Raw genomic sequence first — 72,089 nt, forward strand, 5'->3', positions numbered from 1 at the left:
AGATTATTAAGCAATTTCGGTTAACTCAATATATTCATATTCAACATTTGCCCATTAAGAAAATGGTAAGCTGTTTTCAAAATTTGTCTTCAATTCTTGATCAGTAGCTACAGCCCACAATTTATCAAATAAACTGCTGGTTAATTTATATTATCTTTATATGGGAAAATGGGTCTAGGAGAACCAGACAGGAGTTCTATTTCCAGCATGATGATATGAGGAGCTTCAAGAAACTGTGCTCCATGTACACTGGTGAAAATTATTTTAAAAATAATAATAAATGGTCCTAAGGGGATTCAGCAGATAAATATTTACTTACTAATACTCGATAAGATCAGCAAGACTCTGTGGCACTTGAATCACTACCTACTCCCTTCCTAAGCCTTCCCTTCCCCCTCCAGCTCAGCATGGTATAAACTCCAGTCAAGGTAGCTTCATCCAGGTGCACAAGGCTCCCTCAACACTCTCCCCACTCCAACTCTAGGAGAGGTAGAATGTCAGTTCTCATCCTGCCCAGCTACATGTTGCTAAGCCTGAGTTTCTAGTGGGTACAGCCAAGAGGTGAAGCTCTCTTCTTCTGTTCAGTCCCCCTTCATGGGATGGAGGTTTTACTTTAGGCATCACTCACTGAGAATACTAAGACCCTAAGCACCCTTGCCCCAAGTCATTGATAAAGCAGAGATTCCTTCCTCAGAAAGGCATGTTGAGAAGGCCAGGGGATAAAGCTGTCTCCACTCTGCTGAGTGTTCAGATTCTTAAGCAAGGATTTCACTCAGAGAGAACCATACTACTATTCCTGCCCACAGTTTCTAAGATGTGGCTCAGAGGTTTTGTGCAGGAAAGAGGCAGTTTTTAAAATAGAAATTAAAACTTCTTCCAAAAGGAACTGACTTTATTTGCAACAGTGCTGGAAAATTCAAACCTCAAGGCTCTCTCAAAATCAAAGGTGGGAACACTTCCCAACTCATTCTATGAAGCCATTAATGCCCTGGTACCAAAGTCAGAGAAAGACATTATTAGAAAATAAAACTGCAAACCAATATAGCTTATGAATATAGAGGAACATTTCCTATAAAAAGTACTAGCAAGCTGAATCCAATAACATATTAAAAGAATTATACATAAGTCTCTCTCACAGGAAAGAAAGACTAGAGCATAGTCCATGTACTCTACTTCTAATCCATCAGAGAGATATATGAAGACTTAATAGAGTCTTGAAGGTAAATCCAGAATAACATTTGGTGCTTTTCTGTTTGTTTGGTTGTTGTTTTCATGGTTCTACCCTCATCGCCTCAATCAGTATCTGGCCTTTAAGTGTTCAATAATTGTTGGCAAACACAAAATATAAAATGGATTGTGAAGTTTACACGTTTGGGTTACATTCAGCAAATTAACCTTAAAATATCACGTTTCAATGTGGTCCTACTATGCATGATTAGCATACATCTTGAGCTATACGTGATTCACAACATTAATTTGACAATATCCACATTGCATATCCTATTCAATGAGACAAACCACTACCCTTGACTTTAAAGATAAAGAGCTTAATATACTAATAAAATCTGTAAATGATTGCTTTCAGTTTCTCTATCCAACCACTAAATGCCTGCTTATTTTTGTTAGCAAACAGATAGCCCATGATAAAAAAAAAAAAAAATGGGTCCATGGACTATCTCTCCAGGTCCTGATACATAGCATAGCTGCTGCAATTGCTATGCATACTTGGGGATCCACAGCTACTAGAATGATGCATATTCCTCTTTTCCACCATTATTAGTCACTGGTTTATTCATTCGATCACCCAACAGATCTCTGTAGGCTGTTAGGCACTCAGCACTGTTCTCAGTGCTCAGAAAACACTGAACATAATGGAAATGTCTGCCCTCATGGAACTTTTACATATTTATGTATATATGTATATATATGAAGATGAGTATAGAAAGGCATATTCTTTCTAGATTTATGAGACATAGAACATTTGCCATCAGGTCTAGGTTGGACAAAATCAACAATGAACTTGCAGTTTATTTATCCTTTGTCAGTCTGCATTCACTGCATTAAGGAACACTGATTTACTGCAAAACAAAATTGCTCATTTTGTCTTTTTTCTAATTAATGAAAACAAATTTTTTTCAATTTGGAATACAGAATATTAAATAGTCTCCTTTTCAAAGCAGGGACTTCTCATTACATGCCTTATGTCTTTATTTAACCCATTCTCTACCTTCCAGACTATACATATTCACTTATTTTCTTTATGGATCAAAAAAGATATACATTGATAACGGTGACTTAAACCATGGAGATTTATTATCTTTAACCAACATGATAAAATAACACACTGAGTCTTGTAGAAGAGGAACAAATAAATCCTGCTGGGACCAGGTGGTTTCCCAGGCTCTCCTTGAGCAGTTGCAGTTTCAGAATCCTGTTGCTCAGACTGCAGAGTTCATCTAGCCAAGGGAAATCAGAGGCTGATACACTGCTGGGAAGAACCCAGAAAGATATCAATCATGAGAATGAAATTCAATTTATTGTTTTATGTTGGATTTTATAGTTTCTGTTGAACTAAAGGTTTTCACTTACACCCTAGGTTGTCTGAGTTGGTTATCCATTTAATCCCCAATTACAAACAAAGTAGGATAGATATTGACTGGACTATAGTTAGCAGGGAAGGTCTATGACTGTTTCACATTCTTATGGTGGGACAAGGGGTCATATTAAGGACCAATGGGCCAGAGAATTGAAGCAATCAATACATTTCTATTCTTTCCCTTTCCCTAAATCATATCCCCCAATATCTCCCTGTCTGTTGTCTTTATTAAAATGTGCACTTACTGAGATACATGATAGGTGGCTGTGCTTTCTCACATTCAAAATAGCATTCCAAGTTTCGTATGTTGTGCTGGTTTGAAAGGATGTATGGACCCTAGAAAAGCCATGTTTTAATCAAAATCCCATTTCATAAGGGCAGAATAATCCCTATTCAATGCTGTATGTTTGAAACTGTAATCAGATCAGCTCCCTGGAGATGTGATTTAATCAAGAGTGGTTGTTAAGCTGTATTAGGTGACAACATGTCTCCACCCATTTGGGTGGGTTTTGATAAGTCTCTGGAACCCTATAAAAGAGGAAACATTTTGGAGAATGAAAGAGATTCAGAGAGAGCCAGAGAAGAACAACATAACCATGAGAAGCAGAGAGCCCACTAGCCAGCGACCTTTGGAGATGAAGAAGGAAAATACCTCCTGGGGAGCTTCATGAAACAGGAAGCCAGGAGAGAAAGCTAGCAGATGATGCCTTGCTCGCCATGTGACCTTCCAGCCAAGAGAGAAACTGTGACTGCATTTTCTATGTGCCTTCTCACTAGAGAGAGAAATCCTGAACTTCATTGGCCTTCTTGAACCAAGGTATTTTTCCCTGGATGGATGCCTTTGATTGGACATTTCTATAGACTTCTTTTAATTTGGACATTTCCTCTGCCTTAGAACTGTAAACTGGCAACTTATTAAATTCCCTTTTTTAAAAGCCATTCTGTTTCTGGTATATTGCATTCCGGCAGCTAGCAAACTAGAACAAATGTCTAAACATTGCTTTACAGATTCTGGTAGACAGGGTAGGGCTATTAACAAATTAACCCCAAAATCTCAATGGCCTAACTTAACAAAGTTGATTTCTAATTCAGATTTACAAGTTGAATGGGAGAGTGGAAATATACTGTACACAGAGTCATTGAAGACGTCACCATCCCATACCTGCACCATCTGCAACATGTGACTTCCTAGAAGCTGAGAAAAAGAGAACATAGAAATAGTGTGCCATCTTTAGATGCTTTGACTCACAGCCTAGAAGCCAGAACTAATCACATATCCCCACCCCTACACTCCCAATCCCAACCCTACCTCCACTAACTGCAAGAGAGGCTGGGAATATAAATTGGTAGATGGAATATTTGTTGGGAAGTACTATCTGCCATAGACTTTCACGAGTAAATCAGGAATTAATGGGGTAGGAGAATGAACACAATCAAAAAGTTTGATCCAATCAGGGAATTCATTGTTCAAATTTTAAAGTTTAAAGGAGCATCACACACAAAAGAAATTGCTATCGGGGTATCTAGAGAGTGCCATATCTTTTTCACTTATGGCAGCATTTTGCTTTCAGAGAGGGTTGATCAAGTGGAACGTGAAACCAAGGCTCGGACTCCTTTGAGAGAATTCATCTCCTAGAAGTAAGGAGTGCCTGCAAGTTAGCCCCAGAGTTAGGTATCTGTACAGCTCAAGGACTGTCAGTATTTTGTTAATCTGTTCCCACTCTTTCATGGCATTTTTTGTTATCAATCCCACATCAAAGGCAAAAAAGGTCAAGTGATGAAGAAAGCATAATCTCTTAAGAGTCTTATGTGGTATTAAACCTAGAATTTGGCTTCATTACAATCATGTTCTCATCAACTAATTCAGATAAACAATTATCCATGTGAGCCTTTTTATTTAATGTTTTAGTGTCCACTGCAAACCAATACATCAGAAATAAATTTTAGGTCTTTGAAAATTCAGACACTCTGTATGTTCTTGGCAGATAGGTGAAAGAGAAATGTGGAAGAAAATACTCCAAAAGGAAGCAAAAAACAGACATTGTTTCTATGAGTGTAAATTAAAAAAAAATAGTAATAATAATTCAAAGATGGTTTTTCTATGTCCTTATTTATGCACATAAATGTATATGTGTGTACCTATACATTGCCCTGTTGGACCTGAAAATCCTACATCTTTCTGCTTTGTTTAAGTTTAATACAGCTGTGAATGGCCTAGCATGACAATGTTTGTAAAGTCATGCCCCTGAGGATATTTCATTTCATACATCATTTACAACTTGCTCAACTGATTCCATATATTCTGGACCTATATTCTCTCATCACAGAAAGTTAAAGTGAAACATATATTTATCCATAAAAATCTGGCTTGTTAATGCATTTCTCTTCTTTTGTAGCATTCCACTCAGCCCCACCCCATCAGATTGTTAGTTAACTGGAGGGGGTAAAAAAGCCTGAGGTTCCTCTGAGTTACAAACCAACTTTAAGATTTCAGTACTGTTACTTGTTTATGCAGAAAAAAAAAATCATCTCTCTTTTTGCATTATTATTTGCTGTCTTAAAACTAAGAAATAAAAATTTGGGTTAGAAACATCACCAAGCCATTGCTCAGACAGACATTCTTGTGTTCTATTATCCCAGGGTCTAGGATAATTTTTTTTCCCCCAGGTCAACATCCTAGAACCACTGTGGCTTAAAGAACCTCTTCTCCTTTGCTTGAATGTCTGAAGAAATTTTTAATCTGACAGTAAATTTGAGAAGTAGCATAGAGAGCTTGAAAATTAGCAATGAGCAGCTTGAAACACCTAGATTATCTAAGGCAAATCATTTACTCACCCTATTGGGGTTTGTTTTGGTTTGTTAAAGCTGCCAGAATGCAATATACCAGAAATGAAATGACTTTTATAAAGGGAGTTTATTATACAAGTTTACAATTCTAAGGCCAGAAAAATGTCCAAATTAAAGCACCCAGAAAAAGACACCTTGCCTCAAGAAAGCCTGATGTCTGTCATATGAGAAGGCACATGGTGGGCATCTGTTTGTCCTTGTTCCCAGTTCTGTTGCTTCCAACTTTGGAAGCTGGAAGCCTTTACTTAGCTCCTCCAGGACTCTGGGTTCTGGCTTGCTTAGATTCTCATGGGAAGCATATGGTGATGTGGTCTGCTGGGCTCTGTCCATTTGTAGGTGTCTGTTCTCTCGGTCTGCACTCCAAGCTTCTCCAAACATCCATGTCTCCATCAGCTCTGAAGCAACTGTTGTCTAAGCATCTGCATCCGAGGTTTCTCTAAAATGTTTCCCTTTTTAAAGGACTTTGGTAAATTAATCAAGACCCACCTTGAATGGATAGAGTCACATCTCCATCTAATCTAAAGGCCACATCCACAACTGGGTGTCACATCTCCATGAATGCAATCTAAACAAAAGATCACACCCACATCTGCATGGAAACCCAAAGTTTCCCACCCTAAAAATAGGTCTGGCTCATGCTCAGGATTAAAACATTGTTTTTCTGGGGTACATAATAGTTTCAAACCAGCACAGGGCTTAAATGTATAATTAAAAGAAAAAAAAAGCTCATGATGTGATATAGATGATTTGGCTAAGAACTGGCACTGTAGTTCTAGTGGCTGTTAGAAAGGCTGATGAACACGTTGAAAATGATAGAGTACATGGTCCTTAGTACAGTGTGTCTCTTACCATTTTATGATTAAGTTCCCAAATGAACACAAACATATACTCTGGACCTAAGATTTGACTATATCTCCTAGAGATCTCTAATGCCTAACATTGAGAAAAATGGTTTCTTCTTGGATTTTCCATGAGAAAACATTTTTTCAAAGCTTTATCAGGTTTATATTACAAAATGTATCTTTCTCTCTTCTACATACAAACAATAAGAGTAGTTAACCTTAATATAACACTTGCTTTTACCAGACACTTTTATATGCCAGTACAGCAATCCATGTAATCCTCCCCAAAATTCTGAGGTAGGTACTTTTCCTATACTCATTTTTTAAATGAGGAAACTGAGGTTCAGTAAGTTTTATGATTAGCCCAAATTCACATGATTCAGATGTAGAGGAGCCAGGATTTCAACCAGAAAGTCGGCTACTTGAATTTTGTGCATGTAAGTATTGCATAGTCAAATTATACATGCTTTGGTCATTTCCTTTGCAGACTATCCCCCACATCTCACAGCTCACATAGTAATACAGATACATTACTTTGATACCTCTCTTGTAACACTTTAGTTCTCTACGTTTCTCCTTTTCTGTGTTGTTTTTGCCTCTGAAATTTTTGCAAATGATCACATTGAAATGTAATTGTATTTTTCCTTGTCTTTCTTTCTGCATAATTGTGAGCTTCATTAAGTAAAAGGCAGTTTCTCATTATCAATAAATATCCAATAAATTCTCAATTACTGTCTGTGGAATAAATAAGGCCCATATTCCAGATTTGACCTAGATAAATTTCTTACATACATTTTCATGCTAAGAGCAGGGATTGCTATGAAACAAAATTTGACTGAGTGGATGTCAACAAAACAGGAGAGTAAGATTTCTACAAACTCTTTCCTCCATAAAAGCAATGAGAAAACTAACAGAAATGACAGAATCAACTTTTTCAGAACTGTGGAAATTTACTCAAAGGTTTCAGGGGGGCATCACTACAAAAAGCACTCCAGGGAGTGTTTATTTAAGAAAAATGGTTTAATATTGGTAAAAACGGTGAGCTTTGTGGCATTTTCTCTATTCCCATGCCCCTCCCTCCAGCCCTATACTAGACTTGAAAACCAAAGCCAGCACTTACCGTAAAAACCTTTAGTCTCGCTATATGGGTGTGATGGGTGAGGGTAGGGGACAAGTTTGAAGTTCCTTCAAAGTTTTGACCCCAGAGAATTGTTATTTGACTTGCCTGGTGGCCCTGGAAAACCCTGTTTGCAAAATTGACTCAGAGCTTGTTAAAATATTTAGAGACAATTGTTTAACTTTGAAGCTGCCCAAGGCATAGGAAAACAGTAAGGGAAACCAATAGGCTAACCACAAAGCTTAAAAGGAAGAGCTGGGGAATGAGATGTCCATAGGGGCTTTGAAAAGGTCTGAGGATCTGGAGGGTCACAAGCCTTTGGTAGGGATGTGTCCATGCTCAGCTCTGCTCTTAAATGCAAGACTGTGCACATGCATAGGAAAGACCTGAGTGGCCCTAAACTCTGCTCTGGCTATCTTTGAGGCATGGTACAAGCAGGAAGTTTAGGATAAGGCAGAGTTGTAAGCTTCCTGGTTGAGTGTTGAAGATATGCTTCATCAAACACACAGGACCCCTCAGCAAGGAAGGGGAGACTTACTGATTCCCGGGAATTTAAGAAAAACTTCTGTCTAATCGTGAGCTGGTTACTAAGCCAGCTGAGCAAAGATTTCAGTGGCCACACTAGACAAAGAATATAGACTTTACACAGCTAATTCAGAAAGATCTCTAAGCAAACAAATAGCAGCAAATAACATATTCTGGTGAGAAAGGAGAATCTAATTTCCAGAGTTGCTATATTATATTATTTAAATGTCCAATTTTCAACACATAAATTATGAGACAGTCAAAGAAAGTAAGAAAGTATGGTCCGTCCACAAGGGAAAAAAAAGGATCAATTGAATCATTACCTGGGGATGTTGCATGTGGTAGGAGTTGGTCTTAGTACAGCCTGCCATCTTTCCCTGTGACCCACAAATGAACCATGTGTTCAGGACTGTGTTAGACTTGCTCCTAGAATGAATGATGAATGTGTTCCTATTTCCTTCTTGGGAATGCCTAGAGATAAAACATTTCCCCTAGCAGATGGAGATGTGCCACGACATTCCTCCCCTATTGCTCCAAGCATACATAAATATTCACTAGAGACAATATGGTGCAAGTATGTCCATTTCTTGATGCCTTACTCACCCTCATTGGTATATCTGTTTCTGACAGGGAGGGTGCAGGATTCCTCTATAAAGGGACAAGCTGTGTGCAGAGCAACTCCTAGCATTGGTCAGTGGATTGAGACCCACTGCCCATGAGGAACAAGCCTCCACTCATGAAGATGGCTTTGCTCTATCTTTTCTCTCCAAGTAAATGTTTGTCCATCCATCTTTGCATGTTGTGCAAAGCATGGAGTGCAGTTCCTGGTGGCAGGCTTCATCATGCTCCTGAGCCCTCCATGAGCTGAGCCCCTCCTTTGGGTGAGCTGGGTACTGACCGTGCAGCGAGCTCAACAGTCCAATTTACTAGACTGAGACATTAATTCAGCTATTTTAAGTGTAAAAAGAACTAAGGAAACAGTACCTACAAAACTGAATGAAAGTATGAGAACTCTCACCAAAGAGAGAATATCAATCTAGATACAAATTATAAAAAAATAAAAAGATTAAAATAAGAATTCCAGGATTAAAAATTCGCTAGATGGTATCAAGAGCAGATTTGAATCAGTAGGAAAAATGAATCAGTAAACACGGAAAGTATCTCTACTCTCATCATTCTATTTAACTTTGTACTGGAAGTTCTAGCTAAGGAAATAAAGCAAGAAAATCAAATAAAAGGCATCCAGATTGGGAATGAATTAGTAAAACTATCTCTATTCCCAAAAGACATAATTTGTTTTATGTAGGAAATACTAAAGAATACACATGCATACACGCTCCAAATGATTAAACTAATACATAAGTTCAGCAATGTGGCAGAATATAAATTCAATGTAGAAAAATCAAGTGCATTTCTTATGCTAGCAATGAATAATTAATAAATCAAATTAAGAAGAAAATCCCATTTACATTAACCTATAAAATAGATGGAAAATCTAAGCCCCAGACACAAATATTGGTAGAAAATGTTAGATGTTTTAAAGCAACTCCACAAATATTAAGAACTGTAAAAAAACAATCATAGGGAGGGCAGTGGTGGCTCACTGGCAGAGTTCTCTTCTGCTGTGCTGGAGATCAGGGTTCGATTCCTGGTGTCTGCCTATGCAAGAAAAAAAACACCAAAAAACCAAAACCAATTAAAGTCATTTAACCAGTGAGCTCAGTTCTGAAATTCTGTCATACGGAAATACAAACACCCCTTCCCCCCCCAAAATGAACAACAACAAAACAAAATCAATACTAAATAATGAAGTGATATGCATCATGTCACTAAAAAGGGAGTTCGTAGGAGGCAGAAGAAATTTGCAGTGAACTTCAGGTCATGATGCAGAATGCTTAATAATTATTGAACTAGTTCTATCAAATATGTCAAGAACAAAATAAAAGAAGAAAGGATAAAAGAGGGTATTTATGAAAGGAAGTTCTTTTCTTTGGTTAAGGCTGTCCAGAGCTGGTAAGGGCTTCTTTTGAGAAGTAGCTAGAACTCTATCTTTGGAGCTGTTGACCACTTAAAGTTAATGGGGATAAGATACATGTGAGAATTGGTCCATATTCCTTCTATCTCAGATTCTATAATTCTGTTTTTAAACAAGAATTCTTACCCTCATCTATTAAAAAATATTAGAGAATGCCCACAATTTTTATTGTCAAAGTTTGCTAAGACACTGGGCTGATAGTAATATCTTAAAACAACAACAATGTTGTAGCTGGAATAAGGCAACCACAAACAAGGATGGATAGAAAAAGCATTGCTCAAACAACAAGACTTAAAGAATATATTAATAATCAGTATTGGAAGAAATAGCTTTGCTAAGAAAGGCATGGAAACAAAACAGCAGATAAAGAGAACTGGGGTGTGTTCAGCACAAAGGAAACGAGCCTCAATAGTGGACTTAGAGCTAAGTTTGTTTCACCAAGATTTCCTTACACTCTGTGAGTTATCCTGGGAAGTCTTTTAAATATTCTTGGCTACCATTCCTCATCTGTCAGTTGAAAAAAAATGCATCATAGGACTAATCAAAGCACTTCCTGGTATAAAATTCACTAACTCTGATTGTCTCAAGGGTCTACCAAATTCTCAATCAAAACTTTTATTAAGGAAAAAAAAAAAGTGTGGTGGTAAGGCTAGCAGCCTACATTAAATTATTAAAGGAAGAGTAAAGTCCAAAACTGAGGAGACTGAGATGTTATGTTCTTGTAAGCTAACAAATTAGGCTGCCACAGTTGTAACTATATATATAAATAGAAGCACCAGATTTCTGGATCCATGCATCTGAGCACAACTCATTCCCTAGATTCCGGTTTCTTATGGAACAGCATGCTGAGAGCTTGATGCTACCTGAGAATGCAGTAGGGTTTGCACCCCAAGAGAAGAACCACAAAATTATGACACCTGGAACTTATTTGGGATGATGGAATCTCTGCGCCTCCTCCCTTTGAGGAAAAGGAAGGAGGGAGGACAGGAAGAGGGAACCAGAGAAAGAGTTTTTACTCTGGGTTGTAAACAAATTCCCTCCAGGGAGAGGGCAAAATCTCTGAGTTTAATTACCCTCGAGATGTAAAAAAATGTCTCCAGGAAAGACAAGGGCTTAAATTCCTCTAACTTCCAAGGCACCTTTAAGAGTCAACCTTCCTTTAACCCAGGTTGCTAGTATTCTCTACTGAGAAATCCCTGGACTTTCAGAAAAGTGAACACATTCATAGAGAGTTGTTTTCTCAACAGAAAGTTCAGGATTTTCTAAGAATTAAAATAGCTAGATCACAAGAATTTGGACTTGTTTATTTGGAAGTAAAGGATTTGGGTTTGTTTATTTGGAAGTAAAGAAAGAGATAGGAGTTTGGCTTAATATAAACTCACCTAGTCAATTAGAACTGAACCAAAACTTGGAGTTGCATTAGGAAACACACAATAACCAACTACATTAATGGGAACACTCAGGAATTCCAGCATACAAGTGACAGGTATCATCTCAGACCCTGTTTTTACAATATGTTTTGCAACATTTTACATATATAATTATTTGACATTTCTCACATCTGGTGGTGGAGGACACCTCATGTTTTCTTTCCTTGGTGAATGATCCTGCAACATATATCACATCCTATCTCTGTTCCTATTTGGTAAATATCATCCTCTTTCCCTTGACCTCATGGCTCTGCATTACATTGCAAATAGAAGCATTCCACACACTTCAAAAATCCAGGGGATCGGACTCAGGCTGAGGGGCAGAGACACTATACAGGAGCCAGGCCCTGCCAAGGGCCACATCAGTGATGTAATAGATCAAGTTGCAGTACCAATTTTTGCCTTGAACCTTTACTCTGTACTTGGAGATATTCTTATATATTCATTCTACACCTCCCTTATTTTCTTTTAACACACTCATCACTGCTGGTTGATTTATTTGAACCTTCTTTTTGGTTGAATAGTGTTTGGTCTTTTTCAAAGGCTTAATGTATGCAGTATTGAAGCAAATACTAATGATGCAATTATCATGCCAAGAACACACTGGTATCTCTTCTTATTCATCCACTCAAAAATCAAACACCCCTCTCTTCCTGTTTGTGAGTTCTATGCTGTCTTTGAGAGGGCAACTGTTCAGTCTTGTTTTTGTGAATCATTCCTGTTGCCCTGACTCCTTTCTTCAAAAGCTATCATCATTTTGACCTTAGTGAAGAAGTTATTAAAACATAAGTTTTATAGGTATTGTCCTTGTTTCTAAATAAAATTAGCAAATTTTATCATCAGATTCCCCACTAACCCAAGGTCCTTGTCTATAGGAAATAGTGCATTGCCCTGTAAGGTTCAAACTAAGTTGTCAAGTTTATTTGCTCCACACCAAATTTCATAACCAACATAAATTGGCTTTCTCTGCATGAATTGTTTGAATGCTTGATGACATCGACTTCTTTAGGGTACAGAATTATTTTAAGGTTCTATAACTTGACATTTTTATTCACCCTGGTAATAAAATGTCTTATTTTTGCAAATTTATTCATTTCATCAAGGTGATAGTTATCAGGAAAATGGAGATGGGCAGAAATCATTTCAAACTTGTGTCTCCTAATGTCTTTTGTGACTAAGCTATGACATATATCTGGAGAATTCTCCCAAAAACATCCTCCCCTTGGGTGCATTATATAGCCACTCAAAATGAGAAAACCCAAACCTTCTTTTGAGAAGCATAATGATTGGTTTCATTTGCAGTGAAGCTAATTGCTTTGTCATCCAGGAATAATTCAAGAAGCCCTTTAAGACACAGATGCTGTCTGAAGTTTTTCAATTTGGGTTCTGGAATAGCCCACTTTAGAAAATCTTTTCTGAAGTCTCTTTTGGTCCATTTTTGCAGTCAAGTTCTTGACTACTTTGGCTTCTTTCTGTGAATTTCTTGGTCCCTGGGCCAGAGATGCCGTTCTCTGGACTGTATCCCTCTGGAACTACAATAGCCAGCAGCATGTTTCTTGGCAAATTGTTTACATTGCTTCCTTCTCCCCTCACTAGTCTTCCTTGGTGTCATTTCCCATGGCATGGTGGAGCAGGAGATCTAGATGGATCAATCCTGTGAGCTGGAGACATCTTCTTCCAGTGAACTCAACACCTATCAGCTTCACAGGTCTATCAGAAGAGGCAGTGGAGCTGTCAGCTGATAGGTCCATGAAACAAAGTTATAGGTCATCAGGGCAAGATCTGTGAGCCAGAACTGGGCCATGTAGACATTGCATGTCATGGGATGTAAGTTCAAGAAAGACAGTTGGTCTTCAGAAGGCCTAATAAATTGTTTTCAAGGCTTCCATTCAGAGCCAGCCCCTTGAATGCTGCTGAGTTGAAGTCAGTATGAGAGATACAAAATTATCAAGGTGGGATAGTTAATTTACTCAAAATCTTAATCATCAGGCCTTACATATACTGATGTACCAAACAATTTATAAGAGTTTAAGTAAAGGAAACCAAATGTCCTGAAAAGAACAGGACACAGCAAATGAATACACACCAATGGAGGTCATAGGTCAGTGAAAATTTAAGTATGGATGCAGCTTTGAGATCATGAGTGTGGTGGGTTGCAGCTGTATGTATCTCAAAAAGACATGTTCTTAAAGTTAACTCATTTCTGTGGTTGTGAACCCATGTAATTAGGGCCTTTTGATTGATGAGGCTACTTCAGTTAAGGTGTGACCCACCTCATTGAGGGTAGGTCTTAATCTTATTACTGGAGTCCTTTATAAACAGAATGGAGAGAGAGAGAGAGAGATTGGCTGTGGAAACAAAAAGCAGAAAGCAGTGAAACCCACAAGAGAAGGAAAAGAGCAGCAGAGACCACCATGTGACTTGAAGCATGGTTACGGAGTCAAGGACGGCTGGCAGCTGGTTTTTGGGAAGAAGCATTATCTTGATGATGCCTTAATTTGGAAATTTCTAAGCAAATAAATTTCCATTTTTACATCAAAACCCATTTCATAGTATTTGCTTTGAGTAGCCTAGGAAATCAAAACAGTAAGGTTGGGTGGAGCACTGGTTTAGAGTAGATGGTTTAATTCTTAAAAGCACTAAGATGTGTTGCTACAGGGAAAGAAGGCACATATATTATTTCTCAAGAATCCATATCCTTCTTCAAAACTTGGCCTAAAGCCAACCTAGCCTACAGAAACAAGTGTCTATCTATTAAAGACAGAAGAGTGAAATGCAAAATCAGTTCTCTAAGGGTAAAATCATGGCTGCTGGCCAGAAAAGTCTGCCTTGTGAAGAGGATTTTCAAATCTAAGGCAGTTTTTGTTAATATAAATTGTGTATATATAAAAATTTTCCTATGTATATGAAAATTTGAGTTATGATTTGTCACAAATGAACTGCCTGATTATGGACAACTCTCTCAGCTCTCAGGACTTCAATTTCTCCATCTATGAAAATGATGGACTTTGACTAACAGAGTTTTAAAGCTCCTTTCACTTCTAGAATTCTACAATTATATAAAATTGGGCATTGTTCCATTTTTCCAGTAACTAAAATTTGATCAGAGAAAGACTAATGAAATGAAATACCAAACTGATAATCTGACCATTCTCAATTATATTTCCACAAGTTCTCATATTGGACACTGAGCTTTTTACTATTTTAATTAAAAAAAATAAAGGAGACAGATGTTTAATTTTGTTGAAACAGTTTGCATATTTTTCATATTTTCCTATCCCGAAGGATAGACCCAAACAAAACTAAACATTTGGGAGAGAGAATTTCACAACCTCATTAAAAAAAAAAAAAGAAGAAAGAAAGAAAGAAACACTGTTTTATACAGATGTCTTACTCTTTCCTAAGGAAGCAGAAATTCAAGACAAATCTTCTGTTCTTCTTAAGAAGAAAACAAAAATCACTGATTATTTTCAAGCATCTACTAGTTAAACCATTGTAAAGGGAAATGTATGGAATACAAAGGATATTAAAAGATACTGTTGTCCTCATTGGACTGGATATCCATTCAGAGAGAGAAAACATACATGAAAAATAAGTAATACAAGATTTCAAGTGAGGCATTGTTACCGGGCAAAGGCCGTGGATTTTTTCACCTGATGCACTCCATAACCAATCTCTGTGACAACAGAGTTTGAAAGAGAGAAAGAGTTGATTACTAGTGCATAGTAGGAGAGCAGACAGTCTAGTAGCCCAAAATCTCCTCAGGTTTAGGGGGTTCATGTTTTTTAGGGATTTCAGCAATGGGAGATGAGGTCATTCTGAATAGCAAGTTCAAAGCAGAAAAGGAGACAGTGTAATCATTATCATTTCAATAGGAGAACATAAGCTAAAAGGAGGGGAGGCAGAGCTATCACTTCAGTACTAAAGGTGTAAACCAAGAGGAAGAGAGACAAATTATCTTTCACTAGCAGAGTCTTGCCCTTAGGATTTACAAATGTCTGGGGCTGAACCTAGTTAACGGCTGACTTTAAATTCTTCATTAGCATTAGGGCCTTTGCCCTACAAGGAAATGACCAGCTAAAGCGGGTAACAGCTCTTCCAGTCACAATGGCACAAGATAAGGGCTTTTAGGATCATTTCTGTTATCAGCGCAGCTGACTTGTAGTTTAGGGATTTCAGGTATTCCCCTCTGTCCACACCAATATATCAGAAAGCAAAAAAAAATCCATATAATGGTTCTGTAATCAAAATCAGACTTTAAATCCTAATTTAAGTACATAAAAACAAAAACCATGAAGGAGGAAGAATAGGTTGAGATACTGGTTCAATCTTTTCTGGTCAAAGGAAACCTTGAATTCTCTGGTAGGGCTTGATACCAAAAATGATACCAAAAATATGCTGCACTGGTTAGAAAAAGTCCCCAAGAAGTGACCTCTATATTCCCTTCTCCTTCATGAAAGTTCTCCAATAAGGACAGAAAATGACCCACAGGTCCCCACATGCCACACACATCATTGCCCAGAGTTATAAGAAGTGGTCAAGGGTGGACCACGGTGGCTCAGCAGGCAGAGTTGTCTCCTGCCATTCCGGAGACCTGGGTTCTATCCCCAGTGCCTGGCCATGCAGAGAAAAAAAAGAAGTGGCCAAAGGCTTCTCTTGAGGTAGATGTTGGCCCTGGTCTTACCTGGCCGGGAGTCCTGGTCCTTGACTCGTCGAGACAAAGAATCAAAACTCAAGTCGAAGATGGGAGAGCAAGGTGATTTGTTAAAAGCAGTGAGTAAAGAGAGGAAGAAATGCATCCTAAACAAGGAGGGGCTCAGCTGGTGAAGAACAGACTGGCACTGGTTACAGTTTTAGTTTAGAGCTTTATGGGGCTAGCTGATGGTATTGCACAAGCATTACTGGGGACTCTCGGGGTTTTTTTCCCTCGTGGCTTTATTTCTTGCTTTTACAGAATGCTTTGACAGCACGTTGCTCAATTTAACCATTTAACCATCTGTTAAAGGCAGTATGTTCTGACTGCAGTCTGCTCAAGTTAACCATTCATTAAAGGTGGTTCCAGCCTCCTGGGGGTGGCCTTGGGGTGGTCCCCTTTTTCCCATGAGGTGGGCTCATGACTACTTAACAACCTAACACAGATGCCAGGACTGCGATGTGGAAGTACTTACTCACTGAGGCAGCCTACTAGCCCCACAGCTGTGTTTTATACAGGAGGGAGCATGGCCTGAGCAGAGCACCTGATCTGCTCTTTACAGGCAAATGCCCATCTCCTGAGGACTGAAAAAGAAAAGGGCAAAAAAGGCCCAGTTTCCCCGTGCAAGATGTTCTCATTGCCTCTCACAGTTTGGGAAAAATGTGTACCTGCAGGTTGTAACGTTTTCTGTTTTTCTCTGTTCTCCCTCCCTTCCTCCTTTCTCCCCTCCCTCTCTTCCTCCTCTTTTCTTTCTTCCTTTCTAAAATTAATTTAGAAATCTTTTAACAATCCATAGGCAGTACTAAAAAAGGTGGTGTTTGTAGGCATGTCGTCACTGCAGGCAAACCAGCCTTGCTCAGGCTGGCAGCACCTCCCTCAGCCTCCAAGCCAAAGAAGCAACAAAGGTAAAGGCACTGAAAGCTTTTGGAGGTCAGCAAGGCCTACCGGCAAGGCACTAAAACATCAGTGTCTTTTTAAATGAATTCCTGAAAGCCAGGAGTTTCTTCCCTCATAGGAGGCCAAAAACCTCTTTGAATTCCATGGGAAAAGAAACCCTTATTTCAAAAATAAACTTTGAAGTTGTTTGAAGATGAAAGAAAGGACTTGCCTCTGAGCCAGTGCTGAAGCAGTGGGGAGGGACTACCTGTATTTTGAAACGCCCTTCAGAGAACCCTATTAGAATTTTAAAGGCCTGCACAAACAGATCGCCTATGGCTCTGGCCCACTGAAAGCATGTGACAGGGTTTTAAGAGCATAAATGAGACCAAGGCTGATGCCAACTACTATCAGATTCTTCCTATTTGATTATAAAAAATGATTTCTCACTCAACAGGGAGGATAAAAAGCAATTATTCTAGAAACTTACCTGTGAATGTTACTCCGTCTCCTATTCTAATTTAATATTACAGAAAAAAGAAAGGTGCCACATTATATTTAGCCCAACCATCTACACCTATCACATCACAATTAACTTTCTCTTTGGCAGCCTTTATCTTTCCCTATTGGTACCAAATGAAACCAGCATAACTTAAAAAATGACACGTAAAAATTTATATTTTTTGTACCCAATTTTATTATGGATCATAAAATGCTCCATATAATTCCCATTAATTGAGCAGCTAGTATACTCCAGGTATTATGTATTACTTATTTATTTCTGTGTGTGTGTGTGTGTGTGTGTGTGTGTGTGTGTGTGTGATGGTGTATATACACCATCATCATACCAATCTAGAAGTTGCATGTTATTAATCTAATTAGGAAATTGAAGCTAAGAGAGATCAAGCAGCTCCTTCTAATACATACAGCTATAAGCAATGGTGCTAGGATTTTAGTCTGGTTCTGTATAAATACAAAGCGCATATGATTTCTATTCAGTTTACCTTTAACTTTCATGATAATGCTAGCAGATAAAAGATTGGAAGATATCATGGCACACATCCTTATTTTTTATCAATACTCTGAACTTTTAAAAAGTTAACCTGGCCCAATTATGAAGGATTATCATGTGTAGAACAGGAATTTTAGTGTTTGTCACCAGTTTAGACTTTTCTCACAGTATGACCAGTGAGAACCATGAGGCAAAAAAATGAAGATTTGTGTGAATTAGGGCTGTCAAATGAGAGATGAGAATCGACTGAATGCTTAATATATTCTTAGTAATTGATTTGGGTGTTGATTTTTCTTTCTTTTTGCTTTGACAGCATATAGAAACAGCCTTACAATGAATGACTGTAGGAAGAGTTTAAAGATAATTGAGTATATTTGTATAATGTGACTAAATTTTAAAAAAGTTATTTACCAGCCTATATTTTCTTCTCTGTAATTTGATATTCAGCCCTGTAGCCTTTCCAATATTAGAAAAAAGTCATGGGGTTGGATTAGGGAAGCAAGAAGATGAGTCCTAAGTCCTAAGTCAAGTGGAATGAAGGAAGCATGAAAGGAACAGAGGAAGCTACAAGGCAAGTGGTTAGATATGAGTGGTGTAGTTCCTGAATGCTTAAGGTTATAAACCCCAGAGATGGGTTACAAACTACCCATGAGTTGTAAAGGAATCTTAGAGCAGGTCTTACTCCTGTTGCTCTGGGAATTCCTCAGGCAAGTCCCAAGCAACTCAACATGGTTTGGGAACTAACCACGTGTGGTTATCTAAAAACATAGTTTTGAAATGACTTGAAGGAGTGGAGAGGAGAATCATAACCCAGAAGCCAGCACAGAAATTAGAAAGCAGCAGAGTTCTTGGACCTCAAGTGGAAATCTTGGCTTAGAGCATCATTCTAGTAGGAGGCTTCTGGTTGGGACAACTAGGTTGCATGGACCTTGGGACTATAAGGTACAGCAGAGAATATGGGCTTCAGAGGTGCTTATCACATAATTTTTGGATGAAGCATGAGTCTTAAGCCACCCAACTCAGTAGCCACCAGCCCAGGTCACCCACTGACCAGTCATGTTGAGGGTTGTATTCTAGAAGGTCACCAAGGATCCAAAGAACGATGCAGACCTGAGCACCTCAGATCGCCCCCTCGCTGATGCCATGAGTGATTGTACTAATCTCCATCTTACTTCCCTAACCTCATACTTGATTCATAATGTGCTCATTTCAATTTTATCACATATATATGTACCATATATATGGGCAAGCGTGAGTGAAGAAATATTTACATTTATATAATAATATGCAGTTTGCAAAATGATGTTTCATGTGTAAATTTGGTGACTTTAATTTTTTTGTGGTGGGAATAAGGCCCTCACTCCAATAATTACCCAAACCTCCATACTGGAGCCCTCACTAGCTTAGATTAGTTAGAGGTTCACCCTACTCTCTTCAAATGCGTCACCCCTTATTCTAGTTTGCTAGTCGCTGGAATGTGTTATACCAGAAATGGAATGGCTTTTAAAAAAGGAATTTAATAAGTTGCTCATTTACAGTTCTAAGGCCATGGAAAACGTCCCAATTAAAGCAAGTCTATACAAATGTCCAAATTAAGGCGCCAAGAAGAGGTTACCTTCACTCAAGAAAAACCAGTGAAGTTCAGAGTTTTTCTCTCAACTGGAAAGTCACGTGGCAAACATGACGTCTGCTGGCTTTCTCTCCAGGCTTTCTTTTTCGTGAAGCTCTGTGGGGACATATTCCCTCTTCATCTCCAAAGGTCTCTGGTGGTGTGGGTTCTGTCATTTGTCATTTTTGGGGCTCTAAAAAGGGACTTCCTCCAAAATGTTTCCTCTTTTACAGTATTCTAGTCAAGGCCCATGTGCAATGGGTGGAGTCACATCTCCCTCTAATCAAAAGTTAATGCCCACAATCAGGTGAGTCACATCTCCATGGGAACAATCAAAAAGCTCCCAATCAGCAATATCGAATGAGGATTAAAGGACATAGCTTTTCTGGGGTTCACCACAGATTCATATAGGCACACCCCTCCTTGTATGCTTAAAGAGCTTCATGTGCTCATTGATTTTCAGGATGTCCAGAAGTCATAGTCACTCCCATTTCATCAACTTGGAAAAAAATCCAGGCCTGTCTTCAACCCCAGGAAGTCTCCCTCTGGTGAGAAATCTGGTTTCTGTGATTTTTCCTGCTGTATTAAGACAAAGTCCAAGGACCACCCTCACTGTCCCCTTGCTTGCTCAGTACAAAAGCCAGTGCTCTTGTGCCATGAATTTGGGCGGAACTACAGAGTGGTTAACAAGGCGGGCTGTGAAAGGCAATTTATTTGGGTTCAGGTGTTGGCTCTCAGGTGTTGTGTGTCCCAATATTTCTATCTATGAAATGGATTTAAACAGAATTATAGCATGGGGGTTTTATGAGGATTAAATAAAGTGAACACATTAAAATTAGTGCAACAGCTTTTTGAGCTGTGTATTAATGTTTTCATTTGACAGATGAGAAAATCGAGTTCAGGGATGTAAAAGTTATCATTACTAAATAAAGTAGTGTGCTGGATATTTTATACATATGATCACCCAAACTGGAGAAATTGAGTGCCTCCTGCTTAGCGATACCTTGATCCTTTGTAGTCGCCTATTTTGAGGCATTTGTTACACTCCTTGGAATTGTTTGCTTACTTGACCATCTCTCACACCAGATGGCTTACTTCTTCTACTAATATGGCTCTTAGCACGTAGTAGTTCCTCATTAAATGGTTATGGAATGAATGGATGTGCTAATTTCTGAGAAGACAAAGAGAAAAACAAGCATGAACCTTGTCAAAAAAGACCTCAAATCTAAGTTGTTTGATAATTATTTCTTCAATGTCTTGGCAGAGAGCAGATATCTCAGTTGAGTAAGACTCAGAACAGAAATTGCTATGGGGTATTAGGAGAGGTAAGCTGTGGATCACAAAATTTTTACATTGGAGGAGTGTTATAAAGCAAAATGGCACACATAGAAACTGCCATCCTCACAACTTTGCCCGCCTCTGTCTTTGGGCAAAAGAAAAATAGGCAGAGCTAGTGACAAGATAAAGAGACAGAGAGAACTTAGAGAATTCTGTATATGCTCAAATCTGAATAATAGACAGAGCTTGTGAGAAGTTTGCAGTGCATGAAATATCTATAGCGACTCAACAATTCTTTCATTTAGCATGAAAAAACACAATCTCTCTATGTCATACTGCCAATATGATGGCACTCGAGTGGGAATACACAGATTGTCAACACAGTTGGTTATTCATATCTGCAAACCAGCCAAAAATAAAACATGTGTGGAGCAGAAAAAGAATGGAGCTTCCGGACTCTAGGAAACTACCCTTGCTCACTTACTGAATAAAATTGGCCTGTAAAAGCATGTAAGTCAAGTTAGGGAAGTAACTCAGAAGAGATATACAGAAGTTAAACAAGAGAGCTTTGGAGGGAGACTATTTCAAAGCAATCTGTTGAGTGACAGTTATGGCCTGAGGGCTTTACATCTGCAGACCGCCAAATACCTGTAGGAAACTACCAGGGAGAACATACAAATTAAGAGCATACAATCCACATTTTCTGCATTTCTTGAGAGAGGTAAAAGCATGATCTAAAGGGAAACAAGGGAGAAGATAAATGAACATAACTCAGGCATTATTTATAGTATCATTCTTTGCATTTATTATTGAGGGATATAAATACTTCCTCTAGAGAAATGCAAATAGGTTTCCTTCCTTAAAAAAAAGGTAATAATTGTAAGATTTTTAATTGTAATAATTGTAAGAATAATTGTAAGAACCCTACTTGGGTTCTATCCCTGGTTCTACCCAATACAAAAATTGGGTGTCTTCTGGAGTTACTGATTTCTCATCTGCAGAATGAATAGCATGGCCTCTATCTCTCAGAGCTTCTGTAAAGATTACAGATAAAATTTGCAGTATTCCAACACAGTGTTGTAGTTTGAAGTTATGTTTCAGTTTGCTAAAGCTGCCAGAAATGCACTATACCAGAAATGGGTTGGCTTTTAACAATGGGGATTTATTAAGTTACAAGTTACAATTCTAAGGCTATACAAATATCCAAATTAAGGCAACAATAAGAGAATGCCTTCATGAAGAAAGGCTGGTGGCATCCAGGGTTCCTGTGTCACATGGGAAGTGTGCTAGTCCTTTGCTCCTGGATTCCATGCCTTTAAGTTTCATGTGTTTTGATTGTTTCTCTGGGACACCTCTCTGAGTTCTCTGAGTCCTGTGGGTCTTCTCCTATTATCTCCTAGTATCTCCAAAGCATTTCCCTCTGCATTTTAATCTTGGTTTCATTGTTCTTCTCTCTCCATCTGTCTATCTGTGTTTTTTTGTCCTTATTCTCTTCATAGAGGACTCCAGTAGAAGGATCAAGACCCACCTTGAATTGAGGGATCATATAGAAATAGCCTAATCAAAAGGTCACACACACAATGGGTCTGCACCCACATGAGTGGATTAACAGGACATAGGCTTTTCGGAGGTATATAACAGATTCAAACTAACACAAACCCCAGGACAACATGTTGTTTGACTTAATCCATTCCTGTTGGTGTGAACACACTATAAATAGGACCTTCTAATGAGTTCACTTCAGAAAAGGTTTGGCCCCAGATGGGTCTTAAATCTTATTACTGAAGGTCTTATATGGAAGGTCACAGAGAAAGGAAAAAGCCACAGAAGGAGCAGCTAGAAGCTGAAAATCCCTAAGACCCAAAAGAGCAGGGAGAGGCTGCCATGGTATTACCAGTAGCCAAGGATCACAGACCAAGGATTGCTGGAAACCAGCTCCAGAATGCTAGTCTTCAGGAAGAAAGCTTTGCCTTGATGACTCCTTGCTTTGGACTTTTCCTAGGCTTAAGGTGGTGGACCAGTAAATCTGCATTGTTTGAGCCAACCTAATGCAATGAAGAAACTAAAACACACAGTACTGTGTATGGAACTTGGTAAACACTCAATAAATAGTGGCTGTTAATATAATCATCTTTATTATTGTAAAAATGTATGATTGTTTTGTTACATATGGATCAAGAATTTTAAGTCCCTGTCCTAAAGCACTTATTGTTTTCTTGCTAAACTAGAAACTACAGATTTCTTTAAACTGCCTATTCACCTTGATAAATTCCATCCTGAAGAATGCTCTTCTCTGGACTTGCTTATCCTTATGGCAATTACTTCTGAAAATGTATTCTTATTCCTTCTACCCTTTTTGTCCCTCCTGCCCAGCGTATAAAGACTTTCTTGTTGTTGTACCATGTGGATGGTCTTTTTTCAAAATCTGTGCCAGTTTGAATTTGTTGTGCACCCCAGAGAAGCCATGTCCTTAAATCCTCATTCAATATTGCTGGGTGGGATCTTTTTTATTTCTTCCATGGAGATGTGACCCACCCAATTATGGATGGTAACTTTTGATTAGATGGTTTCCATGGAGATGTGACTCTACGTATTCAATGTGGGGTTGCAGGAAATTAAAGTGCATACAGAAAAAGATACTTCACCCTTTAAGAGGAACCCATTTTGGAAAAAGCTGACAGCCACAAGAACCCACAAAGCCAAAGACTTTTTGAGATGCGTAAAGAAAACTCCCCCAGGGAGGCCATTGAAGAAGCCTGGAGAGAAAGCTAACAGACATCACCATGTACTTTTCTAGTTGAGAAAGAAACTCTGAACATCATCGACCTTCTTGATCAAAGTATCTTTCCCTGAATGGCTTAGTTTGGACATTTTTGTAGCCTTATCTTAATTTGGACATTTTCACAGACTTAGAACTGTGAACTTTCAACTTAATTAATTCCCCTTTTTAAAAGCCATTCCATTTCTGGCATATTACATTTCAGCAGCTTACCAACTAATACAAAATCCTTAGGCATTGCATTACTTCTACCACTTTTAATAATAAACAGGTACTGGAAAGCAACAACTCAAAGCAAGTCACCACAAACAGGAGTGATTTTAATTATTATTTTGTTAATGATGCCTTCTAATTAGTTGAGGATACTAATGGTATCTGAGGCTGATGGTATTTCTCATCTCTTTTGACATGTAAAACATGGTCCAAGGTGACTAAACTTGCTCTCATGGCCTATCATTCATTTGCTTGGGCAATGTTCACATTAAAAATTTTGTATCATTAACCAGGATTCAGTGGCAAGGAGACATCATTTCTAGATTGCTGTTTTGCATGATTGGAAGAATTAAGCTGTCCCTTCCTCTGAGAGTGTTACCTATTTGGAAATCATGGTTTACCCTGAAATAATTTTTAGGAATTTTTCACCATGGAACTAACTGGCAAATATTTTCTTTTATTTTCTACAACTCTTATCTGCACATCTTGTATGATACTTGTTGTGCATGGTTGAAGTATCTTTTTCTGTATGCATTTTAATTTCCCCCATATGCACTACTTATTTCTCAAAGGCAAGGGTGACTTTCAGTTCCCAGTGACTAAACTGATGCCATTGCCACTTCCACTCAGTAAATAACTTTCTTATGATGATAATTGAATTGTTGGTTTATTCTACAAAATTTAATCCTTTTCTCAGGAGCCAGAGAAATCTCTTTTGTTATTCTTGCTTAAATATATGATTATGTGTTTTAGCCTGGGTATTTACTTTGTTTAGATTTATTTTAAAGCTAATTCATGTTATTTATAAAATATTTGATGAAAAGTATATAGAAAACAACAAAAATAACAAATAATACCTAGAGACAACCAGCCTCAACATAATATAGGAATATAAGAATATATGCATGTGTGTTACATGTATAATGTTTTATATATAAAACATTGCTTGAAGAGACATTTCAAAAATTGTGATGATGGATTGCTCCCAAGTAGTAGTGAAGGGCATTGAAAGAGATGCCTTAGGATCAATTCAAATTAAAGCATATGGGAAGGATAGTGGCTTGATAAACCTCCCTTGAATTCTAAATTTATGAATGGGAGATCCAGCTGACTAAGGTTGGGTTTCATATTAAAAGGAGGTACTAAGACTCAACTGTACTGAAAAGCAGCACAGGCATCATCCCATCATTCTCTTTCTTTTTCTCCCTTTCTCTTTTCTGGATTTTCTGCATGGGATGGATTGGTGAGATGAGGCTGAAGCATCACTATATACTTGATTGTCTCTTTTGAAGGGAGGTAAGAGATGAACATATTCTCCAATTCAGCTGTAACGACACCTGCTAGATTTGGGGAGTTCTAGAACACTCACCTGAACCTTTATGAAACTGATATTCTGATCACTTCTTATTAGGTATCCTTTTGTATATTATATTTTTTTAGCCAGAATCCTAGAGGGTAAATAGAGTAGTGGTAGGACATAGTCTTCACAATCCATCCTGGACATATAATATCACAGATAAAATTGATTTTTCCACTACTATAAATGCCACTGTGATGAACATCATGTCCATACGCTTTGATATGAATCATTAAACACTGTTTTAAAATAGAAATTTAGAAATAGGATTAATGGAAATGAAAGCATAATGCTTCTTAATCTTTAAAAATTATAGAATTTATATGATTATTAAATATATGACTTTCTTCATATACCATCCAAGCGAATATTGAAAAACAAGTTTGAAACCAAACTATTGTAATATATAAATTTATATAAAATATGTTATATAAATTTGTATAACATATATGGTATAATATATCATATATAAATTTATATAAAATATAAATTTGACTTACTGTATAATGATGTTATTTATATTCAAACACAGTGCACAGACTTAAGGGTGTAGTTCCATGTCTACACCTGAATATCTCCCACCACAATCACTCTGGAAAGTTTCTTCTTGACCCTTTCAAGTGAGCACCCTGCACTCTGAAACCACTGTTCTGATTTTTATAAGTTAGTTTTACTTTTGTCATACATATAAATGGGACCATACAAATGTACTATTTTTGTTTCTGTCTTCTTTACTCAATATATTACTGAAAGGCATTCATACAGCTGAAGGTATCAGTAATTTGTTCCTTTATTCAATTGAATAAATACCTGAAAAATTTAGCCATTTTCTATTGATATACATCTGAGTTACTTCCAGTTTGGGGATATTATTTATAACATGCAATTAAATCCCTGTACAGGTCTATTTATGGACACTTTTTTTCATTCCTCTTGGATAAATAATTGTTACTGCATGTTCTAGTATGCCAAAACTGCCAGAATGCAACACACAAGAGATGGATTGGCTTTTAATAAAAGGAGATTCATTTAGTTAAAAATGTATAGTTCTTCAGCAGAAAGGCAGCTAACTTTCATCTGAGGTTCTCTCTTACATGGGAAGGCACAGGGCAATCTCTGCTGGCCTTCTCTCCAGGCTTCTGGGTTCCAACAGCTTTCCCCAGGGTGATTCCTTTCTGCATCTCCAAAGGCCTGGGCTGAGCTCCAAGTACTGAGATGAGGTATGCTGAGCTGCTTGGGCTGTGTTGTGCTGAGCTCTCTCATTTAAGCATCCGGCCAATTAAATCAAACATCATTCATTGCAGCAGACACTCCCCCTAGCCAACTGCAAATGTAATCAGTGACAGATGAGCTTCACATGCCATTGGCTCATGTCCATGGCAACAGAACTAGGCACCTTCATCTGGCCAAGTTGACAGCTGAACTTAATTAACTACTGCACTGGAATTACTAAATCATAGACGCAGTAGCAGTTTTAACTTCATAAGAAACTGAAAAGTAGTTTTACATGACCATTTTATGTTGCTATGAGCAATGTATGAGAGTTCTAGTTGCCTAATGTCCTCACCAACATTTGATATTGTCAGTAGATTTTATTTTAGCCATTCTAGTATGTGTGGAGTGGTATTTAATTGCAATTAATTTGTGTTTCTATAATTATTAATAATTTATGGTGGCAACAATCAAAAGGAAATTATAAATAAAAGACACTGAGAGGATAGAATTTACAGAAGTTAAGGAATTTTATGTAAGAAGCAGGAGAAGTTAAAGCTATCAAATTAGTGTGAAATCTTTTTTAAGGCACTAGTGAATAGAGTAAAAGCAAATTATTCCCTTCTATGAAAAGACAAATTATAAAACCAGATATATGTTATTCTTTAAGAGCAAATCAACTTTATTTAAAGAGAATATAGAAAAAAAATCACTTGGAGCTAAGAGTATTTTTCCTTTTTGTTCCTTAGTTTAAATCCAGTCTGTGTCCTAAGAGTATTTTTCCTTTTTGTTCCTTAGTTTAAATCCAGTCTGCGTCCTATAAGAAAGCTGGCCTGAAGTCAAATTTATATTTTATACCTACTATTAAAAAGAAACTCAGTAGAATATTTGGTGTTTGAAATGGCTACAATTTGCTCTCTGATTCCTGGTGAGTTGTCTACAATAAGCCTATACCAAATACAAACATTTCTAATAATTTATAACACAAAAATTCAATGTGTAGCTGGCTTTCTTCCATGATACAATATCCATACTGCATTCAATTAGGATGTGATTATGTAACAACAATGTCCAGAGTAATGTACGAATTATACATGGAAAGGTAAAATGTATATATCCCAGATTATCCGCTGGGCAGTGTGTAGGTGTTCACGTGTATGAATAGAGGCTCAGGTAGAACATCCAGGAGACAAGGAATGAAAAGAAATCATCAGCCAAACAGATGGTTCAGCAAAATAAATCAACATGATGGTTGATTAACATGGTGTGAAATGTCAAGAACTAGTCTGGTTGTCTTTTATGAAGGGACAGCAATGAATAAGGAAATATCACATGGAATTTGTAGACTTATACAAGTGCCGTTTTAAATTTTGTGTGGTACAAAATGGTTGTTCTTTTCAAGATAAGGGAGATAAGCAGTATAAAATGGATTCTGTAGAAAGGTACATAAAAAGCGAGAAAGCATGGTTTAAAATGAAGGGGCTGTGTGGGAGACCCAGGTTCAATTCCTGGACCATGCATCCCACCCACCAAATAAATGAAGGGGATGGAGAAATAAAAAAGAATGGGTTTGAGGGCGCATTCAGAAGGAACTTGGAAAGCTGTTTTGGTGGCTAATCACTTTCTTGACTCTGCTCTCCAAATATATAAATGATTATAACATGACTGCATTTTTATTACCTTATTACCTTATGAGCCTTATTACCAATATGATTTCACAGTAAAGCAACCAGGAATGAGCTTATAAAATAATAACTGAATGTTTTATTTTATGATGTTTCATTCAATGATGTAATTGACCAAGAATTTTACATATAGAATTATTAGAAACTGATCAGTATATTTTACATTTGTCTGAATATTTTTATACTGGCACCAAAAGCTGATCTTTGACTCAGTCAGGGATCTGTTTATTTAGTTAAGGATAATTAGGAAAGATAATTAAGAATTAGTACACTTCTTCATCCTTAGCTATTGTCAGAGATGTTGACAAACATTAATTTTGTTAAAGAACAAATACATGCACATGTTGCTGATTCCTATTAAAGGAACAAATTCTCTTCAATTTGTGAAATATCTGGCTAATTTACTACTCGTGAGTCATGGGGCCTTGGACAGGAATGGTGTAGCAAGCTATAGAAGAGACATGTTCTTTAGGAAGCAATTCTCAGATGCTCTATTCCTAGGAAAACAGGCTAAACTTCAAATAATGCTTTGGCTAAGGAAAGAAAGATGTGCCTACTATAGAGTTAATTCTTGGAAAAAGTAGCCACTGCTTTTTTGGATAGCTTAGATCCCTGGACACATGGCTATTTGTAATATAGACTACATATTAATGGTGCCAGTTTGAAGTTATTGTGTACCCCAGAAAAGCCATATTTTAATCCTTATGCAGTCTTGTGGAGGCAGCTGTTTCTCTTAATCCTGATTCAGTACTGTAGGGTGGACACTTATGATTAGACTATCTCTGTGGAGATGTGACATACCCAGTTGTGGAAGTGCCCTTTTGATTAAGGTGTGACTCCACCCACACAAAGTGGGTCTTGATTAGTTTCTGAAGTCCTTTAAAAGAGGAAACATCTTGAAGAAACCTTAGAGCCAAAGTAGACGTTTGGAGGCCAAGACAGAAATAACCCAGCTGCTAAGAAAGAACCCACAGAAATAATCGGAACCCGAAGAGAAGAAATCTCTGGCTCTGGCAGATGGTAAGCTAAGAGATGAAACCCAAAGTTTTGTCCCAGAGCAGCTAAGTGAAGGCCCACAGATGCCATGTGGGGAACCCTTACAATATCAGAGGCTGAAAGCAATGGAGCCCAGGAGCAAGGGATCAGCAGAAGCCAGCCACATGCTTTCCCAACAGAGGTGTTCCAGGCGGCATCAGCCTTTCTTGAGTGAAAGTAACCTCTTGTTGGTGCCTTAATTTGGGCATTTTCAGGGCCTTAGAACTGTAAACTTGCAACTTAATACATTCCTCTTTTAAAAGCCATTCCATTTAATGTATATTGCATTCTGGCAGCTTAACAAACTAATACACCAGCTTATTTCAAAACTCTTTGGACAGAGTGCAGATATTTGCAGATGCATTACCTGGAAACCAGATTATTCCTACCTGTAAACTAGAACAAGGAACTTAGAAGAAGCCCATTGCCCCAGAGTCACAAAGTCAATGCTTAAAATTCCATTCATTTATGTATAAAAGTTACTTCATTTCCAATGCCTATGTTTCACATACAATTCTGATTGTTATCCAATATTCATTTCTCATTATCCTTGATAGGACCACATTAAAAATGCAAAATATAGCACTTTGCAGATATTAGAGAAATAAACCATAATATTGCATATCTGTTTAAATTGCATGAAATACTTCAATTTACTCAAAATAAAAATCTTAACTTAAAAATCTGTTTAATAAACGAAATTGTAAAGAAGTAACAAACAAAACCAATAAAAATAAGATGAAAATTACTATACAACTCACAATAAGGAAAATCAAAATAAAACCACCATAATATATCACTATACAAGTACTAGAATGGCTAAAATTAAAAAAAGATAACATGTAATAATACTCAATCAATCAGGTTACCTATCATTTTTTAAATGACTGCTGAATGACATATTTTATCTTGTTCTTTGAAATCGCAACAGAGAGCTGCTTTCAAATACATCAAATTAAATCAATATTGATAAATTGAAGTTATGTCTCTTGAATTTTGTCCCAGGGAAGAATTTATATAGTTTTAACTTTCTGTCACTGCTTTGTTACATAAAACTACTACATTAGTGACAACTTAGAAGCTCTTTACAATTGTTTGGAAAATTTACAAGATTTTTTTTTATTTAAACGTTTTTTATTGTGAAATGTATATATATACAAAAAGCAACAAATTTCAAAGTACATTGTAACAAGTAGCTGTGAATATATTTCAAAGTTTGGTATTGGTTACAGTTCCACAATTTCAGGTTTGTCCTTCTAGCTGCTCCAAGACACTGCAGACTAAAAGAAATATCAATATAATGATTCAACAGTCATACTAATTTCTTAAATTCTATCTTCTTTGTTATAGCTCCTCCTTCTCTTTCCACCCTTTTCCCAATCTTTACTGGTATTTGGACTCTGCCTTTTCTAACTTTTTTATTTTGGAAGGATGTGTCGATTATATGAAATAGGGGTATAGAACTAGTTGATGTTCTTGGAGAAGCTGGTCCCTCTGGATTTCAGGACTTACCTGGCCTAGGAACCTATCTAGAGATTGTAGGTTTCTGAAAAGTAATCTTAGTGCATGGAACTTTTGTAGACTCTTAGATGGACCCCTAGGTGTTTTTTAGGGGAATGGGAATCAGTGTGGCTATGGATTTGCGAGCTGTGGTAATTAACAATATCTGGCTGAAGCTTACGTAAGAGCAGCCTCCAAAATAGCCTCTTGGTTCTATTTGAACTCTCATAGCCACTGAAACCTTATTTTATTACATTTCTTTCCCCCTTTTGATCAGGAAGACATTGTTGATCCCACGCTGTCAGGGCCAGGCTCATCCCTGGGAGTCAAATCGCACAATGCCAGGGAGACTTTCACCCCCGGATGTTATGTCCCCTGTAGAGGGGGAGGGTAATAATTTTCCTTGAAGAGTTGGGCTTAGAGAGAGAGAGGTCACATTTGAGCAACAAAAGGAGGTTTTCTGGAAGTAATTCTTAAGCATACCAATAAGTAGACTTAGCTTCTCCACTTCAGAAATAAGCTTCACAAGAGCAAGCCTCAAAATCAAGGGCTTGACCTATTGACTTCACAGTCCCTAATGTTTAATAAATTTTAATAGTTTCATATTTTTTCTTTCATCCCTTCAGGGACTTTGTCAATACTTTTTGATCATCTGCCCAACATATTCTTGGATATATCTGGGTGTTACATTAACCTCTACAGAATGATATGCCCTAATTCCCAATCTGGGCTCCATGTGTTGGGTTGTTAAAATGAACTATCCAGACAGGTTGAGTTAGATATGTGCTACAATTTAGTTTAGTTTTGGACAAAATAAACCTCTCTTCCTTTGGTCTCATATAGAAGGTTACGTTCTAAAATACGGTGTTCTCCTTACCCCTGTATTCTGATTAATATTAGTCCCAATCCGATCGACTTCGTTCTTAACTCTAATTGAAGCATGATCTCTTTTTCAATTTCTTTAACAGTTATTGTATCTAGCATTGCTGACTTTCACAACTGCAGAACTCCAACTCTGAGTCTTAGGTGTCATACAAGTAGGCAAAGTTCCAGGGAGATACCAGGTTATACATATATACAACAGAATCTCAAAATCTAGGAATGATATTTACAGCTCCGGACTAAATGTGACTGCTACAAGAGCTTATAATTTAGGTCCCAGTTTTCTTATATTTTTCTTTAAACTTATTTTATTGTATAATATAACACACATATAAAGCAAAGAAATAAAAAGGTAATAGTTTTTAAAGTACTCTTCAACAAGTAGTTACAGGACAGATCCCAGAGTGTGCCATAGGCTGCCATATGATCCTCTCATATTTTTCCTTCTAGATGCTCCAAAATATAGGAAACTAAAGGGCTTAAATAGTTTTTTTTATTATTACAATCGCTTTTTTCCTTCTTTTTTTTTAATTGGTGAAAAATAACATATATGCAAAAATGCTATACATTTCAAAGCACAGCACCACAATGAGTTGTAAAACATATTTTAGACTTTGACATGGATTAAAATTTCACAATTTTAGGTTTTTGCTTCTAGCTGCTCTAAAATACTGGAGACTAAAAGAGATATCATTTTACTAATTCAGCATTAATATTCATTTGTTAAGTCTTATCTTCTCTGCATAAATCCACCATCACCTTTGATCTCTCTTTAGGGGTGTTTCGGCTATGGTAATTCTAAATTTTTCATATTGGAAGGGTCTGCCACTAATATGGGTTAAGAAGATGGAATTATCTGATGTTCTGGAGAGACTGGGCTAGGTTTCAGGACTTGTCTGGACCAAGGACTCATCTGGAGTTTGTAGGTTTCTGGAAAGTTACTCTAGTGCCTAGAATCCTTGTGGAATCTTATATATTGCCCTAATTGTTCTTTAGGATTGACTGGAACGGTCCTGGTTGGGGGATGGCAGGTTATGATAGGTGGCAAGGTCTACATGAGGCTTGCATAAGAACAACCTCCAGAGTAGCCCCTCGACTCTATTTGAACTCTCTCTGCCACTGATATTTTATTAATTACACTTCTTTTCCCCCATTTGGTCAGATGAAATTGTTGATCCCATGGTGCCAGGTCTGGATTCATCCCTGGGAGTCATCTCCCATGTTGCCAGGGAGACTTTCACCCCTGGATGCCATGTCCTACATGGGGGGGTGGTGCAATGATTACACTTTCAGAGTTGGGCTTATAGACACTGAGGCCACATCTGAGCAACAACAGAGGTCCTCCAGAGGTAACTCCTAGGCATGCCTATAGGTAGTCTAAGCTTCTCTGCTACCTACATAAGCTTCACAAGAGTAAGCCTCCTGATCAAGGGCATGGCCTATTGATTTGGTTGTCCCTAAAGTTTGACACAGTATCAGGGAATTCCTGATGGTAAGGTTTTATAGTTCCATATTTTTCTCCCATCTGTCAGGGGACTTTGCCAAGACTTTTTGATTATCTGCCTAATATACTCTAGGATGTATCCAGGCACTACAATAATCTAAAATGACCTCTTTCTTATTCTGGGCCCCCTTTGTTTCAGTTGTTCAAATAAGCTATACAGATAGGTTTAATTACACTATGCGATGCAGAACATTTCAGTTCCAGACCAAATAAACCTTTCTTCCATTGGTCTCAAAGAGTATGTGTAGTTCTAAAATATAGACACTGTCTTCCTTACCCCTATGTTCTAAATTACTTTAACCCCAACCTGTTTGACTTCATTCTTATCTCTTAATATCAGGTTATATATATAAAACAGCCTCTCAAAATCCAGAAATAATAATCACCACTCCAGACTTAATGTGTCTGCTCTAAAAGCTTACAATCTAGGCCCCTATTTTCTTACAAGCATTTTCTGAAGTTGACCATACCATTCTTATTCTTTTGTTTCTGGCTTATTTTGTCCCACCAAATGTCCCACATGTTTATTCACATCATTGCATGCCTCATGACTTTGTTCCTTTTTGTAGCAGCACAACCTTCATTCATAAGTATACACCATCATTTGCCAATCTACTTCTCCATCAATGAGTCCTTCAGCTGTTTGCATTCATCAGGCAGACCTATTACTTCTAGGTCTTGAAGATGTCTCCCTACATTTCCTTCTAGAAGCTTTATGGTGCTTGTTCTTATATTTAGGTGTTTGATCCACTTACAGTTAATTTTTGTGTAGGGTGTAAGATAGGGGTCCTCTTTCATTCTTTTGGCTATTGATATCCAATTCTTCTATGCCCAATTATTGAAAAGACTATTTTGTCCCAGGTCAGAGGATTGGAGGCCTTGTCTAAAATCAGTTGACCACAGATTTAGTGATCTGTTTTTCCACTCTTGATCTGATTCCATTGGTCAATGCTTCTATCTTTGGCCAGTACCATGCTTTTATGACCACTGTGGCTTTATAATAAGTTTTAAAGTCAGGGAGTATTAATCCTCCCACTTTGTTCTTCTTTTTTAGGGTGCTTTTAGCTATTTGGGGTCTGTTTCCCTTCCAGATGTATTTGGTAGTTGGCTTTCCCAAATCTTCAAAGTAGTTTTATTGGAATTTTGATTGGTTCTGTGTTGATCTGTAGATCAATTCAGGGAGAATTGACATCTTAACTATATTTAGCCTTCCTATCCATGAACAGGGAATGTCGTTCCACCTATTTAGATCTCCTTTGATTTCTTCTAGTAATGTTATGTAGTTTTCTGTGTACAAGTTCTTTGCATCCCTAGTTAAATTCATTCCTAAGTACTTGATACTTTTAGTTGCTATTTTGAATGGAATTTTTTCCTTAACTGACTCAGCTAGATCATTGCTTGTGTATAGAAATGTTACTGATTTTTGCACATTAATTTTATATCCTGCCACCTCTCTGAATTTGTTTATTAGCTTAGGTAACTTTGCTGTAGATTTCTCAGGATCTTTGAAGTATAGTATTTTATCATCTGCAAATAATGAGAGTTTTATTTCTTCCTTCCCAATTTGGATGCCTTTTATTTCTTTGCCCTGCCTGAGTGCTCTAGTTAGAACTTCTAGAACAGTGTTGAATAATAGTGGTGAAAATGGGCATCCTTGTCTTGTACCTGATCTTAGGGGAAAACTTTCAGTCTCTCTCCATTGAGTATGATGCTGCTGTCAGTTTTTCATATACTCCCTTTATCATATTGAGGTAGTTATCTTTGATTCCTATATTCTGGAGTGTTTTTATCAGAAAAGGATGCTGAATTTTGTCAAATGCTTTTTCTGCATCAATTGAGATGATCATGTGATTTTTCCCTTTCAATTTGTTAATGTGCAGTATTACATTAATTGATTTTCTTGTGTTAAACCATCCTTGCATTCCTTATATAAACCCCAGTTGGTCATGGTATATAATTCTTTTAATGTGTTGTTAGATTTGATTTGCTAATATTTTATTGAAAATTTTTGCATCTATGTTCATTAAGGAGATTTGTTTGTAGCTTTTCCTTTTTTACAGTATCTTTACCCAGTTTTGGTATTAAAACATTAGCTTCATAAAATGAGTTAGGTAGAGTTCTTTTTTCCTCAGTTTTTTTGAAAAAGTTTAAGCAGGATTGGTGTTAGTTCTTTTTGGAATGTTTGATAAAATCCCCCTGTGAAGCCATCTGGCCATGGACTTTTCTTTGTGGGAAGATTTTTGATGACTGATTGAATCTCTTTACTTGTGATTGGTTTGTTGAGATCTTCTGTTTTTTCCTGAGTAAGTATAGCTTGTTTGTGTGTCTCCAGGAATTTGTCCATTCCATCTAAGTTCTCTAGTTTTCTGGCTTTTGGTTGTTCATAATGTCCTCTTATGTTTTCTTTTATTTCTTCAGGGTCTGTGGTAACACACCCCTTCTCATTTCTGATTTTGTTTATTTGCATCCTCTCTCTTTATTTCTTTGTCAGTCTCGCTAGTGGCCCATCAATTTTATTGATTTTCTCGAAGAACCAACTTTAGGTTTTATTGATTCTTTCTATTGTTCTTTTGTTCTCCCATTCATTTATCTCTGCTCTAATCTTTGTTATATTTCTTCTTGTATTTGCTTTGGGCTTAGTTTGCTGTTCTTTCTCAAGTTCCTCCAGGTTTGCTGTTAAATCCTTGATTTTTGCTCTTTCCTGTTTTTTTAATATAATCATTTAGGGCAATAAATTTCCCTCTCAGCACAGCCTTTGTCACATTCCATAAGTTCTGATAAGTTGTATTCTCATTTTCATTCATCTCCAGATAGCTGCTGATTTCTCTAGCAATTTCTTCTTTGACCCACTTGTTGTTTAAGATTGTGTTAGTTAATCTCTATATATTTGTGAATGTTCTCATTGTTTGGTGGTTATTGAGATCTGGCTTCATCCTATTGTGGTCATAGAAAGTGCTTTGGACAATTTCAGTGTTTTTACGTTTATAAAGACCTGTTTTGTGCCCCTGCATATGATCTATCCTGGAGAATGCTCCATGAGCACTAGAGAAGAATGTATACCCTTGTGCTTTGGGGTGCAATGACCTATATATGTCTGTTAAGTCTAATTCATTTATCAAGTTATTTAACTTCTCTATTTCCTTGTTGATCTTCTGTCTGATTGTTCTATCTATAGAGGAGCATAGTGTATTGAACTCTTCTACTATTATTGTTGAAACATCTATCACTCCCTTCAGTTTTGCCAATGTCTGTTTCATGTACTTTGGAGCTCCTTGATTGGGAACATTAACATTCATGATTGTTACATCTTCTTGGTGATTTGACCCTTTAATTAGTATATAGAGTTCTTCTTTGTCTCTTATGATGTCTTTACATTTAAAGTCTGTTTTGTTTGATATTAGTATAGCTACTTCTGCTTTCTTTTGGCTACAAGTTGCATGGAGAATCTTTTTCTATCCTTTCACTTTCAATCTATTTGTATCCTTGTGTCTAAAATGAGCCTTTTGTAAGCAGCATGCAGCTGAATTATGCTTCTTAAACCATTCTGCCAATCTGTGTCTTTTAATTGGTAAATTCGGTCCATTAACATTCAAAGTTATTACTGAAAAGGCAGTTCTTGATTCCACCATTTTATCTTTTTAATTTTATTTGTCAGATATAAATATACATTGACCTCTTTCTCTTTGTATTCTTAAAATTACCCTTAACAGTACGCTTCAATTCTTTGCCCTCCTCTGGACCTCCCTCTCCTATCTATTTTTTTCAGCTGGCAGAACTCCTTTTAGTATTTCTTGTAGGGCCAGTCTCTTGTTGACAAATTCTTTCAGGACTTCTTTGTCTGTGAAAACTTTAATCTGTCCCTCAGTTTTGAGGTGCAATTTGCCTGGGTACAGAATTCCCAGTTGGAAGTCTTTCTCTGTCAGGATAGTGGATATATTATACCACTGCTAGTTGAGTAGTCTGAACTCAGTCTTATTTGACTTCCCATATATGTAGTAGATTGTTTTTCTCTTGCCATTTTCAGGATTTTCTGCTTCTCTTCAACATTGGACAGGCTGATTAGTATGTGTCTTGGGAAAGGCCTATTTGGATTTATTCTGTTTGGAGTTCTTTGGGATTCTTTGACTTGTATATTTATGCACTTTATGAGGGTTGGGATGTTTTCCCCCACTATATCCTCATCATGGTCAGGTTTATGTGTCAACTTGGCCAAGTGGTGGTAACTATTTGTCTGGTTGGGCAAGTGCTGGCCTGTCTGTTGTGATGAGGACATCTCATAGAATTAAATCATGATCACATCAGCTGCATCCATAGCTGATTTCACTTTTAATTATCCAAAGGGAGTGTCTTCTGCAATGAGTGATGCTTAATCTAATCACTGAAAGTCTTCTAAGGAGGATTCAGAAGAGACAGGCTCTCTTCCTGCTTAGGCCGGTGGGCCTCTCCTGTGGAGTTTATCCAGACCCTCCATCAGAATTGTCGACTTCACAGCCTGCCCTGCAGATTTTGGTCTCTGCCCTCCCATGGTCATGTGAGTCACTTTTATAAATTTTATATTTGTGAGAGTTCCCTGTTGACTCTGTTTCTCTAGAGAATCCTAACTAATGCAACTTGGTACCAGGAGTGGTTCCTAAGAAACAGAATCTTAAAAATGAATTTTTATGATTGGTTTTCTACTCTCACTGAACTCAAGGGCACTAAGGACTCTGATTCCCATAATCAGAATGACACTTCCAATCCATAGAGTGAGTTGGCAAAAAAGATAGTCAAAATATCACTATTCAATTCTCCTAGGGCTTTGCTTATATGAAGCCAGGCTATGGGGAATAATATTTTTGACACCTTTAAAGAGTTTTGTGGAAATAAGAGGTATAGAGATGTTGGTTGGTTGTTGTTAGGTACACTGGATATATTAAGGAGTGAAAGGGATAAGCTTAAGGCTCCAAAGAAGAAACTTAAGCACCATCTGACAGATATAGAAGTTTCTATGAGTATCCTGAAGGAAAATCTGATTTCCTGTAGCTGTAGCCTTGAGATCTCTGAAAATCAAACTCAGAATCTTATTGTTAGAGTAGCAAATTTACAACATAAACTGAAATCTCAGTGTTGCATGGTGTTTGCCATTAAAGTGAGGGCGATTGATCGGAAAGGAGTGGGGCCCTGAAAAATGGGATGGTGACATATGGCTTGATAATGATGTCGGGGGTGAGGTCGAACCTTAGGTCATGCTAAGTCTTCTCTAGATAACCCTGTAAAAGTCTGCCCTGAGGACACAGCCACCTCACCTCCAGCCTGCCTTGAGGAGTTGGCCACCCAAGCTCCACCTAAAGGGATTAGCCCTAGAGTGATTAATCCTGTTTCACCAGATGAAACTGCAAATGAAGGCCCTGAAGCAAATGGCTTGGAAGATACTTCTAATTTTTTTCATGACCCACCCCCACCACCCCTCGTTTCTTCCAGACCTATAACTAGACTAAAGTCCCAACTGGCCCCTAAAGGTGAGATTCAAAGTATCACTCATGAGGAGTTATGTTATACTCCAAAAGAACTGTGTGAGTTTTCCAATTTATATAGACAGAAATCTGGGGAATATGAGTGGCAAAGGATTTTAAGGGTATGGGATGATGGTGGGAGGAATATAAGGCTGGATCAGGCTGAATTTATTGATATGGGCCCACTAAGCAGAGATTCTGCATTCAATATTATAGCTCAAAGGGTTAGAATAGGCATTAACAGTTTGTTTGGATGGTTGGTTGAAACATGGATCAAAAGGTGACTGACATTACCTGAGGTTGAAGTGCCAGAACTACCCTGGTATAATGTAGATGAGGAGATCCAGAGGCTTGGAGAGATTGGAATGTTAGAATGGATTTATCATGCAAAGTCTGCTCTTACACCCCAGGAATGTCCGGAGGATGCACCTTTTACCAGAATAGTGAGAAATAAATTAGTAAGACCAGTACCATCATCCCTGAAGATCTCTGTAGTTGTACTTCTCTGTAGGTCAGAGATTACTGTGGAAACTACTGTCATTTAGCTGGAATCCTTAAACATAATGGGAATGACAAGATTCCAAGTTGGCAGAAGCCAGGTGGCAGCACTTAATCACCAAAGACAGTGTGGGTATGGCTGTTATAATAGACATCAAACTCAAAGTAGGAGTCTAAATAATTGGACTCACAGAGATTTGTGGCATTTAGCTAGAAAATCATGGGATACCTAGGAATACAATAGATGGACAATCTACTAAATTCTTGTTTGAACTGTATCAACAAAAGAATTCTCAGTTAAGTGAACAGAAGTCTAACCTGAATTACAAAAAACACAGAGTCACGTCCCCTTAATCAATTTCCATACTTGAGACAGTTTACAGACCCAGAGCCCCTTGAATGAAGGGGAGGACAGGTCCTGTTGGGGGAGAACCCTCTTACACTGCCACAATTTATACTGTTAATCTTCCTCCAAGCCTTCCCCAAGGAGACCAACAGCCTTTTACCAGGGTAACTGTGCATTGGGGAAAATGAAATGATCAGATATTTGGGGGATTATTAGACACTGGTTCAGAAGTGACATTAAATCCAGGGGACACAAAACATCACTCTGGTCCACCAGTCAGAGTGGGGGCTTATGGAGGCCAGGTGATCAATGGAGTTTTAGCTCAGGTCCATCTCACAGTGGGTCCCAGGGGCCCCTGGACCCATTCTGTAGTTATTTCCCCAGGTCAGAATGTATAACTGTAACAGACATACTGAGCAACTGACAGAATCTCCACATTGGCTCTCTAATTCTTACAGTAAGGGCTATTATGGTGGGAAAGGCCAAGTGGAAGTCACTAGAACTGCCCCTACCTAGCAAAATAGTAAATCAGAAACAATACCTGATTCCTGGAGGGATTGCAGAGATTACTGCCACTCTTAAGGACTTGAAGGATGAAGGGTTGGTGATTGCCAGCACATCACCATTCAACTCTCCTATTTGGCCTGTGCAGAAAATAGATGGTTCTTGGAGCATGACAGTGGATTTTTGTGAGCTCAACCAGGTGGTAATGCCAATTACAGCTGCTGTTCAAGATGTGGTATCACTGGTTGAGAAAATCAATACATCCCCTGGTACCTGGTATGCAGCTATTGATCTGGCAAATGCTTTTTTCTCAATAGCTATTAGTATGGACCACCAGAAACAGTATGCTTTCAGCTGGCAAGGTCAACAATATACTTTCACAGTCCTACCTCAGGGGCATACCAACTCTCCAGCCCTATGTCATAATCCTGTCTGCAGGGACCTTGATCATTTCTCCCTCCCACAAGACATCACATTGGTCCATTGTATTGGTGATATCATGCTGATTGGATCTAGTGAGCAAAAAGTAGCCACTACTCTAGACTTACTGTAAGGGATTTGCATGTCAGAGGATAGGAGATAAATCCAACAAAAACACAGGTGCCTTCCACCTCAGTGAAATTTCTAGGTATCCCTTGGTGTTGAGCATGTCAGGATATCCCTTCTAAGGTGAAGAGTAAGTTGCTGCACCTGGCCCCTCCTAAAACCAAAATAGAGGCATAATACCTACTCGGTCTCTTCGGATTTTGGTGAAAACATATTCCTCATTTGGGTGTGCTACTCTGGCCCATTTATTGAGTGACCAGAAAAGCTACTAATTTTGAGTGGGGACCTGAACAAGAGGAGGCTCTGCGACAGGTCCATGCTGCTGTACAAGCTGCTCTGCCACTTGGGCCGTATGATCCAGCAGATCCAATGGTGCTGGAAGTGTCAGTAGGAAATAGAGTTGTGGTTTGGAGCTTTTGGCAGGCCCCTATAGGAGAATCACAATGCAGACCCTTAGGATTTTGGAGCAAAGCCTTACCATCTGCTGCAGATAACTACTCTCCTTTTGAGAAACAGCTTTTGGCCTGCTACTGGGCCTGGGCAGAGACTGAACACTTAACCATAGGCCACCAAGTTACCATGAGTTGCCTATTATGAGCTGAATGTTGTCTGACCCACCAAGCCATAAATTTTGGCTTGCACAGCAGCACTCTATTGTAAAATGGAAATGGTATATATGCAATAGGGCTAGAGTAGGTCCTGAAGGCACAAGTAAGGTACATGAGGAAGTGGGTCAAATGTTCATGGTCTCCACTCCTGCCACATTTCCCTCTCTTTCCCAGACCAGAGCTATGGCCTCTTGGGGAGTTCCTTACAGTGAATTAACTGAGGAAGTAAAAACTTGGGCCTGGTTTACAGATGGTTCAGGATGATATGCGGGTACCACCCAAAAGTGGACAGTTGCAGCACTACAACCCTTTTGTGAGTGTCCTTGAAGAGCAGTGGTGAGGGGAAATCCTCCCAGTAGGCAGAACTTCACACAATGCACCTGATTGTTCATTTTGCTTGGAAGGAGAACTGGTCAAAGGTGTGTTTGTATGCTGACTCATAGGCTGTTGCTAATAGTTTGGCTGGATGATCAGGGACTTGGAAATACCATAATTGGAAAATTGGTGACAAAGAGGTCTTGGGAAGAAGTATGTGGATAGACCTTTCTGAGTGGGCTAAAAACATGAACATATTTGTGCCCATGTGAATGGGCACTAGAAGGTGACTTCAGCAGAGGAAGGTTTTAATAATCAAGTGGATGGGATGACCCATTCTGTGGATACCAGCCAGCCTCTTTCCCCAGCAACTCCTGTCAATGCCCAATGGGCTCATGTGGTAGTTAGATTCAGGTGTCAACTTGGCTAGGTGAAGGTGCTTAGCTCTATTGATGTGTACATGAGCCAACAGCATGTGAACCTCATCTGTTGTTAATTACATCCACAGTTGGTTTGGAGACGTGCCTGCTGCAATGAATGATGTTTGATTTAATTGGCTGTTGCTTAAATGATAGACACAACATAGCACAGCCTAAGCAGCTCAGCATACCTCACCTCAGCACTCTCAGCTCAGCCCAGGCCTTTGGAGATGCAGAAAGAAATCACCCCAGGGAAAGTTGTTAGAACCAGTGGCCTGGAGAGAAGGCCACCAGAGATCACCCTGTGCCTTCCGACGTAAGAACGAACTTCAGTTGAAAGTTATCTGCCTTTCCTCTGTAGAACTAATGAAATGAACTCCCTTTTATTAAAAGCCAATCCATCTGTTGTGTGTTGCATTCCAACAGCTAGCAAACTAGAACAGCTCATGAACAAAGTGGTCATGGTGGTAGAATTGGAGGTTATGCATGGGCTCGGCAACATGGAATTCCACTCACCAAGGCTGATCTGGCTACAGCCAATGCTGAGTGCCCAATCTGCCAGCAGCAGAGACCTACACTCAGCCCCCAATATGGCACCATTACCCAAGGTGATCAGCCAGCTACATGGTGGCAGGTTGATTACATTGGATGACTCCCTTTATGGAAGGGCAGCAAATTATTCTAACTGGAATAGACACATAGTCTGGATGTGGGTTTACTTTCCCTGCATGCAATGCTTCTGCCAAAACTACCATTCATGGGCTTACAGAATGCCTTATTCATCATCATGGTATTCCATGCAGCATTGCTTCTGATCAGGGAACACACTTCACAGCAAATGAAGTGCAGAAATAGGCACATGCTCATGGAATTCTCTGGTCTTACCACATTCCCCATCATCCATAAGCAGCTGGATTGATAGAATGGTGGAATGGCCTTTTGAAAACTTAATTATGGTGTCAACTAGGTGGCAATATCTCTAAGGGCTGGGATAATGTTCTTCAGGAAGCTGTATATGCTCTGAATCTGTGTCTGCTGTATGGTGCTGTTTCTCCCATAGCCAGTATCCATGGTCCCAGGAGCCAAGGGGTGGAATTGAGAGTGGCATCAATAGAGAGTGGCATCACTATTACCCCTAGTGATCCATTAGGAAAACTTTTGCTTCCACTCCCTGTGACCCTGAGCTCTGCTGGTCTACAGGTTTTAGTTCCAATAGGTGGAGTGTTCCCACAAGAAGAAACAACAATGATTCCATTGAACTGGTACCTATGACTGCCACCTGCTCTCTTTGGGCTACTCATGTCCCTGGATCAACAAGGCAAGAAGGGGATCACATTATTGGCTGGGGTGATTGACCCTGACTATCAGGGGGAAATAGGACTGCAACTACACAATGGAGGTAAAGAAGAGTTTTCTTGGAATATAGGAGATCTCCTAGGGCTTCTTTTAGTACTACCATGCCCTGTGATTAAAATCAGTGGAAAATTGCAACAACGCAATTCAGACAAGACTGGGTCTGAAAGTTCCAGGAATGAAGGTTTGGGTTTTCCCATCTGGCAAAGGGCCATGGCCAGCAGAAGTGCTTGCTGAGGGTAAAGGGAAAGTGGAATGGGTAGTGGAAGAAGGTAGTGATAAATATGAACTATGACCACATGATCAGTTACAGAAACAAGGACTGTAATGCTGTTTTGTTCATGTTATACTATTTAAGTTGTAAGATATCAAGTTTATGAATGAATATTACCCAAGGAGTTGTACCCTATTATGGAGAGAATTAATGTGTTTCCAGCTAAATGCAGGACAGTTGACTATTGTTAGGTGAAAGAAAAAAATGTGTTTTTTATGGTTTTTATTTAGAAATTAGGTATAGTTTAAGGCGATACGTATAGCTACCAAGTTGACAAGGGGTGGACTTTCATGGTCGGGTTCATGTGTCAACTTGGCCAAATGGTGGTACCTGTTTGTCTGGTTGGGCAAGTGCTGGCCTATCTGTTGTGATGAGGACATGTCATAGAATTAAATCATGATCACATCAGCAGTATTCACAGCTGATTCCATTTGTAATCAGCCAAGGGGAATGTCTTCTGCAATAAGTGATACTTAATCTAATCACTGGAAGCCTTTTAAGGAGGATTCAGAAGAGACAGGCTTTCTTCCTGCTTAGGCCGATGGGCCTCTCCTGTGGAGTTCGTCCAGACCCTCCATTGGAATTGTCGGCTTCACAGCCTGCCTTGCAGATTTTGGACTCTATGCTCCCATGGTTGCAAGACACTTTTATAAATTTTATATTTGTGAGTGTTTCCTATTGATTCTGTTTCCCTGGAGAACCCTAACTAATACAATTCTTAACTACTCTTCCTAGCCCTTTTTTCCTATGTTCTCCTTCTGGTACACCAATAATTCCTGTATTTGTGCATTTTGTTTTGTTTATCATTTCCCTGAGTTCCAATTCAATTTTTTGCATCTTTTTTGCCATTTGTTGTTTTGAGTCTTCAAAGTCAACTATTCTGTCCTCTCTATCACTCATTCTTTCTTTTGTCTCTTCAAATCTGGTGCTGTGTGCCTCTCGTATGTTTTTTATGTGGGCAACAGAGTCTTTAATTTCTGTGATATCTGCTATTTTTCTATTTATTATTTCAAATTCCTCTTATGCTCTTCTACTGTCTTCTTGAGCTCCTTTATGTCATTTGCTATCCCACTTATTTTATTAGGTAGAGTTCTATGAACATCTTTGATTATTTGTTCCAATGTCTGTGTCTCCTCTGGTGTTTTAATTTGGTCATTAGGCAGGGCTCTATCTGTCTGCATTGTGACATGCTTAGCGATCTCCTGCTGTCTTTGTGGCATGTAAATAGCTTAATTGATTTACTTTGGGAGTTGATTTCTTTCAGTAGTCTTAGGTCTTGTGTTTGTGGGTTGGTTGTACAGCAGGAAGCAGGGTACAGCGTAGGGCACTCAATGTGGTGATTTGTTTCAGGGCAGGTTGGGGATGTTATGCTGATGCTTGTGAACTTGGGTGCCCTGTGGCCAAGGAGGAGCTGGCTGTGTGTGTGCACTCATCTGAGGGGCATAATCCTGATGTGCACTGGTCTAAGGCACAGGGCCACTTTTGCACATGTGCAGGGCTGTGGCAGCAGGTTGGCATTATGCCTTTGTGGGTTGGGGGCAGATGTGCCCCAGCTGCACAGGTCAGCACTTTCTCAAAGCTTGGAAGTGAGGCTGAGGGCTGGGAGCATGCATGGTTCTCAGAGTGCTGTAAAGTGCAGTTCCCAAAGCTGAATGATATGATTGGGGGCCTGTGCACATGCATGGACATGGGAGTCCATAAACAAATGCGCAGAGCTCAGGGAGGATGGGATGAGGCTGTGCAACACTGTGGGCGGTGGAGCAAGGGTAGCCTTGGTATGGAGGTTAGTTCTTGCAGACTTTATGTGCTGGCAAGAGCCTACAGGAAACAGAGAGCAGGAGGTAGTGCTCATGAGGGGTGCAGGAGAGGTGAGTTGGGTTGCGCTTGGGGTGGGGGTGTGGGGCAGGTATGTGCACTAGGGACTAGAAGAGCATAAGAGGAATTTGGTAGGGTGGGAGTGCCTGGAGCATGGGGAATGGGAGCAGTGAGGGGGTTCAGGTTTGTGAAGTGTGGGGTGAGTAACCCATTACGGGGCTGCACTAGTGAAGGTAGCGTGCCCAAGGAATATGGCCTGGCATATTTCCTAGTCCTGGCCTCCCATCTGTGCACTCCCACAGGCTCCACCACTCCGCACCAGGCTCTAGCTTTCTGCCTCTCAGATCCTCAGCCTCTGCAACCCTGGCTACCCCATGTGGTGCATAATCCAAATCGTTGCCTCAGTAGCCCTCTTGTCTATTCTCTAACTTTTCCATGGAGCAGGGCTAAGTTCTAGTTGCTCTATTCATCCATCTTCCCGTAAGTCCAATTTACAAGTTTTTGACTAATCATTTGCCTTTAAGTGTGTATGATGAGCTATCCTCAGAAAAGCTACATGCTTTTTACTGATTTTGGTGAAGGATTGCATCAAATTTAGTATTATTTTCTAGTCATTTTTTTTGTTTGCATTTTCTGTGTTCTACCCCTAAAATATAGATAAGAATGAAGACGATATAAATCAAAAGATATTGAAATGTCTTCATTGATTAGTGTCAGAATGGAAGTTGACAACTTAAAATATGCTCTTAACTAGTATATTAGTTTGACAATGAAAAAGTTGTAATAATAATTTCTTCAATGGAGCTTTTTTTTTGCCAGATGTTAGAGCCTATAGGAAAGCCTAAGTTGTGTTTATGTTTTGTTAAGTCCTTTCAAGTGTTTTAGCTTTAAAACTGTGAGGGTGACATATTTAGCACAGTTATTTAAGTAAATTCAATCTTTGCCTTTCTTTTTTCGAATTTCTTGATGAGATTGAGAGTTTTTTATCGACTATTGTTTTTGGAAGAGAAATATAAAATTCTGCTTCTCTGTTAGCATTAGAGAAAAAACTGGCATAATTTAAGGTAATCTGGCAAGACTATCATAGATGAAGAATAGAAACCCGCTTGTTTTTAAAAACAAAAGTGCCACTATCTGCATCACGTATATAGCTATCATAACTATATTTAGCTGCTTTAATGGTTTCTTAGACTATTTTGTGTAAGCCCACTAGTTTTAGTGTGCATATAAACGTCATTATTTCTTTCTTTGGTATGCATTTTACACGCATGATTTGTATAGGTTTGTAGTAATTAATTCAGAATTCTAAGTTATAATATATGAAAGAAGTCATTAACTTGAATTTATATAATCTGTTTGCCTATTTCTCTGCATCTATATAATATATATATATATATATATATATATATATATATATATATATACAGAGTATGTTCTAAACTGAATATCAACAGCTGACATTAAGAACAAATAGAAGTTGGCATTAATAACAAAAAGCAACATGGTTTCTCCTCCCTCTTCCTTCTTCTTGCTTTCTACCCCATTGAAAGTAGTGATTTTTAACTATTTTTATACATTAATTCTGAACACAAAAAGATGCTTTAATGAGGCAGCCACTATGTAAGTGAGCAAGCCCTGTTAAAACCAATGTTACATGTTTACTTCAGGAGCATATCTATTAAAACCAATGTAACTTAAGATAAGTAAATTTGACTTTTCAAAAGGATATTCTATAAAAAGACTCAATGGGATAAAAAGAGTCCTCATTTTTTTAGTGTATTTAAAGTTTAAATTCACTCATATATAACTTAGAGCTTTTTTTTAGACAGGAGATCATATCAGTAGCACCTGACTCACAGCCCAGTAAGTGATAATTACTTTGGAGTCACCTTTTCTAACTTTTTAAAATAATCTGCTTATAAGAATAAAAGAGAAAAATTAATGTTAACTTTTTAGCTCATTACAACTATGTCAACAAGCATTTATTAATACCTATTATGGGCAAATTACTTTTCTAGGAACTGATAAATATGAGCAGAGTCCAGTTGTCTCTAGGTGATCTCATCACTGGTGAAGACAAAGTTCATTGGAAGGTATCATGTGAGAGTGTGGAAGCATTGAGTTGAGCTGGGTTATTAAATGTTGTGAGTGAATTTGTATACTTAAATGATTGCAAAGTTTTGAGGTATATCATGTTCATGAGAGGTGAAAATGCACTTTTAAAGTAAGCTAGTGTCACAGGTATTAACAATCCATACTATCTATGGTACTCTAAGGAACAGCCTAATGAAGTCATATTAATAAATATGCCAAGATTAAAAACAATCAAGAATTAACACAACTCAAAGGGAACTGATGTGGCGATGTGCAGATGGGGTCATTGGTTAAAAGAGCTAATACAGGTTTTCTTCCTTAGATTTCTTGGAAGGTTGTTCCTAAGTTGATACTGTCTATCTAAAACAGGTCTGTTGTCTCTAGTTAGTTCTGAGAATGGGAGAAAAGGGAACTTCTTTGGTTCCTTGTTAAGATTCCTCTGACACTTATTTCTCTTACTCTTTAAAAAAGGGAAACCAACTGAAATATTCACTTTAACAACCATATTTGTAAAAACCTTTTGGGTCATTTTTTTTTCTTTTAAAAAATTAGGTCATACTATAGTAATAAAAGAGAAAGATTAGTACTGATTATTTATATTTCAACTTAATTGATTTTTCTAAAAAGCACAATGCCATTGAAAAGCAATTCATAACTCACACTGAATTTGTGAAGGCCAAAGAAATCAAAAGGAATGGTAAAGAAATATTTTACTCTTATGATGACCTACATATTCAGTAGATTTTGTGTCCAAGAATACTATATTTGGTAGAATTCTTGCCTGCCATGCGGGAAACAAAGGTTTGATTCCAGTCCATGCATTTCTCAACAAACAAGCAAGCAAAACAAACAAACAAACAAAAATCCAACAAATCCAATAATACAATAATGGGATACTCACATGGAAAAATAATGAAATATGACCCTGCTATAGAGCATACAAAATAAAACAGAATGCCATATAGTGTTTTACCCATGGAAACATATATTAGACTACTTTACAATTAAGAGCCTCTAGATTAGAAGTTTTAACATTGAAGTTGGGTTTTTATCCACTATATTTGAAGAGTGTTATTATTTTAGTATCTGCAAGGCTTGATGAATTTAACCATATCTACAGACCCGTGAAAATGCCAACCAGCAAGACTGATAATATTAGCTTCACACTTGTAATATCCAGGTATAAAATAAAAATCATAGTTAACTAGTAAGAGTATAAAGTCATGCCATATTAACTTCTAAGTCTGTAATAGTATCAAAAGATTAATGAGATATTCCACAGGTAATGGCTAATGAGAACAGCTTAGGACATTCTTGAATTATTTGTCTTATTATACTAGTTCTCAGAATGAATATAGAAATGATCCTATTGAATTTAAATGTTCTGTAATTTAATGCATTTTTACTTCAATAAAACTTTTGGGTTTAGTTTAAGTTAAAAAAAGATTAACAATACCAAGTATTTGGAAAAAATGGAACTCTCATATATAGCATTAAAAATGTAAATTATTAGAGTCACCTTGTGAAACTATTTGGCAGTATTTACAAATTCTACCCATTCCTAAGTATTCAAGAAAATAGGGGCATATGTCCATCCACAATCGAAGTACAAAACTGCATACAGGAGTTTTATTTATAATAGCACAAAATTAGAAACAAAATCTCCATCAACAAAAACCAAACTAACAAATTATTTTATATATACTTATATACTATAAAATATGAAAATAAAGTATTATTTCATACAATGGACTGCTTTACAGGAATAAAATATAATAATCTAGTGATGCATAGGTGAATGCCTATATAGATGAATGCCACAGATATCATTGTTATGTTGAGCAAAATAAGTCCTAGCAAAAGAATGAATACCATATGATTCAAATACCTGAAGTTCAAGAACAGGCAATATTAATTGATAATGAAAGAAGTTATAATAATGATTACCTCTTTCAGGGGGTATTGACAATGAATAAATAGAAGTAAACATTCTAGCGTGCTAAAATAGTTTCCAGATCTATCTTGTGATTACCTGGATGCATATTTTGCTGTGTACTTAAGATTAGTGAACTCTATAAAGTATATTGCATGTGTTTTATGCTTTCCCCCCATGTTAAAGAACTTAACGGTTTACAGAACAAACGCACAAAATATAGGATTTCGATATAACATCCCACCTACAGCAGTCTGTATTTGTGGGGATCATCTGTACATTTTTATAACTGTCTATTAATTAAAGTCCATGGTTTAACTTAGAGTTCACTTCTTATGTAGTGTAGTTCTATAGGTTTTTCTCGTTTTTTAATTCTGCTACCATATATAATCTAACTTTTCCCCTTTTAATTATATCAGTGGATGGACATTTGGGTTGCTTCTATCTTTTGGCAATTGTGAATAATGCTGTTATGAACACTGGCGTGTTTCCAAGTCCCTGCTTTCAGTTATTTTTGGTATGTACCTAGAGATGGGATTACCAGGTTGTATGGTACTTCTATACCTTGCTTTGTGAGGAACTGCTGAACTCTCCTCCACAGCAGCTGCACCACTTTACATTGCCACCAGCAATGAATGAGTGTTCTTGTTTCTCCACATCCTCTCCAACACTTATTTTCTGTATTTTTCTAATAGCAGCCATTTTAATGGGTTTAAAATTGTGTCTCATTGTGGTTTTGACCTGCATTTCTCTGATGGTTAATGCTATTGGGCATATTTACATGCGCTTCTTTGGAGAGATATCTGTTCAAGTCTTTGGCCCATTTTTTTAAAAATTGAGTTGTCTTTTTATTGTTAAGCTGAAGAATTTCTTTACATATTCTGGACATCAATCCTTAATCAGATATGTGGTTTCCAAATACATTCTCCCATTGTGCAGGTGGTTGCCTTGTTTTCATGATAAACTTCTTTGTGGAACAAAAGTGTTTTTTTTTTCTGTGTGAGTTTCCATCATCTATTTTTTTCTTTTGCTGCTTGTATTTTGCATGTAAAGCCCAAGAAGACATTGCCCAACACAAGTTCCCAAAGATGCTTCCCTACATTTTCTTTTAGGAGTTGGGTAATTCTACCTCTCATATTAAGATCCCCGATCCATTTTGAGTTGACTTTTGTATATGGTGTGAGATAGGGGTTGTCCTTTTTTTTTTCCCAAATGGAGATCCAGTTTCCCCAGCACCATTTGTTGAAGAGATTATTCTTTCCCAAATGAGTGGTCTTTGCTACCTTGTCAAAAATCAGTTATTTATGCCTTTTTAAGTTTTTTTTAAAAGAGCAAATATGTAAGAAGTGATTGCTATCAAATGCTTAGAGGAAAAACATAATATTCCATTTTCAAGTAGCCAAATGCCTTAGGAAGTTTTATTCATAACATTTCTTTCCAGAGCAATTTTAAAATGCTAATAAGTATTTGTGATAAAATTACTTTAAAATTATAGAGATATAAAACTTCCTATATGCAAAAGAAAATTACAATCTGGATATATCTTATATGGGGTGGAAATGTTCTATATTTCTCTAATTCTGAGGAGTATTGCTTTACTATTATTGAATGCCTGGGATGATACCCCTGTCTTAAGGGCAATGCTTTTTTTTAAAATGCTCTGTGTAAGAAGGTAATAAATAATATAATACAATATATAAATACTTTTATAAAAAAGAAGGTTAGCTTAAGAGGTATGCTTCAGTATCTCAAAAGTTTCACTTATTTGCATTTCTCTCTGCTGGATGAATAAGATTTACATAAGGTTATCTTCAACTTAAAATGGACTGTTACTTGGAGAAATAGGTGCTATTACTAAGCTTCCTGGGAGCTCTAAACACCAATATATGGTGTGGGTTTTACCAGGATTTACCCAAAGTAACTAGGTTTTTGCCTTAGCCATTTTGAGGGCTCCAAGTTGATCTTTGACAATTGTGTTCATTACATTTTATCTGCTTTACTAGACACAATGGGAAGGAGATTCAAAAGAGGTAAAAGAGTCAAAACAACCTCTCTGATCTAAAAAAGGATTCCAATAGTGGGAATGTATTCCACTGACACAGGTTTTCAAAATTTAAAATCTTCATAGGATTCAGCAGGTGGTGTTCATGGAAAGAAGTGTTCCTAGTTCTATACCTGTAGGGGTATGGTTTGGGTTGAATAAGAGTAGGTAAAGCATTGTGGATAGAAAAGGGATGAAAGAAAAAATGGTTGAAGATCACTCATCAAAGTGCAGGAAGCAGAGGCCAAAGTTTGCTGTTCTTCTGTGGGACATGGGGTGCTTAATACCACACATCTGTCAAATGCAGTCTTAACAAATGATTTCAGAGTTTCCGGAGAAACCCAGAGCTTAGGAGCTAGTAGCATGGACATGCTCGGCATACTTCTTAGGGGCTTCTTGTCCTCTGACTGATGGATAATGATTGGAGACTGTTTGAAACTGACAATTCAGTGTCAGAATCAGTGATTGTTAGTTAAATATTGAAGATGAAAATCTCTCTCCTTCAATTTACCACTACCCCCTGTATTTAGAAGGTGCAAACAGAATCCATTACCACTGATCTTAAACAAAGAAAAGCAACTCTGCACCAGCTCTCAGGGTGAATATAATGAAATCTGAAGCAACAGTAAGACTGTAGAGTTATAGACACAGGTATGATCACCTTTTCCTCCCCATTACTCCTTATTCTTTGGATGGGCCAAAGACGTGCAACCAACAAATGAATGGTGTAAATTATGCCTCCAATATTTTCCAGATTTAAATAGATCGCAAACTGGTTGGATATATTTGAAGACAACGCATACTGTTGTCACCTCATCTCTTACTCTCCATTTTTGACAACCATTTGAATTCTCATGATTTTATAAAATTTTAGAGTGTTATAAAATGAAGGAACTGCAGAGGTTGTATCCAGTATTTTCATTATATGGGAAAGTCTGAAGATTGTAGGTAATAAAGGGGATAGATAGAATAAAGGGAGATATGACGATGCAAATCATCCCTCAGCTGGGTTGATACTCTCTTCTGTGCTCACACTGCAGTCTGGAATCATCTATCTCATCAATTACTTGAGGTTGAGTTAATCACACTTTTAGTTCATGACAACTAGAACCACCAGCAGCCCTTTTAAGGACCCTCTCTGTTATATTTTATTATAACATTTTACCTTTACACACCCAAAATATATTTTTATTATTTCTTTGATTTTCCTTTACTTTTATGACATTTTTATATTTTAAATAATACATTATTCATTTTGCATGGTTTTTAAAGAGCTATGGAATACAGAAATACAAAAATATTACCTATACTTTTTTTTACTTAATGTTATGATCCTGAGAGTTATCCATACTGTGTTTGTAGGGGTAATTCATTCACTTTTACTGATATATCATTGTTCATTGTACATATGTACATGATATATTTATCCACACATAATACTGATGAACACTGAGGTGTTTCAGATGTTTTGCTATAACACCCCACACTTCAGTGAAATCCTTATGTCTGTCTTCTGAGCACATTTGTGAGAGTAGGTCTTTGGTGTAAAGCAAGGGGAGAAATTCTTCGGTCCTATAGGGTAGAAATATTTTAACTTTTCCGACTTAATTCCTCTTTTTTCTGGAGTGTTCATAACCATTTGTACTCCCTCTAGGAGTTTATAAATATTCTTCCTAATCCTTGTCTACCCTAGATATTGTCATATTTTTATTTTTTGTCAATCTGTTAGGTATGCAATGCTCTGACATTGTAGTTGTAACATGAAAAAAATCCTGATTATTAGGAGATCAGATATCTTTTCACATATTGATTGGCCACTAGTGGATCCTTCTCTGTAAAATACCTTTTCAAGTCTTTTGTCCATTTTTCTATTTTAAAGATATTCATTAAATATCATAAAGTCCTTTATGTGCTCTGGATATAATTATCTGTCAGTTATGGGTGATCCAAATGTCTCCCATCAGTTGTGACTTGCCCCTTCTCTTCTTTTTTATATATTTTGATGAGCATAAATTGCTAATTTTTATGTACATAAATCTACCAATCTTCCCATTTTTTAATTATATTTTATTTTTATTTATTTCTACACTGCCTTGTTTGAAAAACACTTTCCTGTCACTGTGTCTTAGTTATTCTCCTTCTAAAATTTTTAGGTTTGCTTTTGCCATTAATGTATTATAATCCAACTGGAATTCATATTTATGTATCATATAAGGAAGGGACACATTTTCTTTTTACTTATTTGCATAACCAATTTGTCCTAGTCTCCTTTGTCAAAGTCCATCTTTTAATCCTGGATCCTTGTTATAAACTCTGCTGTTCTATGATCTGGACTCTACTGCCTTACATATATTCTGTTTGTCTAACCATATTCAATATCACACTTCCTTCATTATTATTTATTTATGACAAATTCTTGTGTCAGGGAAGACAAATGTACATGTTTGATTCTTCTCCATGAGTATTTTGGCTAATCACAGCTCTTTGCTCACTTGAATATATCGCAGATGCTACATGTAAATTTCCACTAAAGAAAAAAAATCCGTAGGAAGTTTTCTCCGGGCAACATTGCATGTAAGATCAATTTCAGGAGATCTGAACAATTAAGATTTTGTTTTCCAGTCAATGAACAGTGTGTACCTCCATTTATAAAATCTCCTTTAATGGCTTTTAAACATTAAAAAAATTTTCTATAGAATCTTGCATGTTCTTTCTTAGATTTATTCCTAGGTAATTTGCAATTTTTAAAGAGTATTTAAAACTGTATTTCTTTGTTATTATCTTATAGTTTCAAGAAAATCTGTAGATGTTCATACATTGTTCTTTTAATCAAGAGCTCTAGGATTTCTAATGAATTTCTCATAATGTTTTTCATTCACAGACAATCATATAATCTATGGATAATTACAGTTATGTTTCTTCTTTTTTCCCCAATCTTTGTTTAATTTTCTCTTTTTTTCCTTACTACCTAGACTAGCACCTCTAATTCATTGGTGAATGGAAGTGGTGATAGGAAAATTTATTTTATTCCTATTCTTAAAGGAAAATTTTCACTGTTTCTTCAAGACATAAAATATTTGTTTTGGAGACACACTTGTGAGATTGACCTTTCTTCCCCCCTTTCTACTTTACTAAGAGTTTTGTTCTGGTAAGAGTAGATGTAGAATTTTATCAAATACCTTATTGACGTTTATTAAGATGTGTATAGGAATTTATTTTTCTTTCAAAGTGGCAAGGCATCTTAATAGGATAGTTTCTAGTTTTAATCCATGACAAAAATGATGTAAATGTTCTTATGTATGGCTTTTGGTGAACACGTACACTAATTTATGTGGCATATACACTTAGAAGACACATTTCTAAGTATGCATAGGGTATGTGTTTATCCAACTTTAGTAGATAATAAATACCAAGCAGTTTTCTGAGATGGCTAATGAATTTATACTATCATTAGCAGTATACAACATTCCTTTTGCTACAAATCTTTACTAAACCTTGATGATGTCAGTCTTTTAATTTTAGCCATTTTAGTGAGAATGTATGGTATTTCATTATACTAGTATTGACTTTATCTGATTATTAAGAAGAAGTTCTACAAATAGATAGTTACACAATTTTCATGGAAAAGAAAGGTTAAATATTGTAAATATAGCAAATCTCCCCAAATTCATCTATAAACATGGTGCAATCCTGACCAAAATGGATACTTACACCTTTCTAAAATTATAAAGACAGTAATAAAACATATAAGTTAGGAAGGATTTCATAAAGGTGTTCAAAAGTACAAAATTTGGAGAAAGTGTTTGATGGATTTGACAGCATATTAGTTAAGTATTTCTGTTAAGCAAGGAACAACAAAGTAAACTTAGCATGAGAGTACAGAGTGAGTGGGAAAGATATCTACATTGATTACAAATGAGAAATGATTAAAACTTTTATTTTAATATGAACTGCTGTAAATCATCAAGAAAAGCCCAAAAATACAATAGAGGAAATGGGTAAAGTATATGAAAAGCTAATTTTACAGAAGAAAAAGAAAAAAAAGCAGGTAAAATAATTTTTGCCACTTGTTTTTTATGGGGGCTATATGACTGAGTACATATAAGCATATATGACAATGACTGTTGAGAAATCTGCTCCTATTATTCTGTTATTCCAGGTATACACACACACATAAATTCATAACATACTTTTTTTACCTATTATGATTTTCATCTTGAACTCTTTTTATTCACACTAAACTTGCCTGCCTTCTCTTTTAACTTTCCTTTGCTCATATTTAGTGACATTTACTTTCTCTTTTTGTTTTCTTCGTATGTTTGTGGACTCTTTAGATGACTTGTTCTCTTTTCTTGCAAGTCTCATTCTGCAGGTTACCACTGTAACTTTGATTAGCCTTGGGCAAAGAAACAAAAGGCAGGTGCTAGCTTGTGCTTCCTAGTGACCATCCACGTTAAGGAAGACATCTCTTGGGGAAAGATCCCTATGATGATAATCTGGGCCAAACTATTTCTCATGTGCAACTCTGACCCTGAGGAGTCCTTATCCCTAAGCAAACCTCAAAATCTTCTGCCTCAACCTTGCAGTTTTCTGCAGGCTGCCACCATCTACAGAGATTTCACAGACCAGAGGATGTGGAGGGAGCTCAGAGGAGATAGGACACTCAATACTGGTTCTGTTAAACTTCTCCCATCATCACTTTGACCTTAGTCAAGCTCCAGAATAGCAGTAAAGTTTCCACATGCCTTTGTCTGACACTATCACTGCTTCTATCTGACATTGTAGAAATTTAGACTGTTTTAAATGTTTTTTCCAAGATAATGAGGGCTGCCCTCTACTAACCTATACCACATTTGTTGCACTTAAACCTCTCTTACTTTAAGCTGCAGTAACCCTTATACATAAGGATGCATTTTAAGCTCAACTTATATAAGGAGACTTCAAGTTTTGGAAGATACCTTCTGCAATGCCCCACAGTCACCCTCTCCATTCCATGGTCTCTCCTAGTTTGGGTTTAAGGAGGAGGTCTGTAGCCCCTTCTTATCTGCCATCTTGTTCTCCACGATGGAACTTGCCACATTGCTGTGTTATAGTCAGTGCAACCATGTTTTTTCCACTTTTTTTGTCATGTGGATCATGTTAGAAGCTTTACTTTCCATTTTTTTTATTCCTTTCTGGATTTTGGCACAAAGTAGACCTCAGTGTATTTGTTCACTGAATGAGAAAAGTGGAGCTCAGAGAAATGAAGTGACTTATACAGGTTTATATATAAGTAGAACTGGGTTAAAATACAAATTGTGTAAATCTAGCCCAGTGTTCTTTATACTGCATCACACTGCTTTTAATTCAGTTCATTCAATTCAATTTAACATAATTGAATATATTCAGCAATGCAATATATATTTATATATATATATAAATGTTCAGTAATGCAATATATATTCAGTAATGCAATATATATATTGCAATATGCAATATATATTCAGTAATGCAATATATTTTAATATATTCAGTAATGCAATATAGATTTGTGATATGATGCGCCCTTGATCTGCTAAAGGATGTAGCACCCAAAACGGTTCAATAAAATGCATATGCACATAAGTTAATTATATACACATTTATAACAACAATCAGATTAGGGCTATTAAAAGTAGCCTAAAGAAAAACACTTGCAAATTATTACTTTAGCTAATATTCAGTTTTAGAAAAACAAACTAAAAATGAAGCATACATATCATTTCTGCCTCAAAGCAAGTCATTTTGAAATGGCTACATGCACTAAATCAACTTAAATAGTGAACCTTCATCACCATTTTTCATGTTCCACTATTCTTTTAAGCACGAAATAATTGTATTTATGAATTATTTTGTTGATATCTTTTTCTTATGATTCATTATCTTATGAAATCAATATTATTAAACTGTACACATTTTAAATACATAGTTAGATAGGTTTGTTAAACCAATATACCCAGGTAACCACTGCATACCAATCAACCACCCCCAGCTTCCACCTCAGTCAGTCGCTGATGTGATTTCCATCACAAGAGATTACATTTGTCTGTCCTAGATTTCATATACATGCATATGTACAACATGGATTCTTCTGTGTCTGGCTTCTTTCACTCATAATTTCTCTTGAGTTCATCCATGATGTAGCATTTATCAGTGGTTTATTACTTTTTATTGTTGAGTACTATGCCATTATAAAGAAATACCATCGTTTGATTATATATTTACCTATAGGACATTTGTTTCTTGATTTTCAGTTTGGGACTGTATATTAGTTTGCAAGCTGCCTGAAGGCAATATGCCAGAACTGGCACGGCTTTTAAAAAGGGGAATGGAATAAGTTTCAAGTTGCACTTCTAAGGCTTTGGAAATGTCCACACTAAGGCACCTAGAGAAAGAAGCCTTAATTCAAGGAAGGCTGATGCATCTGCAACACCTTTGCCAGCTGGGAAAGTACACTAATCCGTTGCTCCTGGGCTCCATTGCTTTTGGCCTCTGTTCCTATAGGGTTCCTCACTTTACTTTTCCAGGGCTAGCTTTCATCTCTTGGCTTCCCTTGGCTCTCTCCAGATTCTGGCTTGCTTAACATCTCATGATGATGTCTGCTGGGCTCCAAGCATCTCCAAACATCCCTGTCTCTGTGGCCCATAAGTTTCTCTGACTCTGTCTGTCAACTCTGTCATTTCTGACTCTCTCCAAAATGCTTCCTCTTTTAAAGGATTCCGGTGAACTAATCACAGCCCACCTGGAATGGGTGGAGTCACATCTTCATGCAATCAAAGTTAATACCCACAACTGGCTGTGTCACATCTCCATGGAGATAATGTAATCAAATTTCCAACCTACAGTACTAAATAAGGATTAAAAGAAATGGCTGCCTTCACAAGACTGAATTAATTAAAACATGGCTTTTCTGGGGTACATAATAGGTTCAAACCAGCACAGGCTCTCATAGGTAAAATTGTCTTGAATGTTTGAGTACAAGTCTTTAATCATTAAATGTTGATCAGCACTGCAAATATATGATGAAACTCAGTTGTTCAGGTTATCATTTTAATATGTCTCTGGAGTCAGTTCACTAAGGTTTTTTTGTATGCTGTATATTCTTTTTTCATGTTAAGTATCCCATTATTACAGCACCATTTTGCTAGAAGTTCTTGATAAACAATTCGTATTTCTTTAATAGACATAACACTTCTGATTTCTTTATTTCTCCTTGTCATTTTTTGAAAGTTATATTTTTGAAAGAATATGTTAATTTCATCTAAGTTTTCAGGTTTATTGGCATAAAATTTTAAAATTCTCCTAACATCTTTTGAGATATGTAGCTTCCTCAAATAGCTTATCTTTTATCTCAAATATTGATAATTTGTGTTTTCATGTTCTCTGTCTCTCTTTTATTTTTCTTAGTTAATCTTTCTATGGTTTTATCAATTTTATTAATTGTAGTGGTTTGCTAAAGCTGCTGCAATGCAATAAAACAGAAATGGAATGGCTTCTAAAAAGGGAATTTATCAAGTTAAAAGTTTACATTTCTAAGACTATAAAGATGTCCAAACTAAGGTATCCAAGGAATGATGCCTTGACTCAAGAAAGGCCGTTGGGTCCAGAACACATCTGTCAATTGGAAAGGCAGGTGGCTGGTGTCTGCTGGCCTTTTGACTTCTGAGTTCTGGAAGGGCTTCCTCAGGGCATTTTCTTTCTGGATCTCCAAATGTCTTGGTTTGTGTTGGCTCTGGCAGTTCTGTCACTTCTGAGGTTTCTCCAACATGTTTCCCCCTTTAAAGACTCGAGTAAACTAATCAAGACCCACTTAAATGGGTGGAGTCATATCTCCATCTAATTAAAAGGTCACACACACAACTGGGTGAGTCACATCTCCATGGAAACAGTCCAAACAAAGTTTCCCACCATAAACAATTGGTCTGGCCTCACAAGATTGGATCATGATTAAAACATGGCTTTTCTGGGGTAGATAATAGCTTCAAGCCAGCAAGTTTATCTTTTCCAATTTTTAGATATGATGATTTTTTTCTATTGCTATTTGTTTATCTTTTATTGATTTATTCTTTTTCTTTATGATGTATTTTCTTTTTCTTACTTTGGGTTTAATTTGCTCTCCTTTTCCCAGCTCCTTAATGTGGAAACTGTAAATAGTTCTCCTTTTCTAATATAAGTATTTAAAGATATATATAAATGTATCTCTAAACACATATTTATCTGCATCTAATATTTTAATTTGGTGCATTTTTATTGTTCATTAGTATAAAAGGTGTTCCAATTTATTGTAATTAATTCCATGACCTCTGGGTTATGTAAAAGTGTTATTAATTTTATGTATTTGTAGATTTTCTTGATATCAAATTATTATTGATTTTTAATTCAATTCTTTTGTGGTCATAAGACATTCTCTATTAGATTTCAATCTTTTGTAATTCATTGAGACATGTCTTTGGCACAGCACATGGTCGATTTAGGGGAATGTTAAGGCAGTTACGAAAAATGAATAGCTTGTAGGATACTGGGCTTGTAACTATCAATTAGACCAAGACTATCAATAGTCCTTTTTATAGTTTCTAAATCCCTAGTGATATTTTGTCTGCTTATTATATCAATTATTTCCAGAGGGATATTAATATCATCAGCTACGAGGGAGAGCTTTACTATCTTTCCCCTTAATTTTGTCAGAGCTTATTTCATGAATTTTGAACTTTTTACTTAGATACATGACAATATTTAGGATTATTATGTCTTCTGTTAAATTGCTTTTGTTACCAAAATGAAATGCTAGTCTTTATTTCTTGTTTTATCACTTGTTTGAAGCCTATTGTATCTGATGTAAGTTAGCCATGCTAGCATATGTTTGGGCCTTGCTTTTTAAAATCTAATCTGATGATATTTGCCATCAATCCATTTATATTTTTTATAATTTTTAATATGATTGGATTTAAGTTTCTATCATTACTCCTGTAACATTTAATATAATATTTTTGTATGGTTGTGTAAGAATTTAACACCTTGAAATTTGTTTTCCATTTGTTCTTTCTTTTTTTTCTGATGCTCCTTTCTTGCTTTGATGAAGGTGAATCATGTTTGTTCAATGATCTTATTTTATTTCCTCAATCATCTTCTTTGTTATCCCTAAATTCATTTTCTTATGATTAATTGAAAACTAACAATATGCATCCTTAACTCATCAAAGTGTATTTTCATACTCACATTTCATACGTCATTCCTTATACTTCCTATATTTTACTACATACTTCATGTTTCTATTTTATATTTCCAAATACACACTACTCATGCATATTTAATAATTTCAATAGTTTAATTCAATTTTTCTTTCTCCTTACTGTTTCTTTTTCTTTTTCCTTTTTGCCTTAAGCAATCAGTTGCTTTTTTTTTTTTTTTTTTTTTAAAGGAAAGACAGAGAGAAGGAAGGAAGGAAGGAAGAAAGGGAAACATCTTTAAACATTTTCTTGTTTTATTGTATTTTGTTTTTTTGTTTTTGTTACATGGGCTGGGGCCGGGAATCGAACCGAGGTCCTCCGGCATAGCAGGCAAGCACTTTGCCCGCTGAGCCACCGCGGCCCGCCCCAATCAGTTGCTTTTATTGTTTATGGAGAGCATAAGAAGAAAAAGAAGCATAGCCTTTTATTTTACACACATATTTTCCATTATGGGCACTTTTTATTCCTTTCTATAGATCTGTTTCCAAGTGGTACAATTGGCCCTTAATCTGAAAACCATCCTTTAGTATTTCATTGTTTATATCTGCTTGCAAAGAGTTCTCTCAGCTTTAGTTTGTCTGAAATTGACTTTATTTAATTCTTGTTTTTGAAGGATAGTTTTTTTTTATATATATATAATTTGGGTTAACAGTATTTTAAGCACTTTACAAAGGACTTTCATTTTCTGCTGCCCTCCTTTTTTTTCTGATGATAATTGGCCATTGTATTGTTTTTTAGTTTGTGATATATCTTTCTTTTTCTATATTCTTTCAAGTTTTTCTCTGGAAATATGCTTTTAAAAATATGATTGGGATGTGCTTAATGCTAGTATATTTTTATTTATTCACTTTGTGGTTTGCAGAGTTTCTTGAATTTGTAACGCCACCTTTCCCACATATTGGAAAAAAAATGTCCATATTAGTCCAAATATTTTCTTATTCATTCTCACTATTTTCTCCTTTTGTAACTTCAATTATACAAATGTTAGTTCATTTTGAGTAGTCCCACTGATCTCCAGTATTTTGTTTACGTATCTTCTATTTTTTTCTTACTTCATTTCAGATTGGTTAATTTCTCTTTAAGAAAACTTTTTTCTGCCGTCGCTAACTAAGATTAAATGCTGGGAGCAAATGTTTTAAAATAAGCATCATTTTAAGTGACGTTAGATTTACACAAAGGTTGCAAAGATTGTACAGAGTTCCCAAATAACCTTCACCCAGTTGTTAGCGTCCTTCATTATCATGAAATATTTGTGGAAACTAATGATTTGATATTGGTACATTACAATTAACCTCCAAATTCTATCCACTTTCTGTTACAGATGCAACCCAGGATAATACATTGCATTTAATCATTGTTTCGCCTTGCTCTCCTTTGGTCTGTGATAGTTTCTTAGTGTTTTTTGTTTGTTGTTTGTTTGTTTTTCATAGCAGTTTTAATGAATTTCTGGTATTTTTTAGAATTCTGCCAATTTGGGTTTATCTGATGTTTCTGGGGCTTGGGGGTTTGAGGAGAGAATCCCACATAGGCAAAGTTGCCTCTTTATCACATTATGTCAGAGTTATACAATATCAGCATGACATTCCTAGTGATATTAACCTGGAATATGTGTTTAAAGTAGTGTTTGTCAGGTTTATCTTCTGTGAAGTTATTCCCTCTCCATACTCTGTTCTTTGGATGTATATTTTTGATTGAGGGGTGCATTCAAGAGGAAGGTATGCAAAGCTTCATTTCCTAGAGGGAGTAGTATCTTCTTATATTATTTGAAATGTTAGTGAAAGGAAGATATTCCCTTTCTTTCCAATTTAACTTTTTATTCATTGTTTATGTGTATCATGTATATTTATTTTGAACTTTCGGTTGTAAATCACACAGACTTCTGCTCCTCCACCTTTTTCTCATATCCAGTGCCTTGACCAATAGATTCTCTGTCTTTTTACATCATTGGAATTACCACTTTCTAGCCTGAGCTTTAGTTTACCACCCTGTCTTTGATAAATCATGTTCAGGCAGAAAGCTGAGGTCTTCATGGTTCATCTTCTGAATTTCTCCTTTTTCAGGGATTATGGCCTGGCACTGCCTGTTACTCCTTGACTGAAAACAGTAACCTCATATATTTTGCTCAGTTATATGTTATTTTATTTTTTAATAGCAGGAAGCCTGGTCTAGTACCAGTTACTCCATCATTGGTCGACATGTATTTTTAAAAATCTATGGAATAATAGTACACTTTCGATTATGTGAAATAATGTGTGTATTTTAAAAGAACACATATATTCTTCCATTTTGAAAGCAGTTCTGCTCTTAGCAAATGATGAATTGTGGCTGTGCTTATGTTAAAACTACTAATATATTATATAAAACATTTATGAGTGATTTCCTTCCTTTTTTCTTTTCTTTTCCATTTTTTTTTTAGCCAAAATGGTTGTTAACGTATTATGAAAGTACAATGCCTTATTCTTTCATAGTTTTCCTAAGGTATGTTGCTTATATGTGTATGTGTCTGTTTATAAAAAAAAATAGAAAAATATGAACAAGAAGAGTAGCATATATTTGTGCATGTGTTCCACTACTCATTCCTCAGATCAGCAGGGCATAGAGGAAGAATCATGGGTCATTTCTGACTCAAGGGCTCCCATTTACAATGTTTCTCTGTCTTTCACTTTAGAGTTATCAGTTGATGAAGGAAAGGCTTCACAGCTTTTTCTTGTTGCATTGTGAGTTGTAGGTGAACACACACTCACATATTGACCCCAACTACTCATTTATAGTTATCTTTGAAGAGAAATAATAAAATATTAATAATCCCTAATTTATATTTAAAAATTGTTAGAGTACATTATCCTTAATGTTTTCCAATGGCAGATTTATCGTATCAGGTGCCAGTCAATTTCTAAACAGCCAGATGTTGAAGGTAAAGAAGATAATCTATTATGACCTTAGCAATGAACGAGGTGTAGTCTTCAATCCACAGTGCAAATTAAAGTAGACATCTTAAGATTCCAATCTCAATGTGCATTCTGCTTATTCAACAATGTTTAAACTGTATGTATAGTTTGTCCTATGTCCATGTGAGCCTCAGTTCCTGTTTAAGAGTGACAAGTAGGTTACTATACTTGGCATATCCTCACAAAAGGATGAAAGACTATTTAGACTGTTTGATAGAGTCAGGACAGATTCACACTAGAGTCACGGAAAGACATTTAATAGGATGGAAGTTGGCTCAATGCACAAATAATCCACCAAGAGTACCATCATCTTGATATAATCAGGTACTTATTTAAATTAAAAGTTGCTAATACATTGTTACATGGCTACACAGTGATAAATAGCTACTCCCATTTACTTTAAATTTCATTATGTTCTAAAATTGAAACACCAAAAGATGCCCAAAATATAGTGATTTCCCTTAGAATCTCTGACTTCTTCTTAAAAGAAGAGAAGGAGTAAATTTATATTGGAATATGAAATCCTCTAATATGTACTTTCTCCTTTTTTCCCCACTATGAAAAAATCTATTGATAATCTCCAAACACTGATGCTGTGCTTGCCTTCTCCAACATGACCCCTTATAACAGAAATGTTTTAATATGTGAATACAATGTTCCTTGTAGTTCTTGCTGAATAGTCAGATCTAAGTAACTATATTTTTGTTCCTAAACCAAACAAAAACTTACTGTAACTAATTGGGCCTATGGAAACCTTGATAGATTTCCTTTTAGGTGTTGAATTTAAGGATTAGAGCAAACATCAGTGTAGGGTAGGATTTTGGATCAAAAGGCTGTCAATTGCCCTTACATTATCAAGAAAATGAAGAGTGGAAAAAAATTTGTAAATAATATATCTAGTAAAATATACCTTCCAAAATATACAAAGAACACTTAAAATTTAACAATGAAAACAAAAATAACCTATTTAAAAATAAGCAAAAATCTGGATAGGCTTCTTGTCAAAGAAGATATACAAATGACCAATAAGCATGTGAAAAAAATGTTCAGCATCATTAGTCCCTGGGAAAATACAAATAAACACCACAATGAAATATCACTTCACACCCACTAAGATGGTTATATTAAAATAAAAAGGAAATTAACAAGTGTTGGCAAGGATGTAGAGAAAGTAGAACCCTGGTACATTGCCATTGGGAATGTAAATTGATGCACTTGTTGTGGAAAACAGTTTGGCAGTTTCCCAGAAAACTAAATATAGAGTTACCATCTGGCTCAGAAATTTCACTCCTAGGTATATCACCTAGAGAAATGAAAACATATATTCAAGCAAAAATTTGTACAGTAATGCTCAAGAAGCATTATACATAATAGCAACAAAGTGGAAACAACCCAAAGGCTCATCAATAATCAGTAGATAAGCAAAATCTAATATCCATACAACGGTATATTATTCAGCAATAAAAACTAAAGAAGTACTGACTAGTGTTACAATATGAATGAAGTTTGAAAATATTATTGTTAAATGAAAAAAGCCAGAAACAGCAGATTACAGATGGTGTTACTCCATGGAAATGTCCATAATAGATAAATCCATAGAAAAAATGTAAATTAGTGGTTTCTGGATTATAGGGGGACTGGTTAATTGCGAGTGACTTGTATGTACAGGATTTTTCTAAATGTTCTGGTTTTAGAGAGTTGTGAGGTTTGCAAAGCACTGTTATCATACTAAAAATCACATTAAAATGGTGAATTTTATATCGATAAAATAATTAAGGATAGATACTACTTTGGAAGAATGTTTGACAACTTATTACGTAATTAAACATAGACTTACCATTTGACCCACAATTATACTCCTAGGTATTTACTCAGGAGAACTGAAAATATATGCTCACACAAAAGAGTATACATAATTGTTCATATCAGCATTATTCATAGTAAGCACAAAATATAAACAACTCAAATAGTATAGACATATAATGAAATACTATATAACAATGGAAGGAAGAAAATACTGGTACATGATACAACATGGATGAGCCTCAAAAATATTATTCACAGACAAAGAGGTCAGACACCAAAGATTACATACTGTATAATTCCTTCTATGTGAAATCTCAAGAAAAGGCAACTTTGTAGAGACAGAATATAGACTGGTGGTTGCTTAGGTCTGGGAGTGGAAAAACCAAAGGCCATGGAGAATTGGGGCATGGTTTGGTATGTATATTATAGTTCTGAGTTATTGTTTTAAAATTTTCATGAGTATGAATATCTTAAAAAGACATTATCAATGAGAAGACAATGTGGTAAGATGAACAAAGCACATAAACACACTCTAGATTTGCAGTCATGAAACCAGGGTTCTAGTTCTGGTTCTTCAACTAACCAGTCAGAAGTATTTAGGCAAAGCTTACCCACCACTTGGGTACCTACCTTCCTCAATTTTGAAATTTGAAGGGCAGACCAGATCATCCCTAATGCCACCTCTAGCTTTGAAATGTATGTGTATTTGTTTTCTAGATGCTAAAATAAATACCATTTAATAGGTTGGCTTAACCTCAGGAATTTAATGGCTTACAATTCCAAGACCAAAAGAAGTCACAAAATTGAGGCATCCACAACATGATGCTTTCTCCCAAAAGACTGTACTGTTCTGGGCCATTGGACCTTGGCTTTTCTGTCATATGGTAATGCACATGGCAGCATCTTCTCCTTTCCTGTCTGGATTCCATTGACTTCTGGCTCCCAGAGTCTCAAGGCTTTCTTTCTCTGAGCTTCTCTCCAAGGCCTTCAGTAATTAAAACCCATCATGATTCAGGTGGCCACCTTAGCTAAAAATAGTATCTTCCAAAGTTCCAAATATTGCAAAATTATTTACAATAATTTCCACCCTCAGGAATAGATTAAGGTTCAGCCCATGTTTTTCTGGGGTACATAACTCTAAACCATCAGTATGATTTCATTTTTATACTAAGCACTACTTATGTCCAAGTCATGCTCATAGTTATGCAGACGGAATAAATATTCCTCATGTAAATTCAGGAACTTTTACATAATCTAATATCTTGGCTCAACTTCTCAGTAACTTTCAAATCACACCTTTCTACTATGGATACTCATAGCATAGACCCTCTAATAAAAAGTTTTTCCCATTTTAGTTATAATGGCAGGGAACTGGCAAGAAACATCATGTTAGTGCACTGAATGTATGATCTCAGCATTTTATGGGAACACCTCAAGCTTTATCTTCCTTGAGTAACTTTGTTGCTTCTAAATGCTTTCGAATTATTAAAACTATCTTAGCAAGAGAATGTCTCCTTGCAAAACTTCTTCCTAAAGTAGAATAGGTAATACCTTTATGTAGCACAAGAATATCACTATTATAGCAATTATGGGTGTTTATTACTTTTGATTAAAATTAAATTAAATAGCACTTGAGAAATAAGGGGAGATTTAATTATACCATAAAAACCATCAGCTTTTCATTTTTAACATCTGTTAGATAGGAATGCCAGTAACAATGGCCTGGAGTATTTGCCAAATACCTAGTCAACAAACCCCTATGAATCATCTGAGAGCTGAGGCAATATGATTTCAAACACTGTATTTTCCAAATCTGACTCCTGGGTCCAAGTTAAAAACATTTACTGACTAGCTTATTCTACTTTTTCTTCATTTTATGGTGAAAAAGTAAGTGTTTCCAGTTTTTTTTTTTCATTATTCATTATGATGTTTTTTATCTGGCATACCATCTCTTGCTGCAGTGAAAACTGGAATTCTTCAGAGAAGAGAAGCTTGTTTCCCTGAAAGGTGTCAAATGTGGACCGCTTTGTTGCTCTTATGTGATGTTTTCGATAGAGGTTATTTTTAACTTTGATATTTAGAAAGAAGAATCACTGTACTCTCAACTCTGGAAAATGTCTTTGGCTTAAACAGTTTGGGTTGATGCTAATTAATTAGCAGACAGGCAGGAGGGCCACAGGCAGTAGCTGGCAATGCATTTCTGATAAATCAGTCTATCTATTTAGTTCTTTTTTCAGGCATCCATATCAGACTAATGAACTAGAATGTGACTTTGTAAAGTGACAGAGAGGTCTCTGCTTCTTCCTCTGAGAATTGAAGCATTAGATGAATATTCCTAGCTTTCAAGTTCTGAAATTTTTAATACTTATTATCTCAAAGTGGTAGAATTGGTGATTCTTATTTTCTTCTATAGTTTATTTTCTTAGTTTTGGGCCCTTTTTTTTGAGCCCTTTTTTTAACAAGTGAATTTTGATTGCTTTCCAAATAATTAAAAAGCTTTATTTCCCTTTTGGAAAAAGAATTCATCTAATCCTCAAAATAATATATGTAGATTTGTGCCATTACATTTAAACAATTTGACACCATTTTACAGATGAGGAAACTGAAGATTAAAAATACTCTGTCACTTGACCAATTTGTGCCTCTTAGAAGCTATGCAATCATGATTGAACCTAGGTCTCCTTAACTTGAAAGCCTTGCCATCACATTTATACTACATTGAAACTGGAATAAGAAGCTGGCTGAATTAATGAAATGAAGGAAGGCATACATATCTTCTCTCAAATATTTTTCTCATTCATTTGCTTAACCCTGTAGTTGCTCACAGATATTTATTTGGGTTAAGACAGTTTCCCATATTAAAAAATCAGAATGATGAAAGGGATGCTGTATTTAACTGTTACCATATATTAACACTTTGATGAAGATTAATCATACAATTCCCCATGATGTGTAATAAAAGAGAGCATTGATCTTGGAGTAAAAAAAAAATGATATTCTTCCCTCTCTTCATCTTAATAACAGATGCCACAAAAACATACTTCCTAAAACAAACACAGAAGCAATCTTACTTTGGTGTGTATCACAGACACGTTGTTGACATTATTGTTAAGAATTGTGAAGGATTTGAGGTTTTATTTTACCCTTCTTATAGGCTTACAAGTTAGACCACCAAAATTTCAGGGATGCTGGTCAATGACACAAGACTCTAGGGCAAGAGACAAATGACATCTTTACTCACAACACAGCAAGGTGCATGGGCATTAATTAGCATGTTCAGCTTTGCTTCCTCTAGTTCCAGTTTCCCCTGGGCTCCGTGGAGAGGACCAGGTGATACCTGCACACACAGTGGTGGTGTTACAGGAATGAACCCTGAGCTTAAGGAATCTGACTAATTTACACTAGCTACAAGCATGCCTGCCCTTAGCTTCTAAGAAGTTGCTCTCTCTTCTCCAAGTCTGTTCATTACATAAGTATCCTTGAGTAGATAGTGTAGCAGAAAACCAGTTTGGGCCTCTCCTGGCAAAACATACAGAAATATGAGACACTTATAGAGAATTGTCTTCTAAACTTATGAGGTGATGGTGTCCCTGCTTCATGAGATGGCACTTCTCACATCTTGCTGACTTCTCCTATGTATTTTGCTGGCTTCTGTTTTTGGACACTGTAAACCATGTAACTGAATGTAATTCTCTCTATTTTTACTAAATGCCAACATGCTCAGATGTACATTCATTCTCTTTTCACCTTCTAAACTCACCTGTTTTTTATTAACTTTATATTTCCCTTTATCTTGATTTCTTAAATTATTGTCTTTGCTATTTAAAGTTGCACGTATATTTTTTATTAGAGAGAAGTTGTGGGTTTACAGACCATGCACAAAATATAGGCTCCCTATAACATCCCACCGTCAGTCTGCATTTGTGTAGTTCATTTGTTATAATGGATGAAAACATAGTTTTGTAATCATACTACTAACTACAGTCCATAGTTTAATTTAAGGTTCACTGTTTGCTTAGTACAATTTTGAGTTTTTCAAAAAAATTATACTACCATATATACAACCTTAGCTTTCCCCTTTTAACCATATTCAGATACATATATCAGCACTGTTAATTACATTTACAATGTTGCATTACCATCACCACCATCCATTACCAAAACATTTTCAACATTCCAAACAGGAACCCTACATTTTAACTCTTTATTCCCTATTGCTTAACCCCACCCCATCCCCTAGTAACCTATATTCTAGATTCTGTCTCTATGAGTGCTGATTCTAATGGTTTTCATATCAGTGAGATCATACAATATCTGTCCTTTGTGTCTGGCTTATTTCACTCAATCTGATGTCTTCAAGGTTCATCCATGTAGCATGTAGCATGTATCAGAACTTCACTTCTTTTTATAGCTGAATAATATTCCATTATGTGTGTACACCACATTTTGTTTATCCACTCACCAGCTGGTGGACACTTGGGTTGCTTCCATCTTTTGGCAATTGTAGATAATGCCGCTATGAAATGTCCTTTCCTGAAAATAAGTTGACAGCTATGAAACACACTGACCCAAAGCTTAATGGCCTACAGCAGCAATGTATTAAGTCTCACAGTTATGTGGGTTAATTGGGCAGCTCCTCTGCTCTTTCACTGGGGCCTTTCATGCTGCTGCATCCCGCTGGAGTCAAAGCTGAACTGCAGTGTCATTGATGGCTCCCCTCATACTTTTGGCAGTTGGTGCTGTCCTGGGTTCTCCTTCATGTGCTCTTCTCTGGTAAACCAGACCAGCTTCCTTACCCAGTGGTCTTAGGGCAGCATTCCAAGAGGACAAAGGCAGAATATGCTAGCCCCGTGAAGCTCAAGCTCTGGAATTCTCACCTTATGCTTGCCATATTCTGGTGGTCAGAGTAAGTCTTAAGACCACAGACGTGGTCCATATTTTATTGGAAGAGAGCCCAAAGAAATTATGGCCACAAATATCCTATCTTGATTTCTAATGTTTAAATTTACTTGCCTGTGGTTTTTAGTAAATCATTTCTTAGAAATTTTGTTTTCTCATTAATAAAATCCAATGTAAATTGAATGACATGCAAGGTCCCTTTCAGATCTTAATATTTATGCTTTTAACATATTTTCTAAAGTACCATTTGCTGAGATTAATTAGCTAAAGGTGAAAGTAGAAAGCAGAAAGTGCATGTGAGCTTTGGTAGATGCAAGCTTGTAAAACAGATGAGGGCATATACCTGTATTTGGGGCTTACCCAAATAAAATGGCTTACCCAAAAAAAACTACAGATGGCCATTGAAATGAAAATTGAGGAAAGAAATGGCATAAAGAAGAATTGAATATTTAATAATTTTGCTAAGAGTGAGTTCCACAAGATTATGCTGTATTTATATAGCCCCTCTCCCCCTAATATAGGAAATTACATTTAAAAAATAAGTGGCCAGATGATTTGACAATAGGCCTTAAATGATGGCTGGATATTTGTGTCAAGACCCACAATGATTAGATTTGTTGTTGTAAATTGTCACACTGTGTATCAGAATCTTCAGGTACAAAGCACATGAAATAATAAGAATAAATTCAAGTAATTCATTGAAACGTTAATTTGCCTGAAGATTAAAATAGCAAACAACAAATGAAAAGATTGCCAATTTGGTTAAGATTTTTTTTTCCGAATGATTAATTATTCATTGCCACTCAGAATGTTAGCTGTAGAGCTCTCAGTCCAGTTTGGTTCAAAGTCAGGGTCACAAGCATTGCATATTTCAGCCAGTGCATTTTATATTTGAATGAGATTCTGCATATGTGATATTATTAATCTTCTTTATACTTGTAAACTTTTGTTATGCCCTGAATTTGCTTGTCTTTGTCCTCATTGCTCTTTAAGGTATTTGACATGTTTAATTACTAAGGTCTTTTGGGAATTGATCATATGGCACTTTTTTTTCGGCAAGTTAGCTTTTGGAAAATTGGCTTTTGACAAATTTGTCATTTTGTAAATTGGTCATTTGATATATTTGGTATTTGATGAGTTTGTCATTCACTGAGTTTGTCGTTCATTGAATTAGTCATTCCAATAATTGGCTATCACTGAACTGACTCAGAGCCAGAAATGTGCTGGACTTGGCTTGCACCAGCTCAACAGAGTCCATTGTTTAAACCTTTTCCCAAATTTGGGTTCAGCACCATGAAATTGGTAGCTTGAAATCAGCCATGACGGATGTATTTACAGTAGAGAAACCTTCAAACATGACAAATAAGGGTTATTTTCATTTTTTGAGAGCAAATGTACCAGCCAACTACTGCCCAGAAACCATCAACTCTTAATAGTAAACCAGTTAAAAATTTAAGTTCCTACAAAAGGTCTTCTGAAAATAGTGAAAATATTCATGGCATGCAGAGAGTTGGCAAGAAGTCAATTTGGGGTACATTCCCACCAGTAGGTGACAATGATTTAATAATAAAAAATATCAGCTCCCAATGCTACTCAAATTAGTAATAGAGATATCACTTAATGTGCATTCTTCTGTTTAACCCTGGAATAAGAATAAGATGTGTGAAATATTATCATTCTTATTTTATGGGTGAGAAAATTGAAGCTCATAGAGAACCAAGATCAAATTTTAAAATTATTTTTCAATTATGCTTTTGTGTCTTTCTGGGGCCGAACTCTAGTGGTTCCATCTCTAAAAGAAAATTATTTCATTTTGTGGGGGTAAATAGATTAGGGAACTGGGACGAGGTTAGATATCATTATGAAAGTAGTGATTGAAACTCAAAACACTAGTGCTATGGCCTATATAATTCCACCTATAGATTG

Source organism: Tamandua tetradactyla, chromosome 3 (assembly GCF_023851605.1).
Source record: "Tamandua tetradactyla isolate mTamTet1 chromosome 3, mTamTet1.pri, whole genome shotgun sequence".
In the NCBI taxonomy this organism is placed as follows: domain Eukaryota; kingdom Metazoa; phylum Chordata; class Mammalia; order Pilosa; family Myrmecophagidae; genus Tamandua; species Tamandua tetradactyla.